Source organism: Anguilla rostrata, chromosome 10 (genome assembly GCF_018555375.3).
Source record: "Anguilla rostrata isolate EN2019 chromosome 10, ASM1855537v3, whole genome shotgun sequence".
NCBI lineage: Eukaryota > Metazoa > Chordata > Actinopteri > Anguilliformes > Anguillidae > Anguilla > Anguilla rostrata.
Genome location: NC_057942.1, coordinates 32,388,946 through 32,452,959, shown reverse-complemented (window position 1 = coordinate 32,452,959; position 64,014 = coordinate 32,388,946). Strand labels below are relative to the sequence as shown.

The 64,014-nt window shown below is 43.7% G+C and overlaps 5 protein-coding genes and 1 long non-coding RNA gene across 8 annotated transcripts; 2 read left to right on the top strand and 4 right to left on the bottom strand.

Annotated features, from left to right (window-relative positions):
• Positions 1-8,088: 8,088 nt before the first annotated feature.
• LOC135233228 (uncharacterized) lies at positions 8,089-10,298 on the bottom strand. The gene is made up of 2 exons (XR_010323788.1): positions 10,096-10,298; positions 8,089-9,918 (listed from the first exon to the last, which is right to left on the bottom strand). It is a non-coding gene; the product is annotated as an uncharacterized LOC135233228 (long non-coding RNA).
• Positions 8,616-12,413, top strand: LOC135233225 (uncharacterized protein C2orf81-like). Of its 2 annotated transcripts, none has more exons than XM_064296553.1 (4): positions 8,616-8,714; positions 9,398-9,633; positions 10,396-10,605; positions 11,523-12,413. In XM_064296553.1, exons 2-4 carry the CDS (start codon positions 9,400-9,402, stop codon positions 12,411-12,413), a joined length of 1,335 nt encoding a protein of 444 aa, XP_064152623.1. In that variant the 5' UTR covers positions 8,616-8,714; positions 9,398-9,399. The 2 variants fall into 2 exon arrangements, with proteins under 2 accessions (XP_064152623.1, XP_064152622.1); XM_064296552.1 differs by having other exon boundaries at positions 8,638-8,728.
• A 197-nt stretch (positions 12,414-12,610) lies between these two features.
• LOC135233224 (zinc finger protein OZF-like) lies at positions 12,611-19,419 on the bottom strand. Its single transcript, XM_064296551.1, has 3 exons — positions 19,184-19,419; positions 14,644-15,399; positions 12,611-14,080 (listed from the first exon to the last, which is right to left on the bottom strand). The coding sequence occupies exons 1-3, from the start codon at positions 19,224-19,226 to the stop codon at positions 13,176-13,178; spliced, it is 1,704 nt and encodes a 567-aa protein (XP_064152621.1). The 5' UTR covers positions 19,227-19,419; the 3' UTR covers positions 12,611-13,175.
• A 2,753-nt stretch (positions 19,420-22,172) lies between these two features.
• On the top strand, positions 22,173-26,858 carry si:dkey-245n4.2 (uncharacterized). Its single transcript, XM_064296556.1, has 5 exons — positions 22,173-22,819; positions 24,340-24,837; positions 25,379-25,507; positions 25,612-25,702; positions 25,906-26,858. The coding sequence occupies exons 1-5, from the start codon at positions 22,771-22,773 to the stop codon at positions 26,117-26,119; spliced, it is 981 nt and encodes a 326-aa protein (XP_064152626.1). The 5' UTR covers positions 22,173-22,770; the 3' UTR covers positions 26,120-26,858.
• A 962-nt stretch (positions 26,859-27,820) lies between these two features.
• Positions 27,821-38,452, bottom strand: LOC135233226 (tektin-1-like). 2 transcript variants are annotated; one of them, XM_064296554.1, is made up of 8 exons: positions 38,250-38,452; positions 31,809-32,104; positions 31,369-31,534; positions 30,782-30,904; positions 30,395-30,538; positions 29,536-29,755; positions 28,697-28,893; positions 27,821-28,175 (listed from the first exon to the last, which is right to left on the bottom strand). In XM_064296554.1, exons 2-8 carry the CDS (start codon positions 31,996-31,998, stop codon positions 28,016-28,018), a joined length of 1,200 nt encoding a protein of 399 aa, XP_064152624.1. In that variant the 5' UTR covers positions 31,999-32,104; positions 38,250-38,452; the 3' UTR covers positions 27,821-28,015. The 2 variants fall into 2 exon arrangements, with proteins under 2 accessions (XP_064152624.1, XP_064152625.1); XM_064296555.1 differs by lacking the exon at positions 38,250-38,452 and having other exon boundaries at positions 31,809-32,325.
• Positions 38,453-46,925: 8,473 nt separating this feature from the next.
• Positions 46,926-53,438, bottom strand: LOC135233223 (aquaporin-3-like). Its single transcript, XM_064296550.1, has 6 exons — positions 53,261-53,438; positions 50,179-50,305; positions 49,687-49,824; positions 49,351-49,469; positions 48,755-48,972; positions 46,926-48,312 (listed from the first exon to the last, which is right to left on the bottom strand). The coding sequence occupies exons 1-6, from the start codon at positions 53,366-53,368 to the stop codon at positions 48,132-48,134; spliced, it is 891 nt and encodes a 296-aa protein (XP_064152620.1). The 5' UTR covers positions 53,369-53,438; the 3' UTR covers positions 46,926-48,131.
• Positions 53,439-64,014: the final 10,576 nt, after the last annotated feature.

Below are 64,014 nucleotides of genomic sequence, written 5' to 3'. Positions count from 1 at the left end.
TGTGCACGTGTATGTTTGTGCATATACGTATGTGTGAAAGTGTGTGTGCATGTTGAGTGTGTGTGTACGTGTGCGTGTTTGTGTGTGCATGTACGCGCATGTGTGTGCATGTACAGTACATGTGTGTGCATATGTGTGCATGTGTGTGTGTGCATTTGTACAGGTGTGTGCGTGTATGCGTAAGTGTGTGTGTGTGTCTCAGAGCAGGCCCCCTGGTGTCTCTCTCCGGAGGAGTTCAGAAGGCAGAGAAACAGGAGACCTGTGCTTGTGATGTCCCGCAGCCTTTCCTGGGACGTTCCCGGAGTACATGGGAGGCGTCTCGCCCCTCCCCAACACAAACGCACCCCCACCCGACCTCCCGATCCCCGGAGCTGCTCCTTCAGCAACCCCGGTCCCGCTCTGGCCGGGCCCCTTTTGGGGTGAGCACCCCTGCTCGGGGGAGAGGCGCGCAGCCGTACAGCAGAGCTTGCTTCGTGGGCTGCGCTGGCGCCTGGTCATCGGCGGTCATCGGCGGCGAGCAAACAGACGCATCGAGCTGTTTGCGTTTCCGCTCCGCTTAGCGCTCGCTGTTTGCTCGCCGGGTCGCCTCCGCTCCGCCCGGCCCGGCTGCCTCAGGGCACCAGGAGGACGGCACCTGCCCCCGCGTCCAGAAGGACCGTCGTCCCAAAACGCACCGTCCCCTTTTTATAGGCGGCCTATTTTTAGAGCATATGGGCGGCGGTGTGTTCTAATGGGAGAAAAAAGGGGGGGGGGGGGATGTCTGGTAGCCCCGTATGTTTCGTTGAACAATCGAAGTTCTACGGCTAACAAAATCGACCGCGCGTTCTACACCCGGTCAGAGAATCTGACCAAACCGACACGTATCAATCCGAGACAGGTTGTGTACGAGGAGCAGATCCTGTTTTAATTACTTGCCCAAGAGGAGTAAAAGAATCTGACCGGATGTTGGGAAACAGGCATGATTTTGTTTTGAGGGGGGGGGGGGGCGGCGGGTGAGGGCAGGGGGTGGCAGAGGGGGTCGTGGTCAGGTTTCTGCACAGTGTAACATGACTAGGCCCTATTTGGGACTCACCCAGGTGCTTTACTGTGAATGACAGGACAGCTGGTACAATTTGCTCAAAAAGGCTTTGGGGACACCTTTCTGTCCTCTCTCTACTTAATGTGTTATGTCATTACCCTGTCTGCTTTTATCAACTTCCTGAACTGATGGCCACAATCTCCCACTTTGCTTTTAGTCTTTTAGCCAAGCACTGTTAGCTAGCTAGGTAACGTTAATGTCAGCCTAGCTGGCTGTGTATGCGATGTCCCTTATCACAAAGGGTGGGGAGGGGGAGGTGGCGAAAGTAGTTCTGGATAATGTGAGAAAATAATGCACTAGATGCTACAATTTACTAATAATATAAGTGTTTTAGCATGGAGTTTTCTTTAAAAGACATACGCTTCTTCTCAGTTTGTCTGGAAAGGACACTGCTTGCTCCAGTAGCTGAATGGGTTATTCTACTTGACAAGGGGTTGAATGGCTTGTGGAACAGATTGTGACATGGAAAAACCAGTGAACCTATTCCCCAAACAACAAGCTTAGAGGTAGATCACATGGAGCTGGAGTTGGGCAGACAACAGTCTGATAACAATCACAATAAGCTACAAAAATATTAAATTCTTGTATAATTCATTTTTTTCTGAAAGGCCTTACCTTAGTGCCCCCTCAGTTAAGTGTAATGTGGTGATGACATGAAAAGGTTTATTTCTTATTTTCATCCTTTATAAGTTCTCATCATCATGCCGGTGATAAAGTGTGCACCTATCTGTTAAATGTCTTTGCCACATTTTTTTACTGTGCCACACATTAGTATGTGTATACAAATACTGTACATTTATTTGTACGTGGGTACCCTTAAGGAAAGAGAATTGATTGAAAAGTACACAGTTTATTGAAATGAAAGCAAACCAAATATGTGGGCAAATGTACAAACTGTTTTTGCTTTCAGATAGTTAGTGCAATATGTTTTTAAAGCAATGCAGTGAAATATGTGATGTCGTTGAATTTTCAAAAAAGGAAATGTGTTGCAGTATATTTCATTTCTATAAGGGTAAAGACAGAATTGCATACATATGCATAGTTTGCATACCATACCCCTAACCCATGCTCAGATCAGTAATATATGTGCATATATCATACAGATGTGAGCACATACACAGCATCTGTATTATAGATCTATATTATATGTGCAATCTATTTGCGCATACAATACAGATCTATACTATATATAGATCTGTGCTATGAGTGCAAATAGATTGAAACAGTTGTGAAGTTCAGGCCTGGTTCGAATGCAGTGGCTCTGTTGAAAAATTAAAGGGCTTCAATGAATTGCCTGTGTGCAAAAAGAGCTTTTGAGTGGGAGGACTCCCACATGACTACGGAGGCCAGCAATGCAGTTTCAGAACCGCTTGCGGGTCCTAATAAAACAGCCAGGAGCGCATGAGGAAATCCCAAATGCAGTTAATTTGAAATTTACTCACTGGTCTGGGTTACCTTTAAAAAAAAAACCAGAAATGAGGCATTCATTACTGATTCAGTGCAATGTACCGTTGGCATTGTGCGTGATAGCAATGAAGCAAGGAGCCCATTAGCAACCGTGTTGGCTAAATTATTAATTTGTCTACAGTCGTGCTTTCTTTCTCACATATAATGCATTAATAAACTGGAAATCAAGTACCCTGCGTGAACAAACACCAACACTGCCACTCCAGGGATTCAAACCCATGTCCTTCAGAGTCATAGGTTATGGTTCGTATCACTGTGCCAGAAAGGTCAGACTCTAACCTCAAAACCTTAGAGTAGTGGTTCCCATGACCTATTTATGAAGAATACATTTCCTGTGACCTACTTCTTTTTAAAGTGTAGCCTAACACACGTTCACAGATGAAACCCACATTTGTAAAAAATTATTTAATTGTTTAATGTGATCGTGTGATTTGCCCCTATATCTCTTGATCTTCATTGCCCCTTTCATGACCCCCCAGTGGTGAACTGATACCCAAGAGCAGTTGTTCCCAACCCTGTTCCTGGGGATCTATCATCCTGTAGGTTTTCACTCCAACCCTAACAAGCACACCTCATTGAACAGCTAGAGATCTCTTTGAGCTGCCAATTAGTAGAATCAGGTATGCCTTAGGGTTAAATGAAAACCTACAGGACAGTTGATTTCCAGGAACACGGTTGGGAACCACTGCCCTAGAGAGGCAATCTTTGTAATGGAACATATCCAGGAGAGGAACAGAGGAACTGTTGTGAACAGTGTGGACAGTGTTTCGGGTGAGAACAAATTTCAACACCTAACACCTTTCCAGTACACCAGCTGCCCCTTGACTACTCACCACATCTCTGGACACCACCTCAAACAGAATTGTGTGTTGCTATCTCGCCCTTTTTTCATATATGTTATGTAACTAAATTGATGATGGTGCTTCTAAAATTGTGTGTGTGTGTGTGTGTGTGGGCATGTTTTACTATCTTTGTGAGAACCAAATGTCCCCACAAGGATAGAAAGATGAGGAAAACTACGCAAGGTGGGGACTTTTTGCTGGTCCCCACAAGTTCAAGAGGCTGTTTTAGGGTTAGGACTTAGGGTTAGGGTTAGGGCTAGAATTAGGTTAAGGTTAGGGTTAAGGTTAGGCATGTAGTGGTTGGGGTTAGGGTTATGGTTAGAGGTTACGGAATGAATGTAAGTCAATGGGAAGACCTCACAAGTATAGCAATACAAACATGAGTGTGTGAGTGTGTGTGTGTGTGTGTGTGTGTGTGTGTGTGTTCGGCAATAATGCTACCACTACTTGGTGTTAATGAAAATGTACATGGCCAGAAGAGAAGTTCACCTTGCCACGGGACGAAGGTAATGAATTTCACAAGTGTTCAGAAGTGATCATAGTACAGCCACCTGAAAACATGGGCCTTGTTTGGACACAGTGAGGTACATATGCGTCTTCGCTCAAATTAACATTGATTTAGAGTCTACGTGCACAGACGAAATGGATGAAAGGAGTCAGTCTGGTACGTACGCAAACACAGCGGGAGCCAGAAATCATTTTCCGCCCGTAAGAAGTGTTCTCCGTCTGCACATCCGTCATCTTCATTCGCTGACCTACCAGGAGCCAGACAATCCAAACACCGGGAAAGCACCGAGCAACACTGCTATTCTGAAACAGATGGCGTAGTCTGCTCATGTTTATTTAACAGCCATGCACTTTCGGTGGATATCCTCCTCGTCCTAATTGACGCAGAGAGGCCGCGGTGCCGCGAATGCTAATTACGGGGAGACTGGTCCAGTCTCGGCGGCAGACAGCGAGTCTTTTGGGAAAGCGTCACTGTACCCAGGTGCTCATCACTTCACCTTGTTCATTCGCTTTCCGGTCTCACTGGTTTCTGTCCTTGACGCAACGGCTTGGCTCGCATTAATTTAGAGCATCTCCCAAACGACCGTCTGCCAAACTTATTTATGCATTATCAAAAGCCTCTCTGCCTAATTTGTTGTAGAATCATGGCTTCACGGATGCATCTGTGTTTAATTTATAGAGTTGTGTACGGTTGTGTGAAACGAATGTCTACTGTTTACCTGGGCCGGGGACTCTGTTTCTGCAAATTAAGCTTCAGATTAAAGGTATAGACGTAGGATTTTGTGCCCTTGTAGACTCCGTGTTTGTAAACCCCACTCACACCTCCTTAGTCCTCACTCCTCAACCCCTCCCACACCTCTGTTGAGGACCCACCCTCAAGCGCTATAAGAAAAACATCAAGCAAAGAGGTGAGGTGGTCAGAGGTAGGCCTATTGAAAATAGCATTTAGCAACATGAATGATTCCATACAAAGGATGCGTATGCGGTGTTATAACAATATTTTACACTGAGTGCAGCCCTTGGCGTATGGGGACACTGTACGGTAGTTAGTCTGTAGTGGCGGGCAGCTATTTTGTGTTTTTCCTCGTTGGATATTTAGATATTATAGGCTAATCCTGCTTCGTGAAATCCTGTTTCTTGCTGAGTTAGCAGGATAACTGCACTGAGACTGGCTTGTCTTTTTTTCTTTGCTGTATCTAGGCTTCTTAGCATCTGCTATTGCAGCAAACTAGCAACAAACACACCACAGGCTCTGTGGCCACGCTGTAAACGTCCCAAACACATTTTCAAATAACAAATACAGGTAAAAGGTGCATGAATTTGGTTAAAATGTATAAAGACTGAGATTGCCAGTGCATCATAGTTATGTACTCGCATAGTTATTTCATAACATTTTCAAATTTAAAATCCTGCTTAGCATGCCTTCAAGATGCATCTTTCTATTAAGATTCAAATGTGATTTGTGATGATGATTATAACGATTTATATTATTACTCCGATTGTTCTTACTGTGATTATATACTGAATGTCGTCACCATCATCACTGCTACTGAACAGTCTCTCCGTCACTGTCCTGAAGTGCCCCTTTGTCCTCCCTCTAACCATCTCTCTCTGTTAATTCATCTATTTCCATTCATCCTCTCAGCTGAGGAAACAGCAGAGACAGTCAGCGTGAGCATCTGACAGAGCCCCGGAATAATAGCAAAAAATACATTTTACAAAAATAAAGCGGAAGCTTGTGTTTGCAGCTCAATCTCAAGAGGGAAAAACTTAGAATAAATGGAATGAATCATCACTGGAAGAGTGTCATGTGACACCCTTTTTCTCACTCCCCCCCCCCCCCCCTGCACCCCCATCTCTCTCTCTCTCTCTATCTCTCTCGCTCTCTCTCCCCCTTGGCAGTTTTTATATAGCGGTCTATTTACACTAAATATCACAGAAGCTGTATCACTTCCTCATGCTGTCAGTGTGGTGTCTTGCCAGACTGGCGAGGCATTAGCCTGTTTATCCTTTAGCTCAAGAGTTTTTTCTCCGGCAGGATTTACACTAAGGCAACTTAAGACGCATGGAGTGTGAGGACGAATCAGGTGGCGCTCAAGATCACTCTTGCTAATCTGCCACTGTGGTTACGCTTTCCCTCCCCTTGCTGAATGTTTTTGATCTGGGTGACACAATTTAGCTGGTATTGCCTTTAAAATAACTTGATTCTGCAAACAGGGGCGAGGTATCTTTTGAATTAAGTAGGGCTCATATCACACCTTCATAACAGAATATGAAATCTCATGAATACCAAATGTAATTTATTCTGTATTCTTCTCCGATGAGGATACAGGTTCTGGGTCTAAAGTACTTTTTAAAAAATAAAAATAAAAACACTTGAAAAAAAGACCTTGTTCATTCATAATACCAAGAAAGATCTCTTCTCTTTCATGAAGAAAACATGACTGGGGGTTCGTGTTGGGTCATCCTTGCTCATTCGTAGAATCCACCCCCCACCCACCAATACACACACACTCACACAAACACACACGCACACATGCACCTGCCTGCACACAGGCACACAAAATTGAATTCAGTTCATTCAGACACTTCTAGGGAGGATCCTATTGAGATCTGAGAAAATTGAGAAGTCTAGGGATGGAAAAAGGTGAGAAACACATTTATCAGCACTTCCCGATAGGGGCTCTCCGCCAAACTTGTTTAGGGGTGAAAGTGTGGAGACAGAGGAGAGTGTGAGAACTGTTGAACTCCTGGGTTATTGTACATCTACAACCAGACTGTTTGTTTTGCAACACATTGAATTTGAGCACAAATGCTGACTGTTGCTCTTAGATCCTCAATTTTGTTCAGTCTTGCCAAGTGTGCGACGTTGAGCTGAGAGCCACATATTTTCACAGTTGCACTTGAATGTTGTTACTTTTATTCAAATACCATCATTACTTTTCTGTGTCGGCATTTACGTTCCAAACCGACCACAAACAACATATCTATCTGTACATCATTAGAACACATCCACACAGTGTGGTATTGAGTCGTCATTTTTCCTTGCATTGCATTCTGCTGAATAGCATTATTATAATACAGCTGAATAGCACAACGCACCAGAGCGAATGGACCAATACAGCAATAGCTATATTGTGCTGTGAAGTGGCCCGTGGCATTGACCTGCAGTAGAACAGCAGAGAGCATTATTGAATTTTGCACGGAATTGGATACTGCCGCCAGTTCATTACTCCTGCCGTCCTCTGAACACAGTGACCTTAAAGCCGTATTTATGGTCCCGTTTCGCTGTTATGCGTTACATAATGGTATTAAAAACACCAGCGGTTGGGGGGTTCCCATCGATTCGGCTTGTTTTCCCTCCCTTGCGTATTCCATGCACCCCCGCCCCTCAACCACCCCCACCATAATTCTGTCTGTTGCTGCCTATGTGTGCTGTGACCACCCCCAACAGCATTAAATTATACTGTGCCAAGGCATCTATACAGCTTAACCCTCATAATAATATAGTTATCGTGACATGTAGCGCAGGGCTAATGCACAAAGCGCTTGCCTGTCTCGATTAATCCCTATACTACTGTAATGCTCTTTGCTTAATAATTCAATAGTCTGAGTCTGGATACATGACTAGCCTGACAGATAGCATTCCCTGCTGTGTTAGTGCCATGGAAATAAAATTGATTTAATATAGAGGGGGGAGATGTGATACGTTTTCAGTTTCTTTTTATTTTTTTATTGCTCAGATTTTTTTTGCTGCCGTATTGTTGTAACTTTCTTTCTTCTTCTATTGTTCATGTCCTGTATCTATTTCTATGGTCATTGTAGCCTTTGTCTCCGTGACTTGTCTGTAGTAAGTGCATGCACACACACATGCAGGCACATCAGATTGGATTTTAGTCATTATTCATCTGTTGATAGACCTTTGCCTTAACTTCTCAGCATGGTCTCAATTTCACGTGGAAACATTCTCTTCAGTGCGATTGTGACAGATCATGAATTATGTTCCTATGAGGAAGTCCTTACAAGTGACAAAAAGTAAATATTGAAGCAAAGCAGACTGTTATATGAACCTGTATACCAGGGTTTAAAATAATTTTTAAAAAACCAACCAAATAATATTCAGTTATGGCATATCATTTGACAGAAACATGAGAAATCTGTCGCAACTCAGCTTGTAGTAAGCACACTCAGGAGCCTTAGCAGGTTTTTAATCAAGTGGCTGCAACTTCATAGGAACAGGGTATTCCATCTACCGGTGAAAATGTGAAATGCACTGATCTCACAGACGCCCAGCCTATCGCACAAAAATGGTTTTGTTTTGTTTTGTAATGTTATGGAACTGCGAGGATTTTGGTAAAAAAATATATTCTTAATCTGAACGACAACAATAACAGCAGCAGCAACAACAACATAAGTAAATAAATAAATACAGGCTAAAGTGAGCGTGTAACAAATATTTGGTTTAAAAACAAAAAGCACGTGAACCAGCGTCAATGCGTTATGTCCCCACGAATGGCGTGAAATCACCCAAGACATTTTATTGAAATAAAACCATTGTACTGTAACACTAATTAAACACTTTCAAGAGACACAGTCTAAAAATTAAGGTTAAAATGAGCCACATTTATATATTTATATGTATTGTTAAACGTTTTGTAAAATATTTCTCTCATCATAAATAGCCTACACATTGTTTCAAAACGTTTGGTATTGCTAGGCAACCTCGTTACCATGCGTCACGGTAAAGTGAAAGTGTCAAACAGCGTTAGCCCTTGTGCCACCTTCTCAACCATTAACACGACTTTCACCAAACTTTAGAGGTAATTAACCTATGGTGAGTGAATGCTGTTCAATTTGATTCCTATGGTTACGATGAGTATTTAGCTGTGCATGTGACAAATTGATTTACTGCCGGAGGAAGTTGTCACAAACTGCGCTGAACAAGCATCCAAGTAAGATTCGTTTAACGGCGGGAGGTAGTAAGAAATATTATTGTAGGTTGTTTGCATACATTGGGCAGCAGGAGATGTAGATTAAAGGAAGATCTAAGTTTAGTATGAGACCATACAGACCAAGGCCCTTCTATATAATGCCTTAAGAGAAAAAAAGACAAAGCCAAGAAAGCAGATTTTCGGTAGCTGACAAATCTACACGAGCAAGACGAGGAGAAGCCAGGATGAGGAATGGGGTTGATTAGGGTGATTAAAAAGTGTAAATCAAAGGTGCTGCAAGGACACAATTCTATCGTTGCAGCTAATGCAGCACCTTTGCTTCGTACTTTTTACAAGCTTGCATGAAAATTATCACAATTGTACTTCACTGCAGGTCACTAACCAGTTTACACCACTGGCGAATTATTTTACACACTTGCGCGCGCACACATTCAAAAGACTCTTAAGTGCAATAATACAACTTTAACATCTCTTTAAAAACCACAACCAGAGAAGTATGTTCGATTTAGAGTAGGCTATAATCATCAGCGATGGCCCCTTTCTGTAAGCAGCAATGCCTCCAACCACACCAAAGTCCCGGACGAGAAGGGGGCGCGCTTCCGCATCTCCAGCGCCTGTCCCGGCGCCAAGTCCTGCCACAGGCGACGTTGTCCCGGGGCGTCTCACCAAATCCCAGTGGCTCACAATGGTGACGGGGGAGGAGGGAGAAGAAGCCGTAGCGGAGATTTTGGATGAACTGATGAGCCGCGTGATGGAGAAGTGCTACAGTGTATATTTGTACAGACAGGTAAGACTAACGGCTATCTGGGTGACAAGTCTTAGGCACTATTATTTTGTGCCGTTACTATATTTTCTGCCCATTAGTCGAGGTCAATTGAGTTCAGAAAGGGTATTCACACAAATTGCTCAGTATCGAGTTATTCTTTCAGTTCATTAGTATGGTGGCAGATCTTGACGGTGATGCGAAAGAAATCAATGTCTTCTGATAATGGTAATGAACCTGTCCTTCAAGCAGCCGAGTATGCTGAAAAGATCTGAGTCACAGGAATGAGGTAAATGTGCTTGTAAAAGCCTGTGCATAAAAGGAAATCCCTACTTCAGAGGGATACATGTGGTCATTTTGCATAATTTAGTTCTATACCTGTTTTTATGTTTCATGCCATTTCTGGCTTGTCGTTTAAATTCAATGCATTTTAATAAACTAAATAGTACCTGCTGTTGCAATACGTTTTAAAAAAAAAGTATTTACCCCCTCTTTTTAATCATCTTTGTTCATCTGCCTTAACAAATGAAGTCTTTCCAAAGCAGGGATCAAACACACAACTACAAAACACATACTTGAACAAAGAATTAAAAACATATATAGCCTTGTGGCTTGCATATTTGTGTATTAATGCCAATCCCTAAATGTGGAAAGTTAAGAGACGGATTCACAAAATCCCAGCAGCAAACTGAATTGGTTCAAAATTGGAACTACTGTGCGACCCCCACAGCAGTGGGAATACCTTTGAGCTTCGCCATGGAAACATCTCCCCTTCCTCTTGCCCAGCTCATTCCATTCACGGTGTCCAGAGCGCGAGACACCCTGGTGCGGGTGCTGGAGTGGCAGTTCCTGATGCAAGACCGAGGCGAGGGACAGGACGGCGCCCCCTTGTGGGCGGAGGACGCCGAGCCCCAGCCGGGTGTGACCGATTCCTGGGCGGAGGGCTCGGTTCCGGTATACTCCAGCTCACCTGCACCACCAACCTCCACTGCACAGGTAACCACACACTGTCTCAGGCCGCTTGTGTGCCAAAGAAAACCATGCACACCACAGATCCCAAACTCAAATCCTACAGGGTCGCTGTCTACTTGTTTTTAATACACACCTGCACTTAAGCACTTAATTTAAATCACTGATTGGGTTAAGAGTTTGCACACCTTGTTTTCGATTATTAATCTGGCCATGATTGAAAGTAAATGACAAAAACCAGCAGAGACTGTCCCTCCATGACCAAACGATCTTTGGCTGAGGATCTGATGGCGATGCGGCTTTATTTCTTGAAGACAACTCAGGTTCGAGCCAGGTTAGGCAACACTTTTTCCTGAAGCGCCCAAAATATTTCCTAAATTTTTTTTTCTCCATCCAAACTTTTAACAGTACAATTGAATTACTAGGCTTAATGAATGCAGGTCCAGGAGTTTGCCAGCACAAATTCCTAATATAGAAAGCTGTTATCAAGTGAGATCAAAACTAACATGTTATAACCAGGGCTGGTTTCAGACTGAGATGCATTTAGAAAACATCTTTCCTAATGTTAGATGGGAGAGGGGTGAACTATTGGTTTATGGATTAGATCATGACTTTTCCTATTGGTAATGTTTGTAAATGCATTAGTTCATTGATTCATGTTAATGTACATTTATTCATTGGTGAGAATTAGACTTTTTGCTTTAAGTGATACAAAGGGTGCATTCTTTTGGAAAATAAAGGCGTCTTAAAATAAAACTGATTATAAAAATGGTTCCTTATAATGAGACTTCATTCAGTTCTGCGAAAACATTTAATCGAAAGACGTTTCCTGAAAATGGATGATGCTGAAACAAAAAAAATAATACAAACCTTACTGAATTTATTAACAGAAATAAATAACTTGACTTGTGTAGTGAAGAAGCTCTCTGACGTTGTGTCCACAGGCAGGTCCACATGTACCAAAGCCACTGCAGAGGATAACAGCGCCCCCTGTTGGTAAGGCAGCAACTCCACAAACTGAAGACAACATCCAGACATTGAGCATGGCCACCGCTGTGCACAGTGATCCTGATAAAGAACAGAGGGGGAGGGCAGAAGAACCAGGTGCCGGGGACAGCAGACCCACAGATCCGTCACCACCCGCCCCACCGAGGAGGAGGCAAGGGAGGGGGAAGCGGCAGCCCCCACTTGAAGCCGCGCAGCCCCCACTTGAAGCAGCGCTGCCCCCACCCGAAGCTGGGCTGCCCACCCTCAGGACACCCCGCTCTCCCCTCCTGGGGGGGTCCCTCGGCTGCACCCCTCGCCCGGACGAGCGGGACCCGGCCGCCGGCGTCTCGAAAGGCGCGCCCCTGCCCCGACCCCCGGGCGCCCCGGCAACACAGAGGCCGAACCCCGCCCGCCTTCCGCGCCGATACTTCTGCCCCGGGTTCGAGGTGCTGAAGCCCGGCCCCGTGCCATTGCCCTCCAGGAAGAAAGGGGGCCACGATGCCCAGGCTCCGATGCCCTACGAGGGGCTTTCCAAGTGGGGTGCCCCAGGCGGAGCGGTCTGCGTGTTCTCCACCAGAAACATCCAAGACGGCGGGCTGCCCCAAGGCTTCACCCCCCTCTCCGCCAGCCTGCTGCTGGACGCCATGAAGCTGTCCCCAGGGGTCTCCATCCGGGGCCGCGCCAAACCACCGAGGGAACGCCCCTCCCAGCCCGAACGGAGAGCGGATCTGGTGCCCGTCAGAGGCACCCTCCCCGTCCCCCCGCTGAGGCGGGACCTGCCCATTTTGGGACCGCCCCTACAGGCCGTCCCCTTCCTCTCGGCTGGAGGAGTGGCGGGGCCCGTGTGAGGGTCACGACTGATGATTCGCCGTGCCTCGCTTAAAACGAGACTTGTGCGTTGCTGTGGAAACGGCAATAGGAAAAACCAGCATTTCACCACTACGGATTTCCTTACTGCTAAATGATGATTCCATTGAGTTGTTTTAGCTCAGCTTGGTGATATGTCAACAATTATTTTCCCCACATGAAATGAAATGTACTAATGTAACCCACCGGCTTTATTTTTCTGTCAGTACTTCAATGGGAGAAGCTAACATGCTAACTGAACGTTGTTGAATGGTAGAACAACTGATCTGTACAAATTAAATATTCCAGCAACTGACTACTCCAGCTCGGGTGGTCCAATCATGGATTGCTTGTACCATTTCAGAAATATCATTTACAATATCAAGTAACATTCAACTGAAGTGCTTTCAATTGCCCTTTTACGTTCCTCTTTATAGAGGGTTAATATTTTTCGTACCCGGACAGACATCAATATAACAGACCTCAATCCGTATCAACGACAAAGTTTTTTAGTTTTTTTTTTTTTGGTTTTTTCAACCAATGAAATGTGCGCATCTTGCCTGAAGAGTCTCCCTTTAGGAGCATACAATGCAAATTTACACCAACTTCACAGTTTTATTCCCGCCGATTTGCCTTTTCAGACTGTGCCTCTTTGGTTTGGCCTCTCGGCACACAGCTGGTTTGGTTCGAAGCAGATACATCCGCCTGTCCTCGCGTCCCCCTGTCCGTCCGTTTCTCCGCCCGCCCGTCCGTCCGTCCGTCCTTCAGTCGCCGTCGCCGTGCGTCCGGCTGTGCAGCTGGAGGCTCCTCATGTGCTTGTAGAGCCTCCCGCACTTGGGGCAGGGGAACGGGGCCTCGCCCGTGTGGATCATCAGGTGGGCCTTCAGGCTGTTGCTGTGGCGGAAGGTCTTGGGGCACTGCGCGCAGGCGTAGGGCTTCTCGCCCGTGTGCCGGCGCAGGTGGATCCGGTAGGCCCCCAGCTGGCCGAAGCGCCGCCCGCAGCCCTCGCAGCGGTAGGGCCGCTCGCCCGAGTGCACCAGGGCGTGGTTCTTCAGCACCTTGCCCTCGCGGAAGCCCTTGCCGCACACGCCGCACACGTAGGGCCGGGCCCCCGTGTGGCAGCGCTCGTGGATGCGCAGGCCGCCCAGGCCGCGGAAGGTCTTGCCGCAGTCCTTGCAGCCGTACGGCCGCTCCTGGGTGTGCACGCGGGCGTGGACCTTGAGCCCGCCCGGGTGGCGGAAGGTCTTGCCGCACTCGGGGCACTGGTGCCGCCTCTCGGCCGAGTGCACCAGGCGGTGCGTCAGCAGGTTGCCGGGGCGACTGAAGCAGCGGCCGCAGTCCTCGCAGTAGTAGGGCTTCTCGCGGGTGTGGGTGCGGCGGTGGTCGTGCAGGTAGACCAGGCGGGCGAAGGCCTTGCCGCACTCGGGGCAGGGGTACGGGCGCTCGCCCGTGTGCGTGCGCTCGTGCAGCTTCAGGTGCCCGCTCTGCCGGAAGCCCTTGCCGCACCGGGCGCAGCGGTACGGCTGCTCGCCCGAGTGGATGCGGCGGTGGGTGGCCAGGTTGGTGGCGTGGCGGAACCGGCGCCCGCAGTCCGGGCAGGGGAAGGGCAGCTCGCCCGTGTGGATCAGAGCGTGCGAGCGCAAGTGGACCGAGCGCCGGAAACTCTTACCTGGGGTGGGGGAGAGGGAGGGGGAGGGAAAGGGACAGAGAGTGAAAGAGAGGAGGGTTAAGAGGGAGGGAGGAGAGGGGAAATGAGAAAGGGGGCGAGCGAGAGAGAGAGGGGAGAGAGAGGGGGGAGGGGGAGAGAAAATTTGCACAGTTAGCTGATGAACAAGCTCTGGAAATGGGTAATGGAACTGAGATGTTTTGATTTTCTAAATTGACATTTAAATTATTGTGCTCTGCAACTATTCTTGAATAAACTTTGCAACACTAACTGTAATCATATTTAATGGTAGAGAAACATTTACATAAGGTATATGAACATTATGATGCATGCACAACATGTACGTACAATGTAATTATCAACGTGCATTTCCATTTTGTGAAGTACCAGGTTAAATAAAGGTAGACTGAAAACTGAGAATGTCTCTGTGCTTCATCATGCACAAATTTTAAGACAAAGGGGAAAAAGAGGAAAATAAATAAATAAAAGTTAATAAAATTGCTCACAAATTGGACTACCCTAGAAGAATTCCAAACAGGACCAATCCCCCCCCCCCCGCCACTCACCGCATTCGGCGCAGCCGTACAGCCGCTCCTCGGTGTGCGTGCTGGCGTGGCGGTTCATGTCGCAGCTGCGCGCGAAGCGGCGGCCGCAGTGCGCGCAGGCGAAGGGCTTCTCGCCGTTGTGGATGCGCTGGTGCGCCCGGTAGCTGGCGTTCTGCGTGAAGCGCTTGGGGCAGAGCTGGCAGGCGAAGGGCCGCTCCCCGGAGTGCGTGCGCAGGTGGTTGGTCAGCACGCACGAGTAGCGGTAGCGCTTGCCGCACACCTTGCAGGCGTAGGGCCTCAGGTCGCCGTGCGCCTCCTGCTGGTGGTCCTGCAGGCCGGCGACGCTGGGGAAGACGCCGTCGCAGTTCTGGCAGGGGTACCGGCCCGCGCTCCACTTCTTCCGCTCCTCCTCCGCCGCCCCCCTCCTCCTCCTCTCTTTCCCGACCTTCCTCGCCGCGGGCTTTTTGGGGACGGCTCCCTTCTTCCTCTTCGCTCTGGCCTTCTTGGTCGCGGTCGCGGCGCTCGGCCTCACCTTGCGGTTCGCCGCGCTCGTGCCGTCGCGGTCGCCTAGCGCGGCCGCCACCGCGCCCGGCCCGCGCCTCCTCTGTGGTCCGCCGTCCTCCGGCCTCCCGTCCCGCTCCCTCTTGACGTAGACGAGCAGCGACTCGCACTGCTCCTCTTTGATCTCCGTGAGGTCGATGGGCTCCTCCTTAATCTGGGACAGCTCTTTCCAGATCGTGTCCCCGACCTCGCCCAGCTCCGAGAGGCAAGCTCTGCCTGGAAGGGCGTATTAAAAACCACCAATCAGCTGCAATTAAGCCTAAACCAGGGCTTTCACACTAAAATTGGCGCACACGTTACTGAAGCGCAAAATACCCATGTCTGGTTTGTCAAAAATCTTCGTTGCTTCCTTAAAGAAGTCTGGGGTGTTTGCGAGGCATTGCTTTCCCCTGCTAAAACAGCACTGACCATCCCTTAAAATAAAGTTTACTTCCTGGAATAATTCTTAATTGTGCCTAATGAGAGGTTCCAGGATTTTACATGAGATGGAAGTTAAAATAACAGGTCTGTAGATTTCTGGGTCAGCATGATTCCCCTTCTAACATATTTGTATAATACTCCCCTGTTCCCAGTCAGACACTATTTCTAGAAACTTCTAAACATGCCCGTCAGTGTTTTTTATATGATAATCCTCTTGAATGTGTGCCATCAGGCTGACCTCATCTCACTATCCTTAAAAATATCCTGGATATTGTCCCTATAAGCTCTTCTCTGGTAAGGCTCTCCACAAACAGTTTTAGGTATCAGCAATACTCTTATTACAAAGCAAAGCAAGAAAAGCTTACTTATTCCAAATGCAAAATGCAGTTCTTTACTTTGCCCCCTTTCAACTGCAATATGAAAAATGCTTAGAATTACTTTTTGGATGATTTGCATTTCAAAGAGAATTTTAGGTAGGCTACCCTTATTCATTTCAATAACCTTATTATAATATTCTTTATGTCGCTCCAAACTGTTTTTAATAGTCTGCACATTGTGAAATTGCTTGTCTCCAACATTCCTGTAGATTTATTCATGGACTGTGGAGACCCTATATTTCTGAACTTTCAGAATGAATTTACACAGTGCATAAAGAATAACCCCTTTGAGTTTGCTACAATTTTCTTTCACCAGGTTTGCTACCTAAAAGTTGTAGCTGTTCCATTCTACTTATATACTCTCATCTTGTCAGTTTGCTTGAAGTTAAAAATGTGCAGCAAGCGGCCTCTTTTTAAATCCATTTAGAAGCTATTCATAAAAAATGGTGACTTATTTCACAGATCGAGTGATCACAATGTTCTTGATTCAAATCGATTCATACCACGGGGAAGAATCTATTTCTAGAATGCATCTTGCACACATAATATCAGTACCCAAGTTCCCATCATAAAGTTTAATGCTTACAGTGCCAAACACGGTCAGTGGTCAAACATTTTTTTTAAATCCACAACCAACAATTTCGGCGAAGGCTGAAAACCAACAAATAATACAAAAATAATACCCCTCTACCCCCGTGATTAATCTGTGCTCCTCATTTTAGAGACTTAAAAACACAGAACCTGCACACACCAATTTTTTCCAGGCCATCTATTTTTATTTCATTTGAAAAAAGTTTCTCCAAAAGAGATGGACAGTGGACAACAGAAATACATTTCGAATTGGTGTCAACACAGATGCACCGGATTTATCTGAACAGCTCACGTCCATCTGTGGTTCTGTAGTCTCTGGTCAGGCCACAGAAATGCATGATCTCATTCCCATCTAATGCCCACGTCCTCATTTTCGAAACTTTTTCTTCTGCATACGAATGGGCTCGCATGACAAAAAGAAATGGACTAAATAAAGAAAAATCTCGATCCCCACAAAATCCCAAACGCTGCCTCGCTGTCTCCCAGCTTCTCCGTCTCTATAAACCCCTAGGCAAGGTGCCCAGCAACAACTCGTGTGCTTTTCTTCTGCAGTGTTCTTTGCTTGATCCCCTCTCACCAGGGTTTCACTCTCCAGTTTCAATTACACAGGCAGCGCTCCCATGCTCTCAGTAACAGATTCTCTTCTCCCTGCCATCAAACCACTCCTTCTCCTTGACTTCTCTTGCCTACCTGTGAAACAACCCCCCCCCCCCCCCGCCATCCTCTTTCATTCACATCCTGCAGTGCAAGAGATACTGATGCGACAACCGTTTAGTTCTTAAAAAGAACTAAAGGTAAAAAATAAAATAAAATAAATTTTAAAAAAGACAGGAGGAGGACAGCACTGTAACCAGTGGGGTTGGGAATAAAAATGACTAAAAAGAGATTTTTTAAAACAGATTTACATTCCTGAGTTAATAGGTTTGAATGTCAAATTTTAGGCCCTATATCCTACTTGAAACATAAAGTAGCACAGCTACTTCTTGTTCGGATTATTCCAATCAGGCTCACCCTGTAACCATATAACACAGTGGATATTGTAGACCAGTGGTTCCCAACCTTGGTCCTGGAGTACCCTTGTGTATGCTGATTTTCGTTCTAACCACAATTGCAAGCCAATAATTTTAATTTGTTAATTTCTCTCAATTAGGCACTTTTCACATCTAGAGGGATTATCTACCATCATAAACCACAGTCAGAAATAGCTATGTGTGCCATTAAGAATAAAATCCCCATGGTCATACTGTGCTTATTGTGCTCAGAATCCTGCTGGCTTTCATAGCAGCTAAGACGACAGCAGAATTCATTTTCATCATAGTTAGTGTAGTTCCTTGGAAATCCACAGAACAAGCCTACAAGGTCATGACTGCATGAGACAGATGCCAGCAGCTTGAAACCATAAACATAAAATTGACCAAAAAAAAGAAAAGAGTGAGAAGACAGATTGCAACACAATGACATTCTCGTTTCAATATATGATTGATTATTATTATTATTATTATTATTATTATTATTATTACTACGTGTAATGTTACTCTGTTTTAAGCAACTGACGAGAGGAGTAGGAAATGATTCGTTGCGTCAGTGGCAGAATTTGGCATGAGGGAAATAACTATGAGAATTGCTTGACAAAAGAGTAATAAGGAAATGCATTAACATTCTCCCGACAGACACATTCACTAAACTTAAAACGCTATGATTTTTTCGTGTTTAAATCATGAGCCTGGATTCAACCAGTACGTTATAGGTTCGAATCCCAGGGTGGACGTTGCTGTTGTAGCCTACTCTCGAGCAAACCGGTACGCCACCCAGCTAGCTCAGAAAATATCACTGGAACACAGCTGAAGGGGGCTAAGCCAACTGATAAATCGTCGATTAAAAAAAAAAGAAGTTGCATTCTACCGGTGCCCTGTAAAAGAACAAAATAGCGGTGCCCCACCCAGAATAAGAAACTCCAAATCTAGCTTCTTGGGCAGGCTACTACCTACCACTAAATGCATGCAGAACTACATTGCAACTAGCTATATAGTTAGCTTCAAACAAGAGTGTGTAGCTAGTAGGCTAATCGTAGCTACCTGTACATCCCCAAAATGCAAGCACAATAAGAACCGGACCGACGCCAATGAAGGTAATGGCTATCGATGGATTCGCAACATGTTTGCTAAGATGAATTAGCAAGATTCCAATTTAACTGAATTCGCCAGCTCCCGTGACAACTTTATTGTCTTATGTTACACATAGACGGTTCATTGCACACGAGGAATTTTCCAGCATGGGACATAAACTAGAAAGCTAATGTTTGCAAATCTGCAGTGCAGACGGTTCTCCAATGGGGCGCCATCAGCACGTTCAGCGACGCACTTGCTAACTACAGATTCAAGCAAAGCATTACTTTCACAAAAATATCACAATTTCTCCAGATAAGAATCAGGTTTGTCAGCTGGCGACTTCGGAAAATTACGTCAAACAGCAACAAAACAGCTTCATTACCGATCTAGCTAATTGCTGCACTATAAATTACCCACCCATGCAATGGATTGCAAACCAAATACGCGTTAAAGAACAGTCGGCAACAATTAATTAATACTAATATATTAGTGTACTAACGTTACCTTTTGGGTTTTTAATCGGACGCTTCCTTTGCCTTGTCATCATTTTTCTCAGTATTTCTGGGGGTGCCTTTCTGTCCACGCGTTTCGCTAACTCTAAACAGGACTAACGTTGGCTAAAACGCATGCATTCCAAGAAGCACACCGCGTTTGCCCCCGAGTCCTCGTAGAACGCTCCAGCTTCAAGATAACCCTGACCAGCCATGTTCGTTTTAGTCTCGTCAGTGTATCCGTGAATCTAAACCACCCCCTCTACCAATCACATATTATCGACACGTTTCACGTAGGCTACTCACCAAGGCCCTGTCACGCCCACCATCTGCAGATGTATAACTAGATTGCCAATATTGCAAATAAAACATCTGAATCTGAAATGCATTCCTTTAAGTGTCTTGGAAAGGAGCCTGGTGCAACTGACATGATTTGCCATTTTCCTCAAGATTTCATTAGTTTTACATGATCAAGGATATTGGACACCAGACAACAAAAACAACCCAAGGATAAATAGTAAGTACAATTAAATAAATAATAATAAAAAGAAGAACAGGTTTGTGTAAGTCACATTCTGAAATTTGGCACCTGTAGCCTGGACCGAAATAATATTTCTTTTTTTTTCTTTATAGGAGAGCACATTTTGGATTAAAAAACCTCGTCCTTATGCACTATTAGTGTGTAACAATAGACCAAATATAATTTTGCTTTAAACCAAAATGAATAAATATGAGATTGTTTCTTTTCATGAAAACAGCATTCATCTTCCTATACCTCTTGCTGCAGTTGTGAATGAAGCTGCAAACCTCGGATAGTATTGATAAATATGCTTGATGTGCTATTGATGTGCTATTTATTTTTTATGTCATAGTTATCACACTCCGGAAGCCTGCTTTTCCAGCTAAAAAGTACAATAATGTCATGAACATTGTGAATCTTTTATCTGCTAAAAACAAATGTTACACTTCACAATCTAAACACTAGGTGGAAACGACGGACCGTTTTGCCTCTGAAATGGACCACATTTTTCAAACAAATCTGCTCTCTTTCTGCAAGCCCTTTAATGCCAAGGATTCGAGCTATTATTCTTTTCTATTTAAAGACTATAATACTGCCAAGTGCCTCAGGCCAGAGCTAGATGGCAGCAGAAGATGGGTCTCAGTAGAGTGCATACCTCCGCCAACACTATGCAATTGTCTAGATATGCCAGTTCCAAAAGTCGATCATTTCTTCCGTATCCTTCACATGAGGAGATGCACATATTTTGATGATTGTATCTTAGATTGGACATGTGATATGCCATTTTAAAATCTAGCTACTCTTAAGCGTTTTAGTCCGTTATTACAAAACCACATGGCCAATTAACACATTTGTTCAGTGGCTGGAAATTACCTCTCCACCCCCCCCCCCCCCCCTTCCTGATAGTGCACAAAGGTTCATGGTGTTACATGAGTCCATTCAGAAGTAACATGCCTTTTTGTTGTTAATAAGCTCTTTCTTGCCCGATGACCAAGTTTCCCACAAAGTTTCATGCAAATCTGTTAATAATTTTTGGAGACACCCTACTAACAGACTGACAGACAGACAAATGGCCGGGTGGAATGGAGCAAAAGTAACTGTTGGGGGACATAATTAGATTTACTGCACAAGTCAAAATATTGTGGGGCTTGTCCACACACTAGAATAATGCCTTAACAGAAAGAGCAACCTCACAGTCCCCTATTTGATGGCATTTCAGTCTTTATATTTACATTTGTAATATTATGTTTTATGCACCAATGAAGGTCCATCAAACAGAAACATTTGCATTTTGTCCATTAGTCCTTTTCTCTGACATTAAAAAAAAGCACTTATGAGTACTGTCAAGCAAAAAGACTAATCAGTTATTTAAATGAGGTGCTTGGCATGTTTACTGTTTTTGGAGGAACTCTTCTTTGTTGCACAGAATTTGACTTCTCCACAGGCCTTGAAATTGGCAATACTATCGTCTTGTTGACAGTGTCCAGTGTGCATTGTGCAGAAGCGTCAGCGTCCAGCTTTTAAACTTAAAAAATGAGTGCAGCAGGTCTTTCCTCTTCCGATTGCATTCTTTGATCAATGTTATCCCTTGTCTTTGTTTGAATAGTTTGCCCCCCGCCCCCACAAGCTTGATCATTGGGGAAACAGTGGCCATATCCTTCCTTTCCCTTTTGGCTGCCGCAGAGAAAGATGAAAGACATAGTCCTGCAGAGTACCTGGTGGAAACCCACGTGGACATGGGGAGAACATGCAAACTCCACACAGAAAGGCCCAGGCCTAGGATTCAAACCCAGGACCTTCATGCTGTGAGGCAATAGTGCTACCCTCTGCACCACTATGCACAACCATTTTGTGCCTAATTTTGAGTGTCCAATTAAAAGGAAATGGCTCTTTGTTTCAAACTTCAAAAATCATTACTGCAACTAATATAGGCCTGTATACTATAAGCAAAATTACAAATAAATATGGTGCAGGAGTTGCACTTACATTTCACTGAACAGCCCTGAGGTAACCGCATGGTTCTGATAATAATACTCCAATGATCGGAACTTCGTTCAATTTGGGGTCGAGGCTACTGTAAAATCCACTGTCTAGTAATGGGCGGCGCCACCATGCATTTTAAGCGTTACAACCTGTACATCCGCAATTTGATTCGCAATAGGTGACAGATGTTGTCAGGTACTGTCATCTGGACTTCTGCACTGCAAAAATTCTGCACTGGACTTTGCGATCTTAAAAAATCTCCAAACAAAAAGTGCCCATGCGGTTACCTAAGCATGCTGGCTGCGTTTCAAACGGTTCTCACCCAGAACCCATATTTTAAACGGACTTAAATCACCCCTTCCCCCTTTTGTTTAACCACAGTCCTCATGAAGACAATGGATGGCCCATATATCAACCGATGGTGAAGATTCCATTTAGAGTTCCACTGTTGAGGGGTCTATGAACAGCGTTGCCAAATCGCTGCATCATTTATTCCTTTTCTTGTGTCGTTGGAAAAGATACCGTTTCTTTTTTTCATTCTAGTGTACTCTGAGTGTACTACGAGGCGGCTGGGTTTCAAAGAGGAAGGGGAACGCCCCCCACCGAACTGTACACAATAGCTTACTGAAGAACAGACCTTTCGTGATGTGTGCAGTTCATGTCTGAAAGCAGACGTTTCACTCCTGTCTAATTAGCATTCTGTTCTCGTCCATTCATCGTACTGCCCATTATTCCAAAGTCTTCAGCCAAAGCATGGACATACGCTTTAAACGTGCGAGCTTGGTATATTTCAAGACATTCTGCCGCAAGGAAAACAGTGTAGCCTACTAGTACTGCAGCTGCAAAACAGTGCACCACTCTACACTCTTAGCTACATAGCTAATCAAATTTAGGGTGGTTATTAGTTTATTTTTTTTAACTAATAGGAAAGGGAGACAGATTCACATTCAGGAGGAGTGGGAAGAAAATCATTGAATAATCAGTTCTCAGTGTTTTGAAACCGTTTGAACTTTTTCGAACCAATTTTGCCTCGACTCGCTTTTGCATTCCCCCACGGAGAGCGGTTGCCACGGGATACACGTGAAGTTTCCCCTGTCATGGAGAGAGGAGTTTGTATTATCCCTGTGGTCGTTCTCATTTTCCAGGGTAAGAACTGTGTCTACGTCTTATAATAAGTCGGTGCTCCGCGTTAGTTAGTACAGAATTTAACTGTAATTTCCTATTTGTTGTTTTGAGTGAGCTAACCTAACTTGCGAAATAGAACGGTGACTGCAGTCAGCCGAGAAACGAAGTGCTTATTCAGCGTTTTGCAAAACACGGGTTTATTGTCTCACACAAAATAAGACAACTATCCTGCAAAACCGTCTGTAAAAATGTGCATGTTTTGTTGTGGTTACGATAAGTTGGAAGCGCACGCAGCAACGACGCCGTTCCGCGGAGGGATCAAAACAAGTTAACAACCATTGTGCAAAGAGGATAAGAATGGGAAGAGTTGCGAAACGTGTGTATTCGCTGTTGTGCAGAAATGAAACGCAGATTTATTTATTTATTTATTTAAATTAAGTTACAGTGCACATGTGGTCCCTTTTTGAGACTTATAGACTCTGTTGCTGTTAAATTAACACTGAGCATTTTTACCCTGTAGCAAAATGCAGGTGCACTGTGTACAAAAATTTGCTGGCAAGAAATCACTCAAGCTTGAGAATTATTTTGAAATACCATATTGCTTATAAATGGGATACAACTATACTATTCCATTAAATTTATGGCATTGTATTTTTCAAAAGGCTATAATGAAATATATTTTTATTGCAGGATATGTCAGAGGAAAATAGCCCATTTATTCTTCCAGAGAAATATCATTTTTATGTGTTAACTGAATTGCTTTTTATATTGTTTATTTTGATTGCACCTTTTCCAGGCTGAAATAAATGTAAAGTCAGGTTCTATTTTAAAATGTAAGATAACAGGTAGATTCGACGGGGTGCTTTGCTGTCATTCGGCACTTACACTGTGACAAGAAAGATGCGTGCTGCAGTAAACTAGGATAACAGTTGAGGTTTAAGGCCTTAAGACATACCTCTCACTTTGCTGTCAGACTGTTCACCGTGATTTGCAGGAGCTCAGCTAATACTTGGGCTAATTCCCATTTGATGCCCTTCTGGACCACAGCAGGGTGTCCTAAAATAGGATTGGGAGATTCTGACTGTGTTCCTCTTTATCACCTCACCTCGATGGCCACCCAATCTCCAAGATTCCCTCAGCGGATTGTGAGATGAAAAGTGTGTGGATTTGCTAGGCTTCTCTGTTGAGTCAAGCGTGAACAGATAGTCATTTAACAACTTCTTCGTACCAAAAACAGTTTGTTTTACCAACAGGAGTTCTTACAGACCTTTATACAGTCGTTGAGATGGTTTAAAAGGGGAAGAACACAGTTTATAGCCGAGAATAAATATACACACTTAAGCATTACTCCCTTTCATCACTGCAGCACACTTCGGCCTCATAGGTTAATAGGGATTTTCCGCTTAATATACAGAGAGGTGCATAATGTGTCCTATGTCGTAAAACAACGTGAAATTAAGTATGTAGGCTACTGTACACCAGTAGGCCTCAGGTCATTACAAGCGCTTTGTCACATGGCTGTGTAACCCTTTTTGTCTCAGAGGCGGTGGGGTTTAGCATCAGGAATGAGCAGCTGGGGAGGTGTATGCAGGCCCTGGGGGGTCGGCTGGTATTGGAGGAATGCAGGCCGGACTCGGGGCCCCAGCAGTGGGAATGGCGACCCCACACCCAGGCCCTGGTCAGCGTTCAGACGGGGGAGTGCCTGAGCGCGTTGCAGCCCCAGGAGCACGAGAGCGTCCGTCTGCAACCCTGCGGGGCAGGGGGTGGGGAAGGGGGCGGGGAGGGCCAGGCCTGGGGCTGCTCTAAAAAGGGCCACCTCACCCTGTCGGGGACCAAGGGGCTGCACCTCAGCGCCCACCAGGACGGCGCCAAGGTCCTCCTCTCCCAGGAGCGCGGGCGGGGCAGCAAGTGGAGGACCCTGGGAAACCGCACCGTTTGCAACGAGCCTGGGGGACCGCACCACTGGCATCGCCACGGCAACAAGCCGACCCCGACGCCCGCTGCTGACACCAGCTCCGCTGGCGCTAACGCCGGGCAGAGTAAGAGCAAAGCGGCCGGAGTCCGGCCGAGGGAAGAGGGACGGCGACGTAGATCTCATTCCCGCTAGCATTAGCGGCCTCACGGCTAACCGTAGCATGCTAACCCTGTACTGTCTCATCTGGCTGTTTAGAGGAACCCTTCACCCACTAAAGTAGAACGCCATTTTGAGGATGTCAGTAGACTTGGCTTTAGCCCTGCTCCCTCAAACCTCATCATCATTTAAGCACTTGACACCAACCTAGGACATGTGACCTGTCTCCATGCACAAATAAAATACGTTTCAACAATCTGCTACGGATGGCAGCTTTATTAGCGGCTGCATGTGAACTAATGGGACCAATTGTGGTGCCACTTCATTTAGGCGCAATAGATTTGAAAACAGTCCTAAAAAGTAGAGAGGAGGAGGTGAGCACATTTTCGACTAAAATCTATGAATTCTGGGGAAAGCAAAGAAAAATGTTTCTAAAAATCAAATGGGCGCCCATCTTCTGTGCCCTGTTCTTATTTTCGCTTTAGGTCACATTCTTGCGATTTTCACAGATGCTGTGGCTGCCCCAAACCCAACTGAAAGTGACCCAGAGAAGAAGCTCCCCTCTCTGCCTTACTCCACCAGAGACCCAGGCCCAGACCCACGCCCGTCCACCACACCTTTTTTCAGCCAGGAGTACGGTAGGTCCCCCCAAGGTCATGGGCTAAGTCAAGTCAGCAGTAAGGCCATTGTGTAGGTATTCTGATCTGATCCTTCTGCCTGCTCCCGTGTGCTGAGTTCACAGGGCTGGGCTGGGAGGTGGCTATGCTAGTTCTTACCTCCTTGGCTCTTGTGATTGGACTGCTCGTCCTCGTCCTCAGCATTTACTACAACAGGTGAGACAATGACTGCAATGTTTCCATCCGTAAAACTTGAGGGAAATGCTCCAGGTTGTGTCTGAGAATAGGGCCTACCCTTGCTGTTATTGTTTTACTCATAATAATGGTTCCTTTGATGGTTGAGCTGCTATGGTGTCATACCCGCACACAGCCCATCTCCTTCTCCCATTGATTATTTTCTGGCCCGTTTAACCCCTTAGGAAGAAGAAGGTGATGTGCGTGGTGAAGTCGTACACCCCGACCGGGGAAGCCAGCCTGCAAGGGTCCCCGGTGCCCAATGAGAGGGCACCCCTTACCCGTCACCCCATGAAGCCCCCCCGGTCCCCCTCACTGCAGAGAGGAGAGATCCTCATCGAATGGAAGGACGGCACCGTCACCCCCCTCTTCGACACCCACACCTATTTAGCAGACTGAGTAGCACGCACACTATATGTAGAAATACAGATTAATAGTGTTACATACCTGCCTGAGTCTTAGTTTATGATATGCATTTCATCAGTGCTGACTAGTAGGCTTAAATACCATGTTTAATTTGCTTTCTTCCAGTTTATTAACATTCACATTTGGGCTTGTGTCTAGACAACATTCCCAATGTTCTCAAAAAAAAAAAAGGGACTAGGGCAGTTTGCGCAATCAAAATACAGAATTTTTAAAAAAAATAAGGAAACCTGTCTCCATTGAATTGTGAAACGCCTCAACATGAATGTAACATGATGCATGTCCTAGTCTGCCGCCATTTTATTTGTAACGTGAAATGAAATGAGTTTTTCACTGTCCTTGTGGGACTGTTCGTGTGGATCCTCCAAGGTCCTGAGACTACTCCAGTAGTGTTGTATTTTTACTGTTGCCATTGGTTGGCATGTGGAAGCTTCAGCAGTATTAACTTTTTAACAAACTGACTGGTAGCATGTAAAGTAAAGGCTATAATAACAAAAACTTTGCTTTAACATTGCTGAACAGAAGTTATTTAATACTTGTCTCTCCTGCCTACAGTATTTGAGTTAAGATGCAGAGAAACTGTTCAGAATAAAACTGGAAATGCTCTAACCGAGAATGTATTTATATGTGGTGGAAAAATGACTCCAAATATACCACATATGTACATTTCTAATCGTTAAGTAATAATCAATAGTAATATTAAATCAGAATATTTTTTTAAAAATTGATTCTTTTAATGTGTGTAGTGTTGTAACTAAAACAATCTACTAAAACATAACTTATACCAAGATTATATAATGCAATTATTTTGAATAATATGCTGTTTTTAAACCTTTTTTTTTACACTATATGGTTCTTACTGTTGTACAAATAATTTTTTTGTAGTTTATGACCCAGGTGAAAAGATTTAAAAAGTTTCCTTCATGCTTTTTTGCCTATGCTTTAATAATAATTTTAGAAACTTGTCTAAAGTCTTCCTTGTTATTTTCATACCAAGAGTCTACTAAGGGTGCTTTTACTGCAAACCACCCTGAAGAGAAGTGAAAATGAATCTAAATTCAATAAAGGATGTGCTTAAGTAAATTTAATAGACAGTCTAATTGTGAAAAGCACTATTACACAGAGCATATGGTCTTTATACGTCTGTTAATACGTACACGTGAACATGTGACCCTTGTATTCAAATGCTGGACCAGAGCAAGAAAGAAGAACGCTTTGACTGTCCCGATATTGGAATCATTGTAATTATTTAGTTAAATTTCACTGTGACCCTTCTCATGTACTGTACCTTTTCCATGTGGGTCTTTGGGGCCACATTGCTGTTTTCTTTATTTTCACCTTTGAGCTCCTTAATCTCTGTAGGCACAAGCCTCCCAATACATTCTCCCATATTCGGCCATTTTAACGTTATACAATTCAGTTTACCTTGTGTAAAACTCATAATGGATAACAGTGCAAAGCAAAGGAGATGTGTTGAAATGTGCTCACTCTGTCAGTGCAATGGAAAGACGTCTAAACACGAGTCATATACTGCACCCGAAAACTCACTTTATCTAAATGAACAGAGGGTAAACGAAAAGTCACGCATTATAAATGCCTACATTGTCATAGGTCTATTCATCACAAAAGGCAAAAATTGAAAATATATTTATTTCTACAATTCAAAATCACAGTCATTTAAAAAAAATAATATAATCAGTCCCACTGGTTTCATAGATCTCTGGGACACAAATTTAGATCCAGTTAAACAAACCTGACGTGATATAAAAAACAGAAAATTTACATTCAGAATCAGGCGTTAAGTAATCGGCTATATCCTTCCATTAACAATCATTTGCTAACACAAATGTCCGCATCCTCTCATGGTCCTCTTTAGAAACTGTGACAGTTGGCTTTCTGCTGTAGCAGTCCGTAGGTCGCCTCGTTGTTCTTAAGGGCGTTTGCCCTGATCTGGATCTGCTCCTCCAGGAACACCTGGCTTCTGTTCAGGGATCGAAGCTCTACTTCCACCAGAGAGAGGCTCTCACTTAGCCTGTGGATGGGGGGGAGGCGGGGTCCAAAGTGTTGTAATAACAGTGAGAAAGACATAATCAAACACATACGGTGACCTACATACGTTTGGGATAAAGTCATATTTTTTCTTAGTTTAGCTCTGTACTCCACAATTTTAGATTTGCAATCAAACAATTCACATGTGGCTAAAGTGCAGGTTCTCAAATACCAACTGTTATTAAAGAGTATTTTTACACATTTTGGTTTCACCAGCACTTTCCATTCATACAACCCCCCTATTTCAGGGCACCATAATGTTTGGGACGCATTAATGTTACGTAAAATGAATTAGTCATGTTTAGTACATGGTCGCATATTATGGAGGGCACTGTACTTCAGTATATATATCCAGCTGTAATCCTGCAATGTAAATGCTATGTAAAAGTTGTGTCAGTCACTCTAGATAAATGCCTGTTATGTAATTTCTCACTGTACACACAAAGTGTGACAGTGAGTGGAAGAGGGTTAGGAGAAATGGATAAAGCTCTGCGTTCTCCTTACCCGCTGATGTAAGCAGACAGCTCCTGGACCATCGCTAGCAGCTGGACCTGCGCAGCGTCCTGGCACTGCTCTATCCCGGGCCTCTGACTGCGCGCAGCCAGCTGCACCTGCGCAACGCTCAGTTGCCCCTGCTTGGCCTCTATGCTCTCTCCAAGAGATGCCATGTTGTTGTCCACGCTTTCAGTATCTGCCAGCACCTGCAAAAGACCAAGAAATATCATTAGATATTATTAGTAATCAGAAGGTTGGTCAGGGTAATAACTCAAATAACCATGTACAGATGTCTTGGGGAAAATGTGTTCCGGCACAAAAACACATGTAAATATTAATGAACACAATGCAAATATGGCAGTGGTGTATGCTTGTGATACAATAATAACACACCTATACTGTAGGTCTAACCATATTTGTATACATTTGTACACATTTTCCTGCAAGTGAGCATCCCCATCTGCAAAAGTCAACCGTTAATCTCGGTTTTGGAACTTAAAAAAACCTTAAAGCAGCCCATCCCACTGGTGCAAAATCTGCCAAGCAGATGTTGCTTTTAGCAGCAATTCACCAGTTACTGCACAGGACAACAACACAGCATAAGCAGGTGGCACAAGCAGATTGGGTGCCTGATTGGCCAAGGGAGTCAGTGTAGAGAAATGAGGCATGGAAGCACAGCCTTTCCTCACTGGGCAGTACTTATCGATAAATATGTGTCACCCTGCAGGTATTCCTGTCCACAGTTTGCAGACGCATAAACAGGATTCTTCACTTATTGGAAAACTAGTTTTTAAGGTGGATGAGCCCGCATTTCCTCCCCTAACATCTGAGAGCCTCTTTCCGCGTACTTTGGCTAGGCTTTCTTCCATCTCTTCTTTGGCCTTCCTATTGTCTTGGGTATTTTCCTCTATGGCGCCCCCTGTGGCCTGGTGCTGCCGGCGCAAGTCCGTGGCCGTCCGCTCCAGCGTGCTCTGCGCCTGGGCCCTCAGGGATATCGAGTTCCTCCTCTGCTGCTCCAGCTTAGACACCTTCATGTTGGTGATAGTGTTCCAATCTTCTGAGCTCACGCTGAAAATATATAATTCAAATAAATAAATCTTTATTATTTTTTTCTTGTTGCAATGCCTTTTCAACTTTTTCTCCTAATCCAGAACGCCCAGTCTGTCATGCTAATTACTGAAATCTCTGCTATTGATTCAAGAGGGTAGAGATAAACATGCGCTCTGCTGTGAAACACATGACATAAAGCCTCTTAAGACAGTGGGGCCCATCCATACACTGAAACGTGCCTTAACAGGATTCGTCTCCCAGCTTTAAATCGTTTAAAAAGTACATAGATTCAGTACCATATGTTCTCCTAACATGAGTGTCTATGGGGGATTTAGTGTACAGACAATAGTCCCTTCATTTAAAGTCCTGGAAATGATGTGAAAATAGCTCAGTTGTGTAGAGCGTGATGAAATAATCTGAATACTTAATGAACTTCATTACCCACACTCACACAAGCTCTTGTTTTTGTGAAGTCTTTTTATTTACCTGCTGTTACCTCACCCAGAGAACTCAAGATGGAATGAAAAGTGTGAATTCCTATGTGTTCTTTAGCAGAAATATTTCAAATGCTTTGTAATTCTTGGTTAACAAACTCAATTCTTCCAGGTGATTGACACTTTGTCACACTGTATTAGGCCACCTATTCTCCCTCTTTACCCAGGAGTAGTGAGGTCAGGCTCCTCTGCATAGACCACATTAGGGGGTGGTTTGGTGAGGATACAGCAGAAACTATCAATCTGCTCAGCCTGGAAGTTGTCCTGTAGGTCCCTCTCCAGGAAGTACGTTGCAGAACGATTGAGCCTAGAGGGGCATTCACAGACATGGAGAAAAATTCAAGCAACTTTTCCTGACAATTAAATGCAAGTTGCAAGTTTTAAACACAGTTTCTACAATCACCAAAACTGACTAACCAAAATATGTTTGTGAAGAAAGAGAAAACACCAGAATTAAAGAAAAGTGTTGACTGAATCCAGGTGAGTACTTCATTATTATTGTATTAACATCCCATCCCCCCACCACCACCAAAAGAAAAGCTTGATTCACCTGGTCTGCTCATTGGTCTGTTTCAGTGTGCAGTGTAGCAGTGAGATCACTCTCTCGATGAGCTCTCTTTCCTTCATCAGTTCACTCTCTACCCTGTCAGGCGATGCCCCCACATATTTTTGCCTGCGGACACACACAGGCTAGTCTCTCCACAGGGTCGCCAGAGTGAAAAAAATAATGCAAAAAAAAAAACAACCAAAAAAATAAATAGTGCCTGGCTTGCTTGGTCTCGTGTAAAGAACAGTTGAATGAGTGTACATATGAAGTCAGCTCGATGTAGTGAAGACTAGCTGATAGCTTGAATCAAGCATTATCCCATCAAAGAACAGCAGGGTTGGCCCAATTGACCACAAACAAGTCATAAGAAGAAATGAAATGCATCCTATTACAAACATGTATGTAGTTATCAGTGATTCAGCCTGTAATTCATTTTAATTATACACCCATTAAAGGCTGTGTTAGTGTGTCCTGTTGATAATGGCAGCTGCTGATCGATAAGTGGATGACCAGAGCGGGTGATAACTGACCATTCAGAGGGAGGAGGCAGATCTGCATTATTAATGTGTGACACTGGGGGGTGCTGTCACCTTTCAGCCAAGCACAGCAGCGTGATCGTCAGGGCCTCAGAGCAGCTCTCGATCGCCCTCTCCAGCCTGGTCCCGAGCATCTGGAGCGCCTCGATCTCCTCCACCATCTCCTCCAGCTTCCTGTAGAGCTCCCCCCTCCACATCCGGACATCCTGGATCCTCTGAGCTGAACGTAGAGAGGGAGAACGGTTGGACGTTTACTGGAATTGACTATTGTGCCGTATTAACACGCATAGCCCATTCCACTAACCTACTGGATAAATTCCCAAGGAACAGACATTTTATGTTTGACAGAGCAATTACCTGCAGACTAAGACTAAGTCAGGATTGTATATCATTTTCAGTGACTCAGCAGTGTATTTATATTTACCGCTGAGTCACTGCCTCAGATCTATGGACTAATATGAAAATTATTTCCTAGCGGTAGCATTGCTTGCTACCAAGCTTCTTGTTGACGTCCTCTTGCATGCGCTCTGTAGCCTTGTTGGTCTGGTCCACCAACTTCTGGGTCTCAGCCATGACACGGTGGGCTCGCAAACGAATTCCCTCTGGATATCCGTAATCCCTCTGGCCTCTCAACACCCATTCTGGGGCCAAAAACGCTGGCGGCATCTCATTCATTTTTGACATCCTCTACGTGTCTTTTCTTCTGCTGTGTTTGAAAATTCTGAACCTTGTTTATCAGACAAGGTTTATCTCCCCCAGAATTGTATTAAAGCTTTATCTGGTTTTCTTCCTGAAAAACAGGTGACACAGTGGTTTAATGGCAAATCTGTAAGGTGAGATAGGTGATCTGACATTCTATTGCCCTGTGTCCAGTTACTTTAGTGCTTACACTTTGGGGCTGGCCTGGATATCAGATCCGGGTAGTGTACTACATGCACTGTACTGAGGGTCAGAGGTTTTGGGATTTGGATTAGGCTGGACCTCAGATGCTATATAGTAGGCTACTCAGATGTCTTGGGCCTTGCGCCAGACCTGTCTTGTCAATGTTATGTTTGCTAGCCTATTAAACACAAACTACTTCAAAACGCCCTCTCCTGCGATATTGACACGCAACATTGCTCAATTGTTCACGTTAGCTACTATTCCTATTGGGTTAGCCGGCTCATTTACAGCTGACTTGAGACATATTTTCAAATAATACACTTTCATCATTCCAGTTGATCAAAACTTTTTTTTTTTTCACCGAAGCTAATTTTCGATTATTTCGTTACAATATCGTGCGGGTTTCTTTAGGCCACCAGGCATTTTATGTTTCATTTATTAGGCCATCTCTTTGTCCTACTTTCTTGTATGAAAGATACTACTAAAATAAAGTTTATAAATCTAGGCTATTTATCATCGTGAAAATATTAAAATGTTGATCTTTATTTCATTTTTTAAACGTTGCACAAAAATTGGCCTACCCTCTATACTAGGGATGCTTTGACAATTGCCTGCTTACCTTGGAAAAGTCCGTTTTCAGATAGAATTCTTAATTTCAAATTTAAATCGTTAACCATTTGTTAATCATTTGACGCGGCAATGCTATGGAATGCTGGCAGTGTAACGTAGCGCTATCACGCAGCTGACTGCAAATATCATCGAACGCTATATCGACGGATTTTTGTGATGTATGCTTGGTTAGGTCAGGTGACGTGGAGTACGTCTGCAGCCTTCTAGACGGGGCTTGTGAAATTGAATTATTTTATGAAATGCAAAGAAAATTAAGTTAATTGATATTGTATCATAAAATTCAGGACTTGAAGCCCCCAACAACGAGCAGATACGTTAGTGGTCAATCAATGAAGCTTTTAATAAGAATCAAATGGACGGATATAAAATAATCTACTTTAGGCTAGAAGCTGGGGAACCACTCAGACAAATGGTTTGAGGCTTATTGAGAGCTGTCCCTCCCACTGGCAGATCAAGTGCATAGTGCCCAGTGCCCCGCCTTTTTGCCAAGGGCACCACCATCTCTCCTTCCTTTAACAGTAGAAGAATCAGAAAGTTCCAATGTTTTGAAGGGGCCCCCAAATAAGTTTTTGCCTAGGGCCCCTTACACTTGAATAGCACCTGGCTAATTCCTATTTGAACAATACAAAGAACATTTCCCCCTTTGAACCACCAGTAAGGTAACAGTGTTACTGTCATTGGCCATGTACAGTATAATGATCTTTATACATGGTGAATGGAGATGGATTAGCAGTTATTTGATTTATTTGCCTAGCCTTATACTCATTTATGCGATTCTGAATGCGAGTCTTCCACTCTGCCAGTGGTACTCTTGGTGCAATTTTGCCTGTGTTGTGTCCACATAGTGGTAATGTAGAGAATTATTTTCCTTAAGGGAGCAACGCTTTATAGCCACACCAAATGTACAGAACATTAAAAATGCGATTACAGTTTTGCTTTTAATAAATCTCAAAGAATCTTGTAACACACTTCAGCAACCATGAGATCCCATCTGGATGTTGCACTGCAGCCTTGTTGCAAGAACACTGATCGCAAATTATCTGGGGTGATGAGGGAGGGCTTTGCCCTAATTTTTGGTGGGTTTGTTTACACCATCAGCTTTTGGGAGCTGTGTCTCAGTGCAGCCAGTTCTGTTGCACAATGCGAGCAGCCAGATGTTAAAGTATTAGCAACACAAAAATGTTTCCCTCAAAGGCTGAAGAGAGTTGGCCAGGTTTGACCTTAGAAGTATTTTAATCCATAAAGGCTGGTTTTGCTTGAATACCAGCTGTCCTTATGTGAAGGAGACATGATGACCTATCTAGTGTTTCTTGTATGTGTTTCCCTGGTTAGGTCACATGCTGTACATTCTGTGGTAGCGATGCTGCTGATTAATATGAGTGGATGTATGTGCCTGTGACACATGGATAAAGGAAAAATGAAAAATCCTCCATCACCTCATAAAACAAGATCAAAAACTCATCATGGTGCCTGGCAAAGGAATTTCCCCACATGAGGTGAATGGTAATGCGTGTGTGTTTGTGTGTGTGCAGTGTGGTGTATAAATAGGATGGACAGTGTAAAATGTTTTGTTGTTTTGACTCTGTGCTGCAGCATATTGGATCTGAAATAAAACAATGTTTGTGAGGTTTATTTTGAGGGCATTATATATGTCATGTCATGTGACAGATATTCTGTTAAATGTAAAAGTACTGGAACGGTGACACAATTTTAGACAGGTGTGTGTGTGTGTGAAAGCGAGAGAGAGAGGCAGTCATGTGGATATTACATTGCAGTACAAGATGGAATGACATGGGTATCGCTCTACCTCAATATTCACTCATTTTACACTACGTGCAATACTCTGAAATCACCCAAAGAGGGCAGTCAATCGCTGTGACCACCCTAATAAGCACACATGCTAATGCCAGTGTTGATCAGTGTTGATGTGGTACAGCCTACAAAGTTATAAGTGCTCAAACACAATAAACATAATAATAAACATAATCAACATAATAGGCCTCAGGAGCCTTTACACAGTTTGGCAATTATTTACCTGTAGAGTCGGTTCGTACACTGGTATTTTGCAGTTAGACAATTACAATCAATGACTTCACCTCAATTACCTAATCTGACAACATTGTCGGCTGTCAACATTGTGCTCATAAGCAGCATGTGAAGCGAACCACCATGTGTTCTGTAATAAATCAGCAATGTAGAATATTGGTGTAAATGTGAAACTATCTCTTACCAGTTTAATGCTAATGAAATACCTTTAATGCAAACCCCCACCCCCAAATAATTGTAAACATAGACATCAGGACCTCTACATTTTTCAAATATTATGCAGCTAACTAAGTGAACCAAATAATTGAACTTGTCGTATAAATAGGTGAATGTTCCGCATTATGTTTTAGTCTTTTTGGTGAATAGTACAATACATCAACACTCAATACATTTGCAGGAACTACGCATACCTATTAAACCGTATTTTCTGGAAGAGAAAAAAAAAAAACTTTTAGATTAAATGGACAAACGAATACGCATATTATGTGATGCACTCCACCAGGACTGTGTTTATCCTCAAGTACCCCTGGACACATTCCGCGTATTATTCTGCAGCGCATTCTGAACCAGTTCCAAGAACCGTGTGAGAAAGCGCCTGCCGCCAGTGGAAAAAGAAGCATGGTAGGCGAGCGTGATTCATAGCCGTTGAGAGGGTGGCACATGGGACGTCATTCCCTGCCAAGCAATGACTGCCAGAAAAAAGGATAAAAAGACAAAGGAGGACAGGTTTCCGAGACTAGAACACCCAGTCACACGCCCACAGCGCCGAGCAAGTCCACGCAGGGGTTGGAAGGCGTGGAGCCTTTGTCGAAACTCGGTTCGACAACACGTGTAAGGTGTTTGGCGTCGCCCTTAAACTGGGTAGATTTAAAGTGAGTGCATCACACGTGATCTCGGTATAATGTTCTATTACACATGAGGGGTTTAAAGATTATACTTTCACACGTTTTTCCTTTAATGGAATATATTTACTTTATTGTTTTCTTTCATGAAATGGTCTATGACTGATTTTTGGTTCTCGATTGCTATCTCTGAGTGATTTATCAGTTGCTCTTTTTTTCCCCAAAACCTTTCAAATCATGTTCAGATTATCTGGTGATTATCAGTGACCTGCCAAAGAAAGTATGTATGTCAAACAATTTCTAACAATTTGTACAGATAAAATCAATTCATACGCTTGATGTTGCATGCTGGCAATTGCCGAAGCCTGCATAATGTTGTGGAAATATTTTTCCTTGTTTACATGACAAGTAACTGCCAGTATTCAAGGATCATGATAGCACTTGCATTTCTAGGAAACTAACACGTGACATATTTTTTTCTATACGCCAATTAGACATGTGGACTACTACTGAACAGACAAACAGACCTCTCCTACTACTTACATTTGTTGCTCTGAACCTTAATCGACCATTTATTTATGTAGTTTCTTTTATTTAAGAGGAAAGCATGAGAGAGTCTGTCAATGAAATCACTCTTGAAATAACAGCCGGGATTTTGAGAATGGAACCTAGGAAAATAATTTGTTGGGAATATTCTTGGTCAGCTCAGTGAGCACTTTCAACAAAAAATGAAAAATTTGTCGTAACAAATTCACAATGTACGTGTTAAGTACATTTCTTGTGACTCTCTCTGTATTGTAACAGAGCCTAACATTCAAATGTGGAGCTGGTGCTTTGAACACGACAAAACACTAAAGTGTGTATTACGAGTATTTAAACAGTTGACAATATTTGACTCAAATCAATACCTGTGAAATATTTTATGCAACTGCTGTAAATGCCAATGGAATTTGCTAACTCTCATGAGCCATCTAAATTCCCATGATCCTCCAGTGGGTCCCAATCTACAGTTGGCCCACTCGACTGTAATGTCAGAAAGCCTCGGTTCACGCAAAGGCTGGAGCCAAAAGACGTAGACACTTCCTGTGATGGCATGGCTCTGTGAATTATTGTCATTTTCATCATTAGGATGCGCAGTCCCTTGGTGAAGCACCCACTGATAAGGGGTAATTGCTCCGTCCTCCACCCTCTGGCCGCTGTCATGGTCCGATCAGATTCCTGCAAAGCTAACCGAGCTCTCCCTTACCCTCTTGACTTGAGCTGATGTAGAAATTATTATTTAAGGGTTGTGAGTCAGACATTCAGTTATTGCAAAGTACAACAGCAGGTTATTAACGCCGTTGTATCTGTCAAACTGTCTGCCTGGAACTGTCCATAATATATGCACACATGTGTGCACGCACGCACACACACACATACACACACGCACACACACACACACACACACACACACACACACAAGAGTACTCAAGAGCCTGAACTCAAATAGATCCTATATTTGGGACTTTAGTCAGTTGTTTTGACTTCTAACATTGACTCTGAACCAGTACTTTTTTTTTCCAAGGTTAGAACACAAACAAACAATGAAGAGCAAAAGAAAAAGTACATGCGGATGAAAAAGCGAGGCATTGAATGTGGAATTTGACAGAGACCACACCCTGTCATGCTGTTGCAGATGCCCATTATCAAGGGCTCATGGGTGCGGTAGTCAACTGTCTGGAGACCAACAGTCTTTTCAGGAAAGAAAAACAAACTCCATTTCGAGGTTTATTAAGATCAAGCAGAAGCCTGTATTCACTGAATACAAGCTTCTGCAGACTGCTGTTTTGATACATGTATTGCCTTAGGGCGATGTTCAGCAAATCTTTCAACTCCGGTTTCTGTGAGTCCAGAAATGAAAAGGTACTCTACTAGAGTTACACAGAACATTCGTTTTGTGTGTAAACAACAAAAGGACGTGGGTAACAGGTAAATACATACAGTACCTTATAACTGGTATAACTCTGAGAAACCCTTTGTTTCAAACCGGATATGGCAAAGACGAGCATATTCAAATAATATTGCCTCTAATTAATTTGGTATCAAAAAGTACATTTGAAATCCCAGTGAATGGATGTTTGTCACTATATGACCAAAAGTATCTTGACACTCAATGGTCTGGGGCTGTTTCATGGTTTGGGCTAGGCCCCTTAGTTCCAGTAAAGGAAAATTGTAGTGCTACAGTCTACAATGACATTCTAGATGATTCTGGGCTTCCCCAACAATTTTGGCAAGGCACTTACCTGTTTCAGCATGGCAGTGCCCCCAGGCACACAGCAAGGGCTTTATAGAAATGGTTTTGTCGAGAACGGCGTGGAAGAACTTGACTGGCCTGAACAGAGTCCTGACCTCAACCCCATCCAGCACCTTTGGGGTCAATTGGAAAGCCAACGGCAAGCCAGGCCTAATCGCCCAATCAGTGCCCGACCTCACTAATGCTCTTCTGGTTGAATGGAAACAAATTCCTGCAGCAATGCTACAATATCTAGGCCTTACCTGAAGAGTGGAGGTTGTTATAGCAGTAACAGGTGAACCAACGTCATATTAATGCCCATAATTTTGGACGAGATGTTGGATATCAGGTGTCCACATACTTTTAGCCACGTAGTGTAGATAAGGGCAAAGGCTGCTCCTCTGGGTTCTCATTACGAGACCGGATGAGTACCTTTTCCTGGAACCCCTCGCCACTGCCTCCTCACACTTCCCGCACTCAAGAGATTAGGCAACCGGACATTTCCGAAGTGCGCCTTTATCGACCGTATTGCACACGCCAGTGAGCTTGCCCAACGGCACAAGTCATTCAGAGTTCACTCAGACAAACAAGCAGGCCTGGGAGATATCCAGGCTGGTTATTACGTTCAGCTGCTCCCACCAGCGACGCAAGCTTCCAGTGGCTAACCCCAGCGCATCCAGGCTCTGTTTCAGCGCTGCAAGGATTCACGGATTCACTTAAAAACTTTATTTTCTGCTATTGCTGCAGAAGAAATTCATTCTGAATCTCATTAGTGCAGATGTTATGGCCCAGTCACCTTCCAATCATCCTGAAAAGACAAGCCAACCAATGAACACTGTTAGTGTACACAGCTATGTCAGGAGTTTGCTGAACAGGTGAGATAGGTGCCTTCATTCACCACTTAATAAGACTAAATGAATTAATCTCCACCTAGAAGACACTATCTTCAATGCATTCGGTCCCCATGAAGTTTTCTTGCACTCGATGACCACTGAATCAGTTAGTTGAATATTTCAAACCACCAAAACCTCCCTCTAGTCCAGCCAAACAGAACATATCTCAACCTATACCTTTGTAGCAATCAAAATGAAGAGTCTGGTTGTTTACAGACAACTATTGCAGATATTAAATGGAATGGTTTCACTTCATTGAGAGGTTAATGCTCATTGAATGCGAGGCTTTAAGAACAGTCTAGTTTCTAGCTCCTTCCCCAGTCGTTGGGAGGAACTCTGATAAGCATGAATAAAAAGCACTAAATTATTTTAATTAACAAGAAACATTTGAGAATTTTTTCATATGAAGTGGAATTTCACAGATTTTTCTGGAGAAATCCTTTCCAAATTGGTTATAGAAAAGAAGAAAAAGACATTCCTTTATGGCAGCAGAAGGGTAGTCCCATCCTCGGAGAGGTACATGCCTGTCACCCTTAGGCTGCGTAAACCTGTAGCCTAAGGGTGGAACAAGTAAAATCCACTGAAGATTTCTTAATCCACTTTAACAAAAAACAGAACCCACTGTGAGGTCACCGTATGTACAAGTAGACAGTGAAGTCAGTGTTGGTGTGCTGGCAATGCCTTAAGGATAGACCTTTCTTTGTTGGAGATGTAGCAGCCACCAGAAGCTTCTCTGTGTTCTGAAATGGGGGAAGGGGGGGGGCGGGGCCTAGGGGAGCAGAGTTGTGATATGTTGTCAGATATGTTGTCAGATATGTTGGCGCATTATGGAAATTAGCAGAAGGTAAATTCCGTACAAATATTAAGAAGAGTTTGTGGAATAGCCTGCCAGGTCACGTAGTAGAGGCAGAAACTCTGGGGATTTTCAAGACTAGGCTTGATACGGTGTTAGATACTATCTAGTCTGTAGTTAATCAGAGCACTAGTCAGCACTAGTCATTTAGTCAGGAAAATGGCAAGCATTGTTGGGCATTATTTTATCATGGCATGCATTCTAGCTCTAGCCAGAATGGACTATCTAACTGAAACAACTCCTCAAGTATTGGTGCTCACCTATTCTTTGGTGCCCATGAGGATATGTTTCTGAATAGTTTAAAAATGAGGATCCAGGGGTACAGAATGCTTTTGAAAATAACCTGATTTTGACATAACTCTATTGAATTTTTTTTAAAAATTGTGGGTGCAGTTTTTAAAATGAGGTTCATTTTAGATTATTTTAGATTGTTACTTAGAAGGGTTGTGGGATTGTGAGACCTTTTGCCAGCAGCTTGCCTAAAAGAGGTATTTATGACATGTGCAACCAGTTTTGGCTCTAATTTGATTCTAAAAAATCACTAATGATTGGAAATTGAAGTCCCAGTAAAGTCTTATGTACTATGATCACCAAAAATGTTCACTAAGTATTGTTTTCTCAAGGAACAATGATAGAAAGTTTGAGATGTCAGAATGCTGCAAACGTCAATGCAACCACCACGTCCGCAAATGGCCTGTCTTCCATGTCTAAATTTGTGTGTTGAGATTATCACGTTATCGGGTCATTGTGACGCCCGCTATTATCCTTTTGTCTGTTTATTCAGTCACGGAGTTGAATAAACACAGAGCCAGTGGCGATGTACACAGCCCGATGCAGACCACAGTGTTATTGGATGTTTTAGTTTACATTATCAAGCCAAGATTGTCTGTGAGTGGTCCCAACCGACACACCCACAACCTGTAAAAAAAAAGAATAAAATTGGGGAGGGCAATAAGGTTTATGCACGGTTCACTTGAAAAGCAAAAACTTCTCCTATGAATTTTTTTTCATGCTTTTTAACTGCATAAGTGTTATGCCACATCATCCTAAAATCCAACCAATCACATTTTAAATCACTCATTGATCAGAAACATTTAAGATTCCAAATAAAGTTCCATTTTTTTGAACTCCTTAGAAGATAAACAGTGGAAACATGGTGCCCAGGGGGATGATACAAGGGGTAATGTGGGGCTGCCATAATTGCAGACACAATTTGAATGGAGTTAATTCATGTTCAGAAAAAAACATGTGCAAAAATAAATGCACAGACAAATGGCACTGATTATATCTGCACAAGTATGCAAGAGAACAAATAAAATCATGTTCTGCTGCACTGTTAGCTCACCAGTGCATTTGAGGAATATCTAAAGATGTAAGCCAATTCAAAACCTCCATGCATCTAGCCTCCACTATGACAGTAGTGACTATAAAGCAACTTACTTTGGAGTGAAGGTCGGTATCTCAGGGAAGTGATTAGTTGGACATACTAAACTGGACATATAATAATTAAATCTGTAAAATGATACAGACCTGGCTCATCCAAGCATAAACTGCTCAGGTTTCATTTTCTAACAGTTTCCAGATTATTAATGGTTATGAATCTTTCTTGCCAGTCCTGTTAAGCAAGTGTAGTTTGTGTTCAAAAGCGGATTCGCACTTCACCATTCAGGGTTCACAGATTTTCACAGACCTTTTCTGACCTTTCAAAGGTTACAATTTTCATACCAGGTTTACTGTCTGCAACAAAAGGAAATCCAGATTAAACTGGATAGATCAGGAATGCTGATCATAGTCCAAAATAATATTATAGGTGTAGCAGAGCGAATATCTGTCTAATGGTACTTTCTTTTGTTACAATTGTGTACAAGTCACGCACAATACAAAAACAAGGGCAACAAGAATTGGAACACAACCTAAAATCCCTTGTGCCCAAAGTAAAACATAACAAAGAATTTCTAAAGAAATTTCCTCCAACATACTATAAACAAACTCTTATTACAAAGACACAAAAACGAAACCCAAAAACCACAAAATACATGTACAAACGGTCATAGGTATTGGACAAAACAGGTAAGGCCAAAGCCGGGCCTACAGAAGACTACTAACCCTAGTCTGCAATAAATAGTCATCTTTCTCCCGATGAAAACAAGAAATGGCAAGTCTTCCACAGGCTTCCTACTCTGACCTAAAACCTAACCAAAACATGCACATTAAAGAAAAAGAACATTATTCGTCCAAACAGCATAGATAAAAACACAAAGAAATAACTAAAACAATGGCATGAGTTTGTATCATAGCACATGGTCCAGACACTAAACTGCTCCACAAAAGCCTCTCCTTGTTCTTCAGCTGCAGCAGGCTTATATTGGGCCACAGGCAGGTGAAGTCAATCAGGCAATTAGTAGCTCGTTGAGGTGGAGCACAGGTAGGGAGAGAAGCACAGATCACATGCAGGGGGTTAGGTTCAGCACCTGCACATAATACAATACAAACTGTGCTTTGTGAGGTTAATATCACACTTATCAATTAGCAATGGTCCTCTGTGCATTCTTGGTGATACTGCATTCTTGTCTTTACAGTGATGTTCTACACTACTGCATGTCGCTGTGGACAAGAGTGTCTGCTAAGTGACCGTGATGTAATGTAATGTGCAGTCGCACATGTGTGATCTGGTTCACGGAGTAAAGGAAGGTACTCAAGTCAACCACATCATACATGTTCTTGGTCCTGGGTTTTTAATAGGGTGCCCATGGACCCCTGGGTTTTCTTGAAGTTACTGCACAGGCCCCTGTTGTCATGGTTCTGTGTTTTCCTGTCTGTGTTTCCCTTGTTGGGCCGCCAGATGGCGGCACTTCTGTTTTGTGTCCTGCTCCCCCCTGTTAATTGTATTATTGTTGTCTCGTTATTCTATCATTGTTCCCACCTGTGTCTTGTTATCCCCTCCTTTTCTGGGTTGATTGTTTTTTGAGTTCACCTGTGTCTTGTTACCCCCCTGTCTATTTAAGTTCTTTGTTCCCTTAACTCAGGTGCTGGTTCCTTGTGTTTGTTGGACTTACATGTATCTGCCTGCCTGTGTTTTTGACCTGTTTGTGTTTGTTTCCGACTTGTGTTTGTTTCAGACCGTATGTACCTGCCTGTGTTTTTGACCTGTTTGTGTTTCTTACTTTGTTTCCGCTTGTGTGTTTCTGTGCGTTTCTGCCGTTTGTTTTCCGTACTGGTGTAGTTCTGTTTTTGTATTTGTTTTTAGTTTTCGTTTTATGCCCCTCGTGGCTCTTTGTTTGTTCCGCTTTTTATTTTTTAGTAAAGTCTTGTATCAACTTTTTGAGTTCCGTGTTTTTTCCCACTCTGCGCCTGGGTCCCACCCCCCGTACCGTGACACCTGTCCAGACTTGATATCCAATGACTATGTATAGATTTGGCATTTGAAAACATAAAACCTTAAAATACAAAAATATAACCCTTTCATGCTATGATGATGGTCCCCTGGATGCCTTTGAGTCTGGGTGGGGGTCCCTGGATTACAAAATGTTGAAAATAAGTGAATATCTAAAGGAAAGGAGCTAATAGTCTGGATGTGTCCCTGTGGTGATCCCCGACACAGAAACAGTGTCTGTGTATGGTTGTTTATGCGCTGTTCTGTTTCAAGAACTACTAGAACAAGCTGAATTCATGTTATTTCTGTAACCATGGCAGCATGCTACAGCTGTTTGGAACACAAATTGTCTTTGGCACAAAAAGACAGTTCATGAAGGCCAACACGTCAATCTTTGGTCTGTATCCCACAATGGCCTCTGCATATATTACATAAGACTCGTTGGAGGGCCAGTGCTATAAAACTGAACTGTTACGCATTCCTACACCCCCCCCCCCAAAAAAAAATCTTCCATCTGTATATTTCAGCATATCCCCAAGAAGTCCTAACAATGGCCAGTTAGTTGTTTGTGTTTCCCCTTCCTCCCAGTTTCCTCTGAATGCTTAGTAACTATTAATTTGAGATCTATAGGTCACATGAGAAAGATGTAGGATGATTTGTGAATTGTGCCATCCAGTTCAGATCCAGGCTATGCCACCCAGAAAAAGGTAGTAAGTCTGCTATTAGGGTGGCAGGCCCCAGCTACTCCCTGTGTGTTTAAAAAAAAAAAGTAATGGACATTTATAGAACAGAGACAAAAGATATTAATGAATGTGGTACTTCATAAAGAAAAGGGTTTGAAAATCCATCCTCAAATGTTTAAATGTTTCAAATGTAATAATTTAATCCATTTTCTTGGAAACAGGTTGCGATAAAACCACTTCTGCTGCAGCTATTACAAATAACTCAACAGTTCAACGTCGACTGTATGCGCAAATATCATAATAGATGAAGACCAAAAAGAACTGGAATATGACAAATGCTAAATTAATTGACACATCTGACTATATTCCTTTTCACAGCACATACACGCTGTAACATGTACCTTTTTAGTTCAGTGACCCACACATTTTGAATACAAAAAAAAGCAAAGCAGAATCTGTTTCGGCAAGTACTGTTATTGGCTTGGGGATTTACTGTGGGTCCAGCATTATTTCAGATTTCCGTTGAATGTAAGGCCTGACGCAGGAATTAAATGCCACTGCTTGCATAGACTTGATGGTATGAAGCCAAACAATAAATTTCGGTATTAGTATTATTACCGCTGTCTTTATTAGGATGATTTTGCATCATTCAGCACCGTACATTACACCGTATGAAAAACCCCACATGCTCAGACCGGCAGGGTCATTACAATCACAAGAGCAAGCCCAGACTAAGCAGCTGGCTCTCACAATGCCCAAGAATGTGCCATTCCAGCGTTTCAGACAAACAGGATGATCGCCCCGAAGATACCCTGAGCTTCTAGGAAAAACGCTCGATTAGAGTGCGGTGGGTTTGTGGGTTTCCGCAACTCCAGCATCGAAGGTCATCCCTGGCATTGGTTGATGTTTCTTCGCCGGTCAGTCGGACCGGTTTAACTGTATCGAGATATTTCGCAAGCAGTGCGTGAGTAATGCCGAAGTCTGAAATGGGTGGTTTTTTTTGATCACACTGTGCAATCGCTCAGCCCTAAACTGCCCTGTACTGTTTTCTCTCAGTCTTCCAATGTTTATTCTTTATCTTTGTCCCCTTTTTTCTTAATAAGATCCCCATTTTGTTAGGCCCGTGAGTGTCTTCCATCGCAGTGTTGATGCAGGAGAGCGCAGAGTAGAACGAGTTCTCCCCAAAAAGCACAATCCCTCCCCAGTCACTTGTTCCTTTTTTACGTGCAGTCTACAGTCAGCTAGCTAATCCCCACAGCCACTGCACGGCTGAAAAGTATTTTTATTACACGCTTAGTGCAGGAGGCTGCGGGTGCAGGTCGACCTGGGAGGACGCTATCCACTAACGTGCTAGAAAAAGCTGAGCCAAACCCTGCCAACTTAAACAGCCCCTCCCTGGGTGATACAGCAGCCAATTATGTTTCCCCCAGGGAGACCCCTGGTACCGGAATATTTGAGATTCAATTCCAAACCGTTAGTGCACTGGGGCGTTACTGCACGAAGGGGCTGGAGCTTTAGTTGGACTTCAGCTTTTTTCACTTGCTATACTTGCTTGCCCTGTTTCAGATGTGCCAAATTTCCTGTGAACAGCTTATTGTGAGGCTAAACCCATGCCCAACCGCCTACACACTAAATAATTGTATGTTTTTTGCTGGCTGCCTTCCCCAGAATTGCCAACTCGATTAACTGACTCAATTTGAGACCACAAACTGGTGTGGGAGGGCAGATTTTAGATTCTATGGGTTCTGTCAAAGATGGGTAGCCAATCAGCAGTCATCTCCGTGATGTTTATGAACTTGCGACAGGTTATGTAAGTTGTTTAATCACAGAGCGGCCTTGTTTTTACTTGTAGTCGTTTTACTTGGTGAGAGATGTGTTCAGGTAGCGTGAGAGAGAGAGAGAGAGAGAGAGAGAGAGCCCGAAAGCACATATCTCATGAAGAAGGTGTGAGAGTTGGCAAACGTGGTCTTCCCTGCACAGTGAACAGAGTAACTGTGATGCATGCTCTAGCGCATCAGATGCACCCACAGCGCATCTGCATGCACCCACAATGCAAAAAAGAGCAGCGCTCAGCATTAAACCGGGTTTAAGGAGGACGGTATACAGGCGGCTTTCTTCCAGACGCCGCATAAAGTGCGTTATTTATGGCGGTGGAAAGGGATACAGGGAAGCATGGCAGCGAATGTTAATGTTCACCTTGCTCGAAGCAGAAAACCATTTCATTCAGGATGATGCACCACACTTGGTTTGACTGATCCAGATTGTGGGCGGTTTTCTGGGACTGAAAACTTTGGTGAAAAAATGACCAACCCAATGAATTCCCAGGAAATCCAGCTATTGGGAATAATGGCAGTGGGGGAAATTCAGAGGACAGGTACATTTTTCCTGGACCCAGACATTCAGGGCTGACTTGAGGTAATGACGTGAGGAACATATGTTTTTTTTTATGCACTCCCTGCTATGCAGAACTCACACACATCCTTACTTATGCAATTGAGATAAGCAATGGCTTATCTCTGAAATGGGTTGTGCTGAACATAATTAGATTTGCTCATCCCATCTCACGTCAACAGGTGGAAATTGCCCCGAGTTCCCTTTCCGTTGCTTTTCCTTCCTCTATAAAATTAAAAAATAAACTGCAATTTCCTTTATGGAAACCCATTATTTGGAGCCACAAGACATGGGTAACTTTAATTATAAAATAGCTAAAAGCTTATATGCCCTGCGATAGATTGGCGAGTGTCCAAGGTGTATTCTTGCCTCCCAACGCACACTGGGATTGGCTCCAGCATGCCCACAACCTTAACCAAGATATGCGGGCATAAATAATGAATGGATGGATGGAAGTTTATACGGTACATTTAAAGCGGATTTTTTCAGTTTCTCAATTGCCTAAATCCCTAAATTAAACTACGGCTTGTAAGAAACAACAGACCCAGGAGTACACTTAAACATAGGTCTTACGAGGCACACTTTCATTTGTAAAATGATAAGGGAAAGGCATTATCTTGAGTTGATGAATAACCCCACCTGAAGGTAAAGAATTCCAAAGATGATGAAAGGTGAGACAGATGGGAACAGCACAGCCAAACAAAACAAGCCTGAAACTTCATCCCAAACTCTCAACTCAACCCACATTTATAAGAAAAAAAAGCCTTTATTGTAACACAAAAACAAACAACAAAATCTCCCTGGCCCATTAAACGTACAAAACATTTTTCATAAAATACAAAATACAAATGCATTGCATTGCAATAGAGCTCACGATAAATGCCTTTTCGTTTAAGTGAGAATCAGGAAAGTATACAAACTCTGAGATTAAAAGCAGTAACAGTATTTACAGCTTTGCCAGGAAGCTTTTCGAAATGAGGCAACAAGTGACTTTCCTTGGCATGGCCTCTTCAGAGTACAGACAGCAAGCAAGGTAAAATGATTTACAAATCTTTGAAATTAGCTCTTTTGCATGGGATGTGCTTTTTTGGTCATTTTAAGCATGGTAGCATTTAAACACTTGACATTGACATACTAGCTTTGGAATCCAAGTGGATAGATATTTTTTTGTTAGAATTAGTGCTGAACTTTTTAAACATATTTTGTACTGTTGTGATTATGGGGGAATATAGATCTATTTTTTCTCTCTCTCTCACTCTTGACCAGGACACATTCACATACCAAAACTCAGTATGTCTACACTTACCTCATTAGTCAATCGAAAGGACACAGCACCATCACTCCTTTAAAGCACTACCAGGTGAAATTTAAAGGATTCAGACAAAATTAAAACCAATTTGTCGCAAATGTTAACAAAAACGATTACGTTTTGCTCTGGAAGTTTCGTAAAGAAAAGCATTTTCTATACAAATATATATAAATCTACTATACATTATAAAACAGAGAATACTGTCTGCACAGGGATTCAAAACTAAGTTACAGGATTTCCTTGTTTTTGGGAGAATATCAGATATCAGAGAATTAATATAATTCTATGTCAGTGCAGACAGGGAGCAACCATTTTTTTAAATTGGTGGAAAGCCTGGATTGTGATCAAATCAGGAAAAAACCCCGCCCCCACAAATCAAAGAGCTGCAAGAAGATGAAGTGGGTAGAGGAAACGATGGGTCTGTGCATTGTCCACAGGCACTGAAGCTGGAGTACGGACACACACTCTTCAGGTGTTACTGCCCAAATCCCATCAGGACAAGTGACTGCAGTTTGAGTTCAGTGAGCCAACAACAGGGGGCGCTGCCCAGTCAAGAGGTAAGGGCGTTTATGACAGGTGAAGGAGGGGCAAAACAAGGAGGTGGGGTAAGGTTTTGGATAAGACCCAAGGCTATGTGTCGGTCTCACGCCGCATCTTTGGTCGCGACGTTTGACAGCTTGATACGCTCGTCTTCTGTCGCCTCCATCTTGTCCCGCGCCTCTCCCTCCACGTGGAAACCCACCATCAGCTGGTACACCAGCACCCCTACCACTGTGCCCAGGAAGGGGGCAAAAATGGGCACGAAGAACCAGTATGAATTGGCCCTGTGGGTGGAAAGAGAGAGAGAGTGGGTGAGACAAGCAACGTCTATTTCACAATGTTGCCTTGCTAAGTACAGGAAGGGAGGAAGTTGGGTGTTGATAGTGCACTATTCAGTAGAGGGGGTGAGGATAAGGTTTCACTGAAAATGAGTCGGTCATTGGACGCAGGCTCAGCTATTTTTACTTCCCATTAGATAGAAAAGCTGTTTGTTTATGGGTCGAGACTGGGCCATATTTTCTTATTAGCCAATATGATTTCCAACACTCCCATAAAAAAGCATCTTTGTATCTTTGTTAAGAGGACTATGCAAATAAACTATGTTACTGAGATGGGATGGACATATGCTTTGTTTGGGAGGTAGCGATACGAGGGGCTATCCCTCCCTCCCAAACAAAGTGATGTCGGTGGGTAAAGGGTTCCAGAAAAAGAGGGGAACACACTCACGTGAACACCTCCCTGCCCCAGCCTGCCAGAGCGGTGAAGAGACGGGGTCCGAAGTCCCTGGCCGGGTTGACGGCGTATCCAGAGTTGAAGCCCATGGACAGGCCGATGACCAGCACCACAAAGCCCACGGTGAAGGCCTCCAGGCCCCGGGGGATGGGGTTGTTGTAAGGGTCCACGATCGCCAGGATGCACACGATCAGTGCCGCCGTGCCAATCAGCTGCAGCCACAAGCCAAGTGTTCAAATTCTCACAAAACTCTATGAGCTAGGGAGTGGCTACAACATTGTTCCCACTTGTTTGACATTTTTGGTTGCCGATCTGTTTTTATAACTCATGCCCCACCTACAACTGGGGTAAAAATCTATTTGTTACTCATGCCCTACGTTACAGATTACAGTGAAAATGTGCAAGATAGATACAATTTACCACAAAAATGTAAGGCAAAAATGACAAATTTAAGGGCAGGTAGTCATTTTGTTATGAGTGATAAAACTAATAGTTGAAATTCTATTATCATAGATGTACTCAGGAGCCAGGAGGTTGTTGTTGCACTCTGAGGAAAGTGCCTGTCTGACATGTCAAAAAAAAAAACTTACCTGGTCAAAGAAACCATTGAGGAGGGTCAGATGATTTGAAGGGTAGGTGGCAAAGATCCCGGCTGTGGCTTTTTCCCCAACAACAATGAGATCGTTTTTGCCGAAGTCCCACATTGCATCTGGAGAGAACACAGAAACATGAGCACGCGGTCAGAGCAATTCAGTAATTGCACCTTTGTGATCTTTGTCTCATCCCAAAGAGCCCAACTCAATTTGACCATATGAACATGCACCATTGTATCAGGGACCTTATTTAGGCTGAAGCCTAAGATCTGAATTCCCTTGTTCCTCCACTCAAGTCCCAACTGTGGTGTCAATCACCCCAAACAAACTCACCGTAGTACAAGCCGAAAATGACTCCAGAACCCAAGAAGGCCCCCAGGGTTTGAAACAGGAAGTACACTGGGAACTTTATCCATGGTTCTCTCCCGAGTAGGCACTGGGCGAAGGTCACAGTGGGGTTCAGATGGCCACCTGTGGGCCAGAGATAAGGGGGGGGGGTTAACAACAGAACTCATCCCTCGCTCTCCTAGAAAAAGAGGCTCAGATGGAGGCCTCTGGTCTCATCTCAGAGCTCGGCTGGAAACGTATTGAAGGCCGAAGATGCTTTCTTTGACCCGTGATGGCGAATGCCTTGTGCTAGTGGCTGAAAATGGACCGCCATACATGTGTTTCTATGCATGTTGTGCCAGTAAACCAGCATGTGTCGACCAGAAAGCCTTAACATGACACGCCGAAGCATGAGCTTGTGTTTCTGTGCTCTGCTCATTTGAAGTGCTTTCAGATTGGAGACATCAGAGGAAACGCCTGTAGCGGGAGATGACTCACCTGAAACCTGTCCGCAGACCAGGATACCCAGAGTGGCGGCGAAGCCGAAGGCGAAGTTCACCGTGAGGAACATGCCATGAGAGCCAGCGCTCAGCACCACTTGGGCCACCGCGCCACAGCCGAACATCTGCAAAGGTGGAGGTAGAGACCCAGAACCGAGTGAGGATTATCTAACACTAACACTCAACTGTGTGTCTTTAACATGGAGACCATCTCATTCCAAACACTCAACTGTGTGTCTTTAACATGGAGACCATCTCATTCCAAACATTCAACTGTGTGTCTTTAACATGGAGACCATCTCATTCCACCTACCAGCTGTTTTGACTTTTTTTTTTAGTTAATCTTTCAGCTTAGTAACATGTAATTCCACACCCTAAACTGAAATAGCTCAAATGGGTTCTTGAGTCACCGCACTAACAGAAGTGAGAATGATTCACTGTTGTAGACTGTGATTGACATGAGTCAGTAATCAGAAAGAGTTGTAAACTGTTAAACTGGGAGTTAAGTGGCCTGTGTGTACGAAACTGAACAGGCAGAGGGATTTTTGGGAAAATCAGCACTACTAATGCCCAAAGACTAGGCTAGCTGTTGGTTTACTGCTTCGTACAGGGTCCATCCGCTAAGGGAAAACAGAGACAGGAAAACTGTTCAAGGGAAGGGAAGAAGGTGGAGGCATTGGAAAATTTTGTAAAATGAGTATGATTGAAAGATCTTAGGATTAATTTGCCTTCTATTACTTAAGTCCCTTCGACTGAAAGGCATGCATTGGACTTAGAGGACTGACAAGGCAGACAACAATGACCTTTTCTGTAGACCTGAAGGACCTTCCTGGGCCAGTAGCCCCGAAGGCCAGGAGGGGCGTGCCAAGCATGAGCCCCACCGACAGGCCACCCTCATCAAAGTGACCTCCAGGGACAAAGAGCGCTTGTTCGGGGGATGTTTAACCATCACTACCCTTGTTCTGTGTAATGCAACTGACCCACCCGCCCCCCCTTCGGTTCATACATATCGCACCATGTGATTGGCCTCATCCGTGTCAGGGATAAGGTAACATAGGGGCCAATTATCTTAGCTATCCATTTTGCAAAATTCCCGGAAAAAGAACACCATCCAAGCATAGTTTTAGTCATACTTTCGAACATCTACCGTGAATCACATGGGATGCTGTTCAGCCCACTGCCCACATGCAGGAGAACTAGCAAGATGATGCACCTGATGTGTGCACACAGTCTGATCTTACTCTCTTACAATTAGCCTGTCAACACTATATTTGTGTGTGTGCATGAGTGCGCATGTGCGCTCGTGTATGTGCATGTGAGCGAGCGTGTGTCCAAATAAATAATAGAAGAACTGGGATTAAAAACAAAAAGAATTAATCGTCCAGCCACACCTGCAAGCCCTGCCATGCATAAGGCATGACGGGACGTGATTACACACACTTCGGTGTCACTCTCCATTGTGCTGGATTCAGTGCGGTCAACAAGGTGAAATAGTGCATGACTGAGGAGGATTATTAATTCTTCTGTTTCAGGCGTGCATCTGCTTTCAGAATCCTGGCGTGAGCCACACCTTGAGAGTGAGGGTCACGTGGAGCATCAAAACTGCACAAGGCCATACCGAGAGTCTGCCATTTCGGGCAGAATACCTCAGAGTATTAATACGTAGACATACCCAAAAATAAAAAGCCGCCAACACAGAAATGTATTAATCACAGGGGTGCAGTTTCCCCCGAGGGCGAAAGATGGGGCGTGTTGTGAATCATTCTCTAATTGCCTTCTGATGGGAAAGTGCAAAAGCAGAACCCTAAAGATGTTTCCGGAACAGTTTTAGGGTGCATTAAGTCATTGACTTACAGTAAAGGGAACTCAGCTGAACTGGGGTCAGCAGTGCACTCAGCTCCTGAAAAGCTTCGTCTACACTCCAGAATTATAAGCGATGAGGCAAAACTACACCGTCCGCTCCAAAGCGTGATGAGTTAGTTCATCGCGGTCCGCGGCCGGGAGTCTGGATTTACTTATTTCAAAAGATAAAAGGAAGATTTTTATCTCTGTAAATTTTGATGATGATGATCGAATTGCACCCCGGGGGCAATTGGACGGCTCCCTCATCCAGCAGAGCCTGGCTCTGCACGCCCAGGGGTTGCGCAAACCGCGCGAACGAACGAGCGCGGACGCACGCGGAGAAGCTTCCGTCAGAGCTTCAGAGGCTGCCGTTGCTACGGGCAGCATGCGCAGACGCCATCAGTAACACCTGTCCATGATTATAATAACCCTCTCTCTGTGTGGGAGAACTTAACATTATATTACATTTACAGGCATTTAGCAGACGCTCCAGAGCGACTTGTCTACATTGTATAATTCATATTGCATCCATTTATACAGCTGGATTTATAACGAAGCACAGTAGAGAGAAAGAGGGATGGTCGTAATTAGTAAATATTTTCCCTGGAAGAGCCACTCCCGTACTGGAATATCCAGCTGCTCTTCCCCTTTCTCATAGTCTGCCCATTGCCCTTCAGTACACGGGCCAACACTTCTTGTCTTGGCTTAGCCTCAGAACACCTGGGAGCATTGAACTACATAAGCATCCCAAAGCCATGCCTGTGCACGTACATATAACTGTACCACTGGAAATATGAGAGAGAGAGAGAAAGAAATAATCTGTTGCTGCACTGATTGGCTAAGATTTGCAACAAGCAGTGCGGCTGTGCACTACGAGACCTTACCAACCAATCTGAGCATCACAGAAATAGTGTGCATTGCAGATTTATAAGAAAATGTATAAAATAATAATTGCACATTTCTGTTCACTCTGCATGCTGTTTGATAACACATGCTACATGCCAAATTGGGAAAAGTACTGAAACATTTAAGATGACAATATCGCTCATTCACATCATTGTATTACAGCTAGGAGGAAAAACACAACCGCAACAACATGCATGACATGCACATTTGGTACAAAAACAAACTTTTTAAACTGCATAGTAGAGAGTCATCTTCACAGACGTGTCGCTGTGCGCCAGGGGCCAGCGTGTCGGGACAGTGGTGCTGTCGGAGAGAGGACGGCGTTCGCTCACCACCAGGATGAGGGTCCCCAGGCACTCGGCCAGGCCTTGCCGAAGCAGCCGGTTGCGGATCTGGAACGTCCGGGCCAGTTTGTCCAGGTAGAACTTCTGCTTCCCCATGGTGCAGCTGTGGTGAGTGACTACCAGTGACAGTGAAGTTATCTCCAGAGGATTTCTGTTTGACACGGGTGATGGAGTGGCCTCTTATAGGGCCAGAAGTGACCCTCCCAAGAGTCAAAGCCGGCCTCCTCGAACAGTACACCCCTCCCTCTCTGTCATTATAGACCTGCCCCCCCCCTCCTCCCCCACACCATCACCTCCACCCGTTTCCTCCCTCCCACACCACACCTTAATACATGTTTTACCCTCCCACAAACACAGACTCTCTCTCTCACTCTCTCTATTGCTCTCTATCTCTCTCTCACTCTGATCCTATCTCTCATTCTCTCTGTCTTCATCTCTGTCTCTGTCTCTCTCACTCACTAAATCTATATATAAATTCTCACCTTCTCTCTGTCTCTATCTCTATATCTATTGCTCTCTATTTCCCATCTCATTCATTTTCTGTAGGACTGCAGATTATTCTTCCGTTTCCTATTTCTTTCTTTCTTTTGCGTGGCCACAGGTGTGACTGCACCTGTAGTGATGTATTGAATATTCTGGGAAGAAATGTAGAGACAGACAGTCGTGGCACAGCCGATCACTTTGTGCAAAAGTTCACAGTTGACTGGCAGTCAGTGGCTCACTGTTCCAGCAAAAGCTGCAGTCAAACACAGGGTAAACGCTAACCCAGACAGCTTGTATACGACTTCACAGTTTGGATAGCAATCGGGGAAGTCTGGCTACCAGCTGTGTGGTGCTGTGTAGAAGAGCAATCGAGACTGACAAAGTCAATTTCCAAGTGCCTCGGTACTGCCTCGGGGCACTGCCTGACTCATCTGTCAATCAAAGGCAACATCATCTGGGTTTACATCAGTACAGTGACAGTGTTGCGCAACGTCAGATCCTACCGGCAGGAAGGAGGCCGTTTCCCACCAAATTTAAGGCGAGGCTCGGTGACGAGGACATCAGGGAATGAACGCGCCAGACGTGCTCGCCGGGGGTTGAGGGGACGTGAATCACAGAATTAAGGCGAAGTTCAGGGCCTGCGCCTCGCTGGGCCTGTAGCGTAGGCTACCAGTTCTCCTCTCCGGCGATCTGTCTACGTCCGGCCTGATGCTGAAGTCGAACAAACTTCAGTGTGCACACCACTGACAGCGGCCTGTTGTGTCCTGGCCGTCGAAGGCACGGCCAGTGTTTGATTGGTTCATCCATAAATCCATCCATTTCCGCAATTGCTATCCCTCCCCCCCCGGATAAGAGCGTCTGCTAAATGCCTGTAATAACACCATTCAGACTGTATCTTTAAAGCAGATGCAGCCTGAATGCAGTATTCATTTGCTGTTTATGAATGCGTAAATGCTAATGTCTGCGTTCACGTTAGTGACTTATGCTCAGCAACAGCAGGGATAGTAAAGACATATTTATCTTGTCAAATTTAGGAATTTTGGCCCATTTATCAATTTATCATGGGGAGTAATTATAATAGAATCAAACTAAAAAAAAGCATAACCAAGCAGTTATTTAATGCACCACAGACACACACATCCTTGACTCCTTTTGTGATTTGGGGCTTTTTAAGCCCCAAAGTGTGAAACTGCATAATCTTAGCCACCACAGTTAGCTTATTGCACAAATCCTGTGAAGTAGACCAGGATTTAAATTTGATTTTGATAAAGCCAGCGTACTCAAACAACCATCTCAGCTCCACAGTGTCACATTACTTCCAGCTTAGCAAGTGGACTGCAGTCAACACTCAATGCTACACTAAAATAAATAATAAATCCAGAAAAGCTACGTTGCTGCACAGTCTGACCATCTCAGTAACACTGACTGAATGTGTACTATACAGTAGTTGATGCTTTCCCTCCCGGTGCCAGTTATAACCTGACAGAACAGGTTGTAACGGACGCGCACACAATGCCTTGAGAAAAATGCTGAAATCATATTGCGTCAGGCTTTTCATATGAATTGTATGATCACAGGCGTCAAACCAGTGCCCGCCGGTTTTTGGCGTGTTCTCGGCACAAGTCTTTCATTCAAGTCATTGATTGGCCAAGAAATCCACACGCCCTGTTCTCAAGGCCTTAATTTGGAGCTGATTGAAAGAAAACACAAAAACCCGCAGACACTGCGCCACCCTTGTGATTCAGTTTGACACCCCCGTGTTAGATTGGAAAAATTATGCAGAATTGCAGTGCCAGTTCTTTGGTTATTGAGAGCATGTGCCTTTGCTTCCTAAAAGGGAACAAAGGGTTTCTGCTGGGTTGGGGTGTCAAGTAACATACACCGTACTGTCCCCTGTCCCGCCCCCCCCCCCCCACCCCCCACCCCATTGAAGAGGAATCCATTTCTTCCTCATTCAATGAACTTCTTTCTACCTGGTTAGGACATACATTTCTTTACAATACATTATGTTACATTTAGCAGACACTTATCTAGAGCGACTATAATGTAAGAGTAGATAAATTAGATTCAACCTGATTTATATTTGCAATACTGTCAGTACACAAGTCTCTGAGCAGCAAATGTATATGCATATGCATGTATATAAATGTAATGAGTAAAGCACTAAAATTAGCTATGCTATCCAAGAACCAAATTTCAGAATCCTGAATATATATTTATTACATCCATAACAAGCCCATAAAAAAAACAATCAATAGAAATGCCATAGATACAGTAGATAGAAATGTGAGGGAGTGGAGATGGGAAGAGAGACAAAAATGAAGTCTGAAGAGGACATGCCAAGCATTGCCCATGTGGAAGCATTTAAAGCAGTGGCAGCGCAAAACCTGCATTTACGCACAGATATGCTTCAGTAAACACAAATAAAAAGGTAGGGAAATTCAAACCAAACACAACAACATGCGGACAGCACATGGGGAGAAAACAGCATTACGTGCCACAGGCTGCCCCTGGTGGTTATTCTGGGATGGTAAATCCCCGAGCAGGTGCACAGCCGACCATGAAAATGATGTTTCCCTGGGCATAAACACAGCGGGATGTAGACAGGAGAAAAGAGGGTGGGGAGGCGGGGCTTCTTGCTAGCCTGCCTGACCAGTTCTTACGAATCAGCGGTAACTATTGACCCAGAGTTTAAGCCAGTGGGAGGAGCCAGAGGGAGATGGATGTCTGCTGCGTGACGTGGAGCTGCTCCGTACCGAGTGGCGAAAGACTAAACTTCTGCGCATCGTTGGTGGTTGACTCACACCATCACCAGGTAAACATCTTAGAAAGGTCAGCAGCATCATCATTCATTAAAAGATCATTTGTGACCCTAATGAGCGCTGTCTCAGTACTTTGATGCTGGTGAAAACCTGACTGAAACTTTTCAAAGATATGGTTGTTTTTTTTGTTTTTGTTTTTTACAGATGCCAAAAGTTTTTTCCAGAATTTTTCAGATAAACGGAAGAGTAGAAATTGGCCTGTAGTCACTGCAATTTGACAAAGCCTGGTTTTTTAAAAAGAGGCTGGACACAAGCTGACTTAAACCAAACAGGGACACAGCCAGAGGATAAGGAGGTATTAGTAATAGAAAGTAAATTAGGGGCTACTACTTCTAATATGTCTAAGAGAAATTTGGAAGGCATAATCTCAACAGGACTTGAGGAGAGTTTCACAATGTGTGACACAATATCCATTAGGCCATGATAAGAGATTGGAAAAAATTGGTTAAGAGTGGTATGTTCAGGGCAAACTATGTCAGCGAAGGACACAGAACAGAGATAATAGGTCAGACCGCAAAAAGGATAAAACCTTCAAACATTTCTCACTTGAAGATTCTCATACTAAAAATGGCTTGGTTTAAAAGCCAATCAGCTGTGTTGAATAAAAACCTAGGGCTATGGATCAACATGGATTAGATCAGAAAAGCTCTCGCGTTCTGTCAGTAATGGCACTGGAGTTGAGTGTTCCTTCACCTACGTTCCACCCTCCCACATTCTCTTTTGAAAGTAGTGCAGATGTCCTCACTGTTCCAGGGAGAGGGACCTGTCTTCTGCTTAACTCAGAGGAGCAACAGTATTTAAAGCTGAGGTGCAGACAAGCTTAGAGCAGCTCACAAATCTATCTACATCAGCAATATGGGTGAGTTATCAATAAATAAATTCAAGAGCACATAACGCGTGTGTGGTCCTTTATGACATCATGGAGGATAGTATCAAAAACAAATCTGCTGAGTGATCAGCAACATGGAAATCTGCCAGGTTCAACAGAGCCAATATTTAGACCATAAGTAAACACAAGCTCTAAAGTATGTACACAGTTATGTGTCAGACCCAGAACATGCCGTGTAAAGCTGAAAGATTCTTGATATTTAAAAAACAATCGATAGCTAAAGAATTAGATGGAACATCTATATTAATTTTTTAATTGCCGGCTATGATGATCCTTTTGAAGGGAAAGTACCACAGAAGAAAGAAACTCTGAAAATTTTGGGAGAAAGCCTGTGTCCGGCCTAGGATGGTACACTGTAGATGACCAGGCAGAGGGTGGAGGGAGTACAAGTGATCTTAAAAATAAAAATCTTATTCAAGTGGGATCTTAAATTAAGGAGGCTCAATTTCACATTGGTGCTAGGTAAGGGGTCTAAGGATAAGGATCAAGTAATAGGCCTAATGTAGACAACCTCTTTTTGGTATTGACAACATAAATGCAATGAGATTTAAAAGGTCTGTGCCCCAGGATCACTGAGATGACAGAATCAAATTTAGAATATATATTTAAATATATTTAAATGACATTTTGTCGACGGAGTGACATCTTAGCTGTATGTGAAACAACAGCCACTATTGAAAGTGGAACTAATCAGCTAGGGACTAGGACCCGGGAGACATGCACCAGTCAGTACGTATCCAGTTGCAATTAATAGTACCTAGCAGGCAGCTGGACAGATGACCATGTGAATGGCACATGCCACAAATTGTTGTAGTCTGTATTCACGGTCACTTGTCTCCCCACTACTGTCTCTGTGTCTGTGTTCCCTGAGCTGCTTCACTCCCCTGTACTTGTGTGAATTCACTATTCGGGTGGTTCCGGGTTTTCGTGGTTTCCCCCCTTCTTTCCAGTCTCGCTTTACTTTCTTCCTGCTGATTTCTAGTTTTACTAATTTCTACTAATCCCTACTAACTTATAGATTGTAAAGTACTAACCTCACTAATATACTAACATGTGAATATTACTAATGGACTAACACACACTAGTTTTGGGTTTTTGATAGTTTAGATCACTATACTAATACATTAACCAGTCTCCCCTTTTCCATGCTGCGCTGTAGCTCCGCCCCTTTTCTTTCTAGCCTGCTCTAACGCTGAGTTCTGCAATTGCCTGCACCTGTCTCTTGCTCTAACTGCACCTCTCCTCTCTGCACGTGTTTTACCTGCTAAACCCAGGCCGTCTGTTATCATTGTTGTCTATGTGATTCCAGTCCGCGTTTTGTCAGTCCCCTGTCATTTAATTAGTTATCCTAATGTTCTTCACCTGGATGTTGTTTGTACTCCGCCCTCACTCACGTAACCCTCTTGATTGTTACCTTCCCAGTGTATAAATGTCAGTCTTTTCCACCCAGTCCTGTCAGACGTTGATCATATTCATTGTGCGATTATTTGTAAGCTTGTTTTGAGATCTTGCGACACCCCTTTGCCCGACTTCGAGTTTGCCTGCCCTTTGGTTTTGTTTGATCTGGTTCGACCTTCGCTTTCTTTGACTTCTCTTTGCCTGCCCTTTGTACTTCGCTATTTCTGATCTCCTGGTTTTTGACTTTTGCCTGTCTTTACTTTTCTTTGGAAACTCGATCTGTACCACCTCTCTGATCACTGGCTTCGAACTTCGCACTGATTAAAGACAACGTTTTGGATTTCCTGGTCTGCGTGTGGGTCCTTACACAGAACATCACAACAAATAAAGTTGTCAGACAACATGAGTGCCTCAGTTTTGTTTGGGTTCAGCCCATCAGTACCAAAAAGATGCCCTCGTTCCCAGAAGAGGTTATAATAGTCAATGAAACCCATGCTGTGAGTGTCACAGTCAAGCCGGGTATTTCATTTCAATAGTCTACTGAAATGGCCAATTCCATGCCAAAAAGTGGGGATTGGACCAGAGGTGAAAACTTTGGATGGTGTTGAAGAGGCTCTCAAAGTCACATTTTAAAACCTCAGATCACTGTTTGTGCATGTTGAATGATGATTTTATTGATGTTAGGATGGGTTGGGACAATGTCTGGTATAGTACTTTGGCAGCAGTGTCTTGTACTTTGGCTCCAGGAAAGCAGTTTAAGTGCCCTGTTCACCCACGCATTCCTGATAATTGAGTCCCAGATGATTAATGTCGTCTGGGAATCCGGCAAAAGGGGGTGGGTAGGGGCCCCGTGTGGTGTCAGCCTGACAGGAGGCTGAGATGGAATCCAGCCGTGGGACCTCTGGGACTGGACATTTGCTGGCCCCAGGGAAGTAGGTGAACGAGGGGGACCAGATTGAGGCTTATGGGGGGGTGGGAGAGGGAGGCTTCTCCAGCTCTTCGAGAACCTAGTAGCAAGCTCCCCAAGCAGGAGAGGCTCTGGAAGGGAGGCACGTGGAGAATGCTTCCCTTGTTGTTTTTCCCCCCAGATGAGGATCCATTGGACTGGATCAGAAGGTGTCAAGCAGACTATGGATCTGGGCTTCGCTCCCAGCTTCAGCCGAGGATCCTCCACCAGGGATAGATGGACATTGGTGGTGTTGGTGCCCTGCCAAGGGAGGGTTGTGTCCATCTCTGCCCCTCAAGAGGTTGCCGCCAGCAGGAGGGAGTCGATGAGCTGCTCATCATCTTTTATTTGGCGAAGCGTGGATATTCTGCCTTTGACTGCTGTGATCTGATGATTCCGACAGATGCAGCCAGCACAGTATGGAGGTGAGGTAAGTGAAGGCATTATGTTATAGTCCCGGTTTGGAAGATGTCACAGGACCCAACACTGGCCAAAAAACTGGACCCGATGTGATGATAAGGTTCCGGTAAGCTTCTGTTGTCAGGATCACAGTCTCCCAGTAATTAAGCTTCTCTTCCACAGGCTAGCATGAAGGTAAACTGAGAGCCCCATAAAACGGTAATCCATACGCAGTTGCGTATAACTACATCGGTTTGGCAAAAACCAAATAAAAACTGATGAAATCCCTGAACGATCAATTAAAAACAACAGCAATGGAGGTAACAAAAATGCTAGAATTGTGGTGGTTGCTTAGCTGTCAAAACCAATGCCAGCCAATTCAATCTCCCATGGGTCCTCCATGAAGCCTTTGCCAAAAAGTCAGTTTGCCAGAACGTGATTTAAGCTGTTGAGCCCTGGATCATTTTGACTAACACAAAAGAGGGGAAAGATCGTGCAGACTGATATCTCTGATGTAACTACACACTGCAATATGCAACTCAATGTTTACAAAGCACACCTGCAATCAGAGTAGCCTGCAATCTAACCACCTGTTTGTCTGGCCTTTTTGTGTTCTTCTCCCCTTCACCTGATGACGATTAAACATGGATTTGTGTGTCATCCTTTTCATGGATTGCTCCATTAAGCATTGAAGTTCATGTTAAGCTTTGGCATGGGTTTTGACCACAGCTAAGCCGAGAACACGATACAAATTGTTTCTGTGTAAACACACTTTCTCAAATACTGACTGAGTCAATAGAGGTGTGTATCACAAAATATTGAATGATTTACAGCTGATACACAATGCAGTCCCCTGACCTGGTATCATGTCTAGCAACAGTAAGCGTCTTTGTGACATTGTGACACCTGCTTTTGACCAGCATCAAAGCTTTGGTGCAAAAAATAGTGTGAGAGAGAAAGAGCAAATATTGTATTATTATGAATCAAATGGACAGTTCAGACAACTTAGACTTAGTTCAGACAAAGTGCAAATTAAAAGCAGGGTGTTAGCCTGTCTCATTGGAGGTTAGTATTTCCTCTGCACCAGAAGCAGTGGTGGACTCACACTTTGGAGATCACACATGCTAATTTGGTGGTAAAGTCAACCATTTTCAGAAATATTGTAGTCAATTCCATTCCCTCAGAAATTACAGTGATGGTGTTTTTGATATCTAAATTACAGTTTTGCACCTCCTCCTTTATTTTGTTATGGACCAAGATTCATTCTTATAATAGCCTATATGACCAAGCAGCAACTCCCTCAGTCACGTCCTGTTGATTGAAACTTTGCATTTGACACGTTCAGTCTTGCAAAGAAAGTCCTACTAAACAGGTTGTTTATTGCTTTCAGTCTTTTGCCTTGTTTTGTGTGATTCACTGGTTGTTCTGGTAAAGACAATGAGGCGGAAGTGAGTGAATCACAGTTCTGACTAACAGTCACAGTTGCCGGCAGCTGCATTTGCATGCAATCAAATAAATCAAATCACATCTTGCACGTACACGAGCCCTACAACCACAATAGCTAAGCATGGTCTTCCAATTCTGTTACAGAAGGCTTTTATCACTTTACTTTTATAATTTTATAATCATAGAATAAAGCATTTTACTTATTATTTGCTGTAGCACAATTCAGTGGAAATCTCAAAGCACAAAGGCACAGTATTATCCAGCTGATTTCAGTTATTAGTTATACTTCCTGGCTGAAGAATTGTGCTAATTAGAAAATCAAGGTGATTGGAACAAAATACAGGGGAAGACCCCACGCGCCCCGTCCGCTCCGCTGTCCGTCTGCTCTAGCGGTACCAGGCTGATTGACAACGTCTTTTGACTCCATAATGATCAGTGTTATGTACCTCCTTGTCAAATTATAAAATCTAACACAAAACGTTTGTTTTTTTCCACACTATGATTTTCCACCTGTGTCCAATACATTGAATTCAATTATACATCAGATGTCAAAATGTTTGGGATTTACCTCTTCCAATCCTGATTCTCACCTGTGCTGGAGGAGTACATTACATTACATTACAGACATTTAGCAGACGCTCTTATCCAGAGCGACCTACACAACTTTTTACATAGCATAAAGGGTCTTCAGGTCTTGACAATAGTCAGGTCGGGTGGTTTAAATCCTTCTTCCAGCCAGAACTTCAATCTTTAACATCCAGAGCAGAGAACAGCTCCTTTGGACAGAAGAAGACAGCTGGAATATTTCAGGCTGATATGGCGTGAGAGTCTCCATACTGGCTTTGCATCTGGGAAGAGGACCAGTGGGAAAGCTGTGCTCGTTCATGATCAGAGCCTCAGGCCAGTTCAGGGGTTGGATTGCTCACCGCTGGGCCACTTCCATTCACTTTCTCCTGATTCAGGAACGGTAATTAAACAGTTCTGAGGTCATTCAATCCATGAACCTCCTCCCCACCGCCAGCCTCTCTCCATCACACACATACATGCACACACTCTCTCTCTCTTTCTCTCTCACACACACACACACTCTCTCTCTCTCTCTCTCTCTCCATCACACACATACATGCACACTCTCTCTCTCTCTCTCCATCACACACATACATGCACACTCTCTCTCTCTTTCCATCACACACATACATGCACTCTCTCTCTCACACACACACATACATGCACACTCTCTCTCTCTCTCTCTTTCTCTTTCACACACATGCACACACTCTCTCTCTCTCTCTCCATCACACACATACATGCACACTCTCTCTCTCTTCCATCACACACATACGCGCACTCTCTCCCTCTCCCACTCTCTCACACACACACATACATGCACACTCTCACTCTCTCTCTCTCTTTCTCTTTCACACACATGCACACACTCTCTCTCTCTCTCACACACACACACATACACATGGCACACTTCCCCCCGCTATGCATCAGTTTTTCTTGATGCGCACACATCTCATTATTGCTGCAATGTGTTTAAGTAAAACTTTCCACTGTGTACAGATGTTTCAGGCAGCTGATCTATTTGCCATCTGTTACGTACACAATGCGCTGTCAAAGTAAAGTGTTCTGAATTACGCAACACAATTTATTAAATGCCAAAAACCCTCTGAAACATCAGCAGCACAGTTTATTAATGGTGTTTGCTTTAAAAAAAAAAAAAATACAGTTCTTGAAGTCATATGCTATTAAAAGCCAATTTTTGGGGTAAACAACCTAAGACAGTGGCTCCCAAACTCAGACCTGGGGCCCCCATGTGTATGCTGGTTTTCGTTCCTACCACAATCGCAATCCCATAATTTTAACTAGCTGCTAATTTTTCTTGATTAGGTGCTTTTCATGTTATTTACCCTCTTAATCCATATTATGTCAGAAATAGCTTGTCACAAAGAATTAAATTGCCATGTTGATATTGTGCTACATTGCAAACAATTACATAAAAAGAGATAACTTTTTTTGATCAAATGAAAAACAAATCAATAGGCTCCCAATTCGTTTTTGAACATGTTTTTATTTAATACATTTTACTTAAACTTATTAACATAATGCAGGTTTGAATCATTATCATTTTCTTTGTCTTTGAATACTGCATAATCTTCCAGATGGTTAATTTTAGTGGCCAGATGTCCACACTTTCAGCACTTAGAAGCTTATTGATTCACCTCAGTCTTTAATTTGAAGTTTTATCTCTATTTATGAAATCTTTTGCAATATGACACAATGAGCACAATATGAACATTTTTATGGCATGCAAGAGGGTAAATAATCCCTCTGAACATGAAAAGCACCTCATTAA

Excerpts from the sequence above, each read along its gene's own strand:
- si:dkey-245n4.2 (XM_064296556.1), top strand. The coding sequence starts at position 22,771 with ATGGAGAGAGGAGTTTGTATTATCCCTGTGGTCGTTCTCATTTTCCAG. Across the intron at positions 22,820-24,339 it reads GGTCGTTCTCATTTTCCAGG|AGGCGGTGGGGTTTAGCATC; the intron begins GTAAGAACTGTG and ends TTTTTGTCTCAG. Across the intron at positions 24,838-25,378 it reads TGGCGCTAACGCCGGGCAGA|ATGCTGTGGCTGCCCCAAAC; the intron begins GTAAGAGCAAAG and ends CGATTTTCACAG.
- LOC135233223 (XM_064296550.1), bottom strand. The coding sequence starts at position 53,368 with ATGGGGAAGCAGAAGTTCTACCTGGACAAACTGGCCCGGACGTTCCAG. Across the intron at positions 49,470-49,686 it reads CATTTTCGGCTTGTACTACG|ATGCAATGTGGGACTTCGGC; the intron begins GTGAGTTTGTTT and ends TGTTCTCTCCAG. Across the intron at positions 48,973-49,350 it reads TCAATGGTTTCTTTGACCAG|CTGATTGGCACGGCGGCACT; the intron begins GTAAGTTTTTTT and ends TTGTGGCTGCAG.
- LOC135233225 (XM_064296553.1), top strand. The coding sequence starts at position 9,400 with ATGCCTCCAACCACACCAAAGTCCCGGACGAGAAGGGGGCGCGCTTCC. Across the intron at positions 9,634-10,395 it reads GTGTATATTTGTACAGACAG|CTCATTCCATTCACGGTGTC; the intron begins GTAAGACTAACG and ends CCTCTTGCCCAG. Across the intron at positions 10,606-11,522 it reads CACCAACCTCCACTGCACAG|GCAGGTCCACATGTACCAAA; the intron begins GTAACCACACAC and ends TTGTGTCCACAG.
- LOC135233224 (XM_064296551.1), bottom strand. The coding sequence starts at position 19,226 with ATGATGACAAGGCAAAGGAAGCGTCCGATTAAAAACCCAAAAG. Across the intron at positions 15,400-19,183 it reads TCCGATTAAAAACCCAAAAG|GCAGAGCTTGCCTCTCGGAG; the intron begins GTAACGTTAGTA and ends ACGCCCTTCCAG. Across the intron at positions 14,081-14,643 it reads GTACGGCTGCGCCGAATGCG|GTAAGAGTTTCCGGCGCTCG; the intron begins GTGAGTGGCGGG and ends CCCCCACCCCAG.
- LOC135233226 (XM_064296554.1), bottom strand. The coding sequence starts at position 31,998 with ATGTCAAAAATGAATGAGATGCCGCCAGCGTTTTTGGCCCCAGAATGG. Across the intron at positions 30,905-31,368 it reads CTGCTGTGCTTGGCTGAAAG|GCAAAAATATGTGGGGGCAT; the intron begins GTGACAGCACCC and ends GTGTGTCCGCAG. Across the intron at positions 30,539-30,781 it reads CAGACCAATGAGCAGACCAG|GCTCAATCGTTCTGCAACGT; the intron begins GTGAATCAAGCT and ends ATGCCCCTCTAG.